The sequence below is a fragment of the Humulus lupulus genome, chromosome 9 (genome assembly GCF_963169125.1).
Source record: "Humulus lupulus chromosome 9, drHumLupu1.1, whole genome shotgun sequence".
Taxonomy (NCBI): Eukaryota; Viridiplantae; Streptophyta; class Magnoliopsida; order Rosales; family Cannabaceae; genus Humulus; species Humulus lupulus.
Window position 1 is genome coordinate 29,801,296 of NC_084801.1, and position 72,089 is coordinate 29,873,384.

At 39.7% G+C, this 72,089-nt stretch overlaps 2 protein-coding genes and 1 pseudogene across 2 annotated transcripts; all 3 read right to left on the reverse strand.

Annotated features, from left to right (window-relative positions):
• Nucleotides 1–8,167: 8,167 nt before the first annotated feature.
• Nucleotides 8,168–13,497, reverse strand: LOC133799567 (actin-related protein 8-like). Its single transcript, XM_062237571.1, has 10 exons — nucleotides 13,316–13,497; nucleotides 11,256–11,382; nucleotides 10,881–10,968; nucleotides 10,514–10,584; nucleotides 10,353–10,420; nucleotides 10,207–10,268; nucleotides 9,948–10,045; nucleotides 9,364–9,445; nucleotides 8,953–9,095; nucleotides 8,168–8,683 (listed from the first exon to the last, which is right to left on the reverse strand). Exons 1-10 carry the CDS (start codon nucleotides 13,495–13,497, stop codon nucleotides 8,531–8,533), a joined length of 1,074 nt encoding a protein of 357 aa, XP_062093555.1. The 3' UTR covers nucleotides 8,168–8,530.
• Nucleotides 13,498–13,604: 107 nt separating this feature from the next.
• Nucleotides 13,605–41,085, reverse strand: LOC133799568 (uncharacterized). The gene is made up of 6 exons (XM_062237572.1): nucleotides 40,845–41,085; nucleotides 40,142–40,504; nucleotides 39,922–40,088; nucleotides 39,364–39,807; nucleotides 38,494–39,265; nucleotides 13,605–14,014 (listed from the first exon to the last, which is right to left on the reverse strand). The coding sequence occupies exons 1-6, from the start codon at nucleotides 41,083–41,085 to the stop codon at nucleotides 13,605–13,607; spliced, it is 2,397 nt and encodes a 798-aa protein (XP_062093556.1).
• Nucleotides 41,086–43,193: 2,108 nt separating this feature from the next.
• LOC133799569 (berberine bridge enzyme-like 8) lies at nucleotides 43,194–55,085 on the reverse strand (annotated as a pseudogene).
• Nucleotides 55,086–72,089: the final 17,004 nt, after the last annotated feature.

The following is a 72,089-nucleotide window of genomic DNA, read 5'->3' on the forward strand; positions in this document are numbered from 1 at the left end:
ATTGCCGCTCTCAATAGATTTATTTCAAAATCAACGGACAAGTGCGTTCCATTTTTTAATCTACTTAGAGGCAACAAGAAATTTGAGTGGATGGAGGAGTGTGAGTAGGCATTTCAAGCATTGAAGATTCACATGGCACAACCACCCATCCTATCAAAGTCGATCGATGAGGAGACTTTGTTTGTCTACTTGGCGATTACAGAGTATGCTTCTTGTGCTATTTTAGTAAGAGAAGAAGAAGGCGTACAAAAAACTATTTATTATGTAAGCAAAAGGCTAATTGGAGCGGAGCAACGATATCCACCAATTGAAAAGTTAGCCTATTGCTTAATTTTGGCCTCAAGGAAGTTGCGACCTTACTTTCAAGCCCACCCGATCACAGTTTTGACCGACCAGCCTCTACGGCAAGTCCTGCAAAAGCCAGAGGCTGCGGGAAGATTGTTGAAATGGGTGGTCGAACTTGGGCAGTTCGATATCTCTTATTTACCACGAGCAGCGATAAAAGGACAAGCCCTAGTTGACTTCATTGCAGAGTTCACTAAGCTTAAAGATAGCGAGCAGACCAAAAAGTCTGATGAGCTTGAATCTCAAAACCAACCTCTCTCATGGAAGTTGTTTACAGATGACTCTTCTAATGAGCATCATGCAGGCACGGGGGTGATCCCGATTACGCCTGAAGGGCTTCGATTTCACTGTGCAATCAAGTTTGGCTTCACTACTTCCAACAACGAGGTTGAGTATGAAGTGTTGCTCGCTGGGTTATGATTATCCAGGGACATGAATATAAAGATAATTGACATCTAAAGTGACTCTCAGCTGGTGGTAAATCAATTCCTGGGAGAGTACCAAGCCCGAGGTTTAAAGATGGTTGCCTACTTAAACCAAAGAAAAGATCTATTAGCACAGTTTGACAGATACACCCTTCAGCAAGTTCCTCGCGACCAAAATTCAAACGCTGATGCTTTGGCCAAGCTCGCAAGTGCAAAAGATGCTGATACTCTGAACATAGTGCCAGTTGAACGACAATATCTGTACCAAGCATCCAAGCAGAGGAGACCACTCTAGTGATCCAAGTGGTGGATACATGGATGGCACCATACGTAGAGTATCTGACGCAAGGCGTGTTACCAACGGACAGAAACAAAGCTAGGACCCTTCAGCAACAGGCTGGTAGGTACATCTTAGTCGATGGAATCTTGTACCAAAGGGGATACTCAATGCCACTCCTCAGATGTGTTTCGAAAGATAAAGCCAAAGAGTTGATGATAGAGGTACACGAAGGCTTTTGCGGGGACCACGCTGGGGGCAAAGTTTGTCGAAAAAGATCCTGAGGCAAGGGTATTTCTGGCCAACAATGAATGAGACCTCGATGGACTTCGTACGAAGGTGTGACAAGTGCCAGAGATTCTAAAAAATCCCACAAGCAACCCCTAATGAACTGAAACAGATGCAAAGTCCATGGCTGTTTGCAGTGTGGGGGATAGACTTAATCAGATCTTTACCCATAGGAAAAGGCGGCGTCAAATATGTTGTGGTTTTCGTCGATTACTTCACCAAATGGGCCGAAGCTGAGCCATTCGCAACCATAACAACCAAGAAGGTGTTGGATTTTTTGGTAAAAAACATCGCTTGTCGCTATGGATTGCCAAGGAAAATTGTCTCAGATAACGACACATAGTTTGATAGTTATTTATTCACGGACTTTTGCGAACGGCATGGGATTATCAAGATCTTTTCTTCAGTCGCTCATCCCCAAGCAAATGGACAAGTCGAAGCAGTCAATAAAACGCAAAAGGATACCCTGAAGAAAAGACTAGAAGAAGCTAAGGGTGCATGGCTAGAGCAATTGCCTGAAGTCCTTTGGTCGTACAGAACTTCCCACCGAATAGCGACAGGCCATACTCCATTCTCTTTGGCTTATGGGTATGAGGCTATGTTGCCTGTTGAGTTAGATCCACCCTCGCATCGCAGGATAATGTACAATCAAGGCTCTAACAGCCAATTATTGATGGAATCCCTGGACTTGATCGATGAGAAACGCAAACAAGCCCAACTCCGAGTAGCTGCGTACCAGCAAAAAGTCGCCCGGTATTCACTACAAGAAAAAACAGTATTCATAACACTTAAAAACTGCTAACCGGGACTATTGATAGCACTTCTGAAAATGCTAACATAGCCCCTGTTATTAAAAGTCCAGTCTTTTCTATAACAGTTTTTGAATGTTATGTTCGGTGTTATCTTAAACTATTCAATAACATTTTTAGGTGCTATAATATTCAAATAATAACATGTAGATAGAGTTTTTGGTTATAAATTTGAAGTTTAATCTTGTACTTTTTTCATAACACTTTTCAACTGTTACATTTGATTATTTTGATAACATTTTTAGTTTGTTATATTATATAAACCATAACGATTTTTTACGCTTATAATATGTTTTTAAATCATAACATATAGTAATAAAATTTTAAATTTTATTTTGATAAGTATACTTATATGGTTTTTTTTTTAATTAAAAGATTTTCATTATTGTATTTTTATAAAAAAAATTCAAAATTAATCATAAAATGTAATTCTCAATAGATTGATAAACCATAAGTATTACATTAAACAATAACTAATTCAAACCATGAATGTGTCTACTTCATGAGATCTTAGTTCTAACTTAAGTTTGAAAGCATAACATAATAAAGTTTTATAATCTTGAAATTTTTTTCTTCAAAAATGAAAAATAGAAACATTACAAGACACACAAAAGTAAACCATGCGTGAAACTTGCTCCATCCTTCAATTCATCATCCTTTGTGCACTTGTCTTTGTTGTGAGTCCATTTGTTTAGCTACAACAAAATTTAAGTAAGTAATGCTTCAACTTAAAGTTATAGTAAACTAAAAGAGTACATAAAAAAAGTTAATTACCTAATTATAACTTTATCAGCTGGCCATGCAATTATACTACCTACAGCATCTTCTATAGTAGACATAATTGTTGAAGGCCTCCACATTAATGCATCATTCTTTCTCACAAGATCTATCCCCACTTTCATAGCACTAGGCCCAAGAGGAACATGGTGAACCTCATCCTTTGGGTCACTTGAGATAAAATAACCTTCTGCAATAATTTCTCCAGATCCAATCCAATCTAATATTTTGCATTTTGAGCCAAATGTGTGGTTCTTGACACTCTAACAATATATCAATATAACAAATTCAGCAGCAGTAAATGATTTTATATTGAATATTATATGTTTTAGATTTTATCATTTTCATATAATTAGTATCATAATTACCTGAGTGGAATGAACATGAGAATTTGATTGAACATTGACATTTGATTGCTCCTCACTCTGAGTAGATGTATTCTATTTACAAGTAAGATAGAAAGACATGAATTCAACATCAAAATTAAAAAAAATACAAAAGTAAAGACTAACCAAAAAATTAAACATGAATCTTAGTTATTATTGCAATTCAGCCACATGAAAATATAGTTTCAGCATCAAAATACTTACTTGATTTTTCATTAAAGAAATAATGAGTTGCTCCATGTGTTGCATTTTGTCTTTCAAATATAGTACCATAAGTGGGCCAGTAAACAATTAAAAATGATAAATAGTGTTATAACATATATCACTTTTTGAATTATATGATTTTTTTTTCTAAGTACAAATAAGTATACAATAGTACAATAACACCTACTTTGTTACTCTGTTTTTAACCTTTAAAACAATTTTTTTTTGTCAACCAATAAATCGTTAAAAAAATTTAGAACGAGTAGAATTTGCCGATTTTGATGCTAATTATTACGAGTCAAATTACACTTATTACTCTTTAGAAATATTTTGTTAAGAAAAGTATTTTATGTGTTTTATGATCAACTATTAAAGCTAATGTGGCAATATAAATAGTGTTGAAAAAAATATAAAACATAGTGAGAAAAAAAATAATGAAATCTTCTACGGAAGAGGTTTTCTCCAAACTCATTTATTTAGTCATTAAAAATTGGGAGGAAAATTAAAAAAAGAAAAACTGACAAATAAAAGTCAAGAAACACTGTGTTTTCCTCTTCTCTTTTCTTCTCTTCTACATCAAAGAGAAGACAGAATTCAGTTTTCACTAGGCCGAGGGATTCATTCGATAGTTGAGGTTGTTTGTGACCAGTTTAGCTTTACTGGGTGTGTTTAAGAGTTTAGAAGAAGTACTCATCTTAGTTCGTTAATTCTGTTACATAATCACTCCATTTTCAACCAAAAAATGCAAATAAATCTTAGAATTTTTAAATTAATTCATTTTTTTTCCAAAAACATCAAACAGTGCATATTACATTTTTTTTTCCTCCAAAAAATGCTTAGAATTTTTAAATTAATTCATTGAATCTTTGAAGCGTTGCATGTATTAGGAAATGTTAGTTCTTATGTTTGAAGCTGTGATGTTGTCACTTGACAAGCCTGAATGTTTACCAGTGACAAATTTTACAATATTCAATTTCTAATATAAATGTATATTATGTTGTATTGTTTCTATTAGGGTTACCACATGCAACCCAACACCTAGACCTGGAGACACATCCCAAGTGTTTTTTTTTTCTTTTGAATAAACCAAGTGTTTTATTGTTAATGTTTCATTTGAAAAATGCATTTGGAAACCAGTTTTAAATTGTGATGACTACTATTGTTGAAGTTACAGACCACCTTAAAGCTATCTCTTTAAAATGACACCTTAAAAAAATAAAGATTTAGGTTATATAGTAGAAGATAAAACTTCGAACTGAGTTATCATATCATATTGGCAGTTTCACTCTAAAATTGGCATCCCCATCAATTATATATCATGCTTAACTGTAAGATTGAAGTGAATAAAAGCACAAATTGTAATATGGTCGAGCCATGAGATGATATGATTAAGTGCTTATGTGCTAATTCTCTTTTTACCTTTTTTTATGGGTTGAATTTTTTGGCGGTTCAATGATCAAAGAATTAATAAAAGTTAAATGTTGTTTTTATATTATGTTGAGTTGGGCTATTTTGTTTTGTTTCGAAGCACCATTTCTTTTCAATGTAGTTAAGTGGCACCACAACCTCAGCCATTCACTTAAGCATGATGTTCTTAGGGATGAAATCGAGAATGTAAATTTTTTCTTGTAATATTTTTTTGTTTGTTTGTTATGATGCTTTTAACATATTTTTCATCAACTACTGAACTATTTTGTTCCTTCACTCATTAAGTTGATCCTCTAATCTTTTATAGGTGTATACAAAAGGGATACTACTGTTTACAGAGGTTTCAAACTCATTAAAGGAAGTTAAATCCCAATTTGAAGGCCTAACTAAAGGGTTCAAATTTATTGAGATGATTTAATATACAAAATATGTGCTCTAACTAATTATATACATGTGTCTTAATATAATTAATTAAAAGTAAATTTAAATTATTTAAAATTAAAAAAAAAACTAAAATTAAACCATAACAATTGCAATAAATTGAAACTGTGTGATGGTTAGTTATAGATATATAGTTAGTGTTGACATGAACTGTGAATATACATTTGTTTTGCATGGATCCACTAGATATTTTGAATCAAATTTTGAGGTTCAAATGCTGTATATTTATTTATTTTTGATTTTGTAGTAATCATAATTTGTATGTACGTATGAATAGCATTCAATCATTGAGAAAGAAGAATCAAAGGGTCAAAAATGGAAAATGATCCAACCAAAATGATTGAAGCTAGACTGTTATCTTATGTTCTTCTGGACCACTTGAAAACATATTATCAAACGAATAGGGTCCACTCTTATGGAATTATCAATCTGTCTGTACTAGACTACATTGGTTTTTTAAAACTATATATAGTTACCATAGCGTTATTAAGTACTGTTATGACTTAAAATAATTAAGTAAAAGGAACATGTTAATTTCTTTAGTTCTTTTCTTTACTTTCCATAAAAAAAATAAAAAGGAACATGTTAACTTCTTTAGTTCTTTTCTTTATTTTCTATGTATGCATTTGTTTTTCATATGCTAGAACTACTTTTTTTGGTATTCTACAAGACTTGCACTTAATATATAAATTTTAAACAGGAAAATATCCAGAGAATTTTCTCATAAATAGTACTTTTGTTAATGGGATGTTACTCTTTCTTTTGTATTTGGTTTCTTATGTATATATTCAAACTAAGAAATTTTATGTACTGGCCTTGCACTAAAAAATGTTTTACATTTTATTACCCAAGTTTTTGAATTGCAAGAAGCTATTTCTATAATTATTCTAATATATTTCCCCACATGGGTTTCGATTCTACTTTCAAATTTCTATGGTTTTCGAAGTTTATTAGATATACATCAAATAACTAACAGAAAATCAGAAAACATTCCAGCCGTATTTATTAACCAACCATCAATCATTATCAATTCAAAATATTCAATCATTCTAAAGTTTATATATTCTCTTTTTCTTTTTTTACCTATTAAAATTCATTCCTTATTGCTCAAATGGTTTTGATTGTTCTAGTGTTGAGATTTTTAATTGTATGTTATAGCAGTTACTTGATTTTCTAGTACCATGATTCTTAGTCCCACTAAAGATTTCTTGGTCTAAATCTATTACTAATTTCTAGTACTTTAGTTTCATTAAGCTTTCAAGAGATTCTAGTGTTGTTTTTAATTTAAAAATTAGATTCTAAAATGGTAGCCACTAACTAATTGGGTTTGGATCAAAGACAAGATTTTAGCTTGGGTTGTGGCAAGTAAATCTAATCTATACATATGGAAATAATGAAAACAATATGACTAAATGAAAAATTTAATCTATACGTATAATGAAAAATCTAATCTATACATATAAAAGCTTACCTAACCATCTATCAATACCAAGTCAAAAAATTCAAACAACACACAATAAGTTTTCTTCCTTATATCACCGCAGCACACAAACAAATTTTCCAGAACCTACTTCTCTAATACACACAAGTTTTCAACCTTCCGTTATCACCGCAGCACACAATTTTAATCTCAGAACCTACTTCTCTATGGATGAATATTTCAGATATTCAAACTCCTCTAACATTTTAAAGATATTAATAATAAGAGTTAAAAGAAAAAATTTCGTACCTCTTGCAAATTACCTTTGCAATGCTCCTTGCCAATTCGATCCCCAACCTAAAGAATATAATCAATACTTAAAAGATTAATACAAAATTAAAATTTGTCAATAGATATTAAACAAGCATGTATGATAAACTAACAAACTAAACAACATGGCAAGCAAGCTCAAACAACCAAAAATAAAAGTTGGAATATGACCAATCAGAATAAGGCTTAACTGTATAGTGGATGGGTTTAAACTTTACAAGAGTGATATTGCATTGAAATATTGGGCTTTCTATTTTTCTTACTGTTTTTAGAATCTGAAGAGATTTTTCTTACTGTTTAAACTGTTCAGTGGATGCTTTCTATACGTGTTTAGTGTAAAGCAGACCCAAAGTTGGGTTCCCCTTAAAAAAAGAAAAAGAAAAAGAAAGACCCAAAGTTGGGTTTAGTCTAGATCAGCATTCCTATAAATTAAGATTAAAGGTACATATTATTTTGTATTAACTTTTCATGACCTTTACCACTTCCTCAGCCTATCAACTCTATTTGGTAAGATTGCTGGTTTTTAGACTTGTCAGTAATAAATTGGAATACTAGATGGAATACACTGTTGCTATAATGGTTTATTCTACATGGTTCCTGAGATCTGAAGCAATCATGATGTTGGGTTTTCTATTTGGTGGAATTAAGTTAAAGAATTTGACTTGAAATTTATGAAATTGTTCAAATGGTTTCATTGTTTGATGGCCTGAAATTAAGGTTCATATTGCACTAGGATACCAACTTGGGAAGACATAAATAGTGTTCATGGGTTACAATGGCCTAACCAGGTTCAAGTAAAGTGTTTTACTGCATGTAAGTTAGCAAGAAACAAAAGGTTGTCGAGAGAAAATTAGTAACTTATAAATTCATCAACTGTACTTCTGGTTTATAAGATAAACATGTGTCAAGTAGACTTCTGTAACTTGTTATATTTTAATTGCCTGGTTATTATTTATGTATACATTTTTTGGCATTATGTGGTCATTAATACATGAGATATACAAATACCACTATCCTTATTCTAGACATAATAGTAACTTACAAAAACTACAATATTATAGAGTTCCAATTCTAGTGAAAAACAAGATTAGCTGTACCAAATTTGCAGAAGAATAATGAAACAACTACCTGATTATATGAATATTATTCATATGTTTTTCACAATTTAAACACTATACTTTCATGAAGTCTCAATTATATTCTCTTAGAAGAACTGTATTCTCGTCACATTTTTAACGCCTAGAATCAAGACATAAAGCATTTCTAGACATCTTTTTCGATGAATTATATGGTAGAAGTTTTAATATCCTTGCAGCACACACACACACTCACATGCATCCACACAGTTGGAACTTTCCTGACAGTGCTCGTGAAGCAATAAATATTATAAGTTCCAGAACTTACACTCCTGCCATTCGTGGCTGGAATAAGATTTCTCCTGTTTGAAACCGCTCTTTTGAAAGAGTGAACTGACCTTCTCCTGCTGCGTCAGATGATGCTCGTGTATCTTTGAGTAGCTCAGCCTCATAATCATAGGCAACATAACAGAGATTCTGTATAGAAATAAGGTCATAAATAGAACTCAGCTTCAGCAAGGTCTCCTTACAAAAATGAGAGAGAAGAGCAGTAGAAAATAAAATTGAAACATTCCACTAAAACACGTGATACTAATGGTATTAGTAGTTTAATGTACCATGAGCAAAATATTTTCTTTGAGGGTGCAAAGCTGATAGTATTAAAACAGAATAACTACAGTCAGGAAAAACGAGGATAAATATTCAACAACAATATTCTGCACTCAAGAAACAAGCAAGACTTGTACCTCTTTCAAAGTGTGAACGGTGTACATTGATTCAAAACTAATATTGTTCTGCTGCATCAACTCCTTAAGAAACCCGGTAAGTTTTAGTGCTCCTAGTCCCACAACCTCCACACCCACTTTGCGCATTACTTTACCATGTAAAACTAGAAGCCGAAAAATAAAAGAAAAGAGTATATTTCAGATCCCCAAACATTGAATGCAACCAAGATATGATATAAAAGAAAGCACTGGAAAATCCATAGAATGAAAATGAAAAAAGAAGAATAAAAGTAGCAAGGCTGCATGGAAAGTTAAAACGGTAACTTATACTGCAGGGCTAATCAGTATATATCATAGGTAAATGAAACCTTGTTGATAGTTTAAGGAAGCATAAAGCATATAAAAGATAAAAGAGAAACTATCACTCCTTACTTGGAACAACTGATGTGACTTGAAACCCAATATTTACAACAATTCCTGAAGTTCTTCTAGCAGCATACAAAGCTAAAGTTGCCTACATTTTCAAAAACAGAAAATGGATAAGATCTTACAAATAAAAAACATCTATCAAAGAATCAATCGAACATTTTAAGCCAAAAGCAAAAGGTCCAAATTACTCATAAACAAGCATAAGTACATAAAACATCTCAGCTTATAGTGTTAATAAGTAAATTTGGTGTTGTCAACCACTCAAGTCACAGAAGCTTGCTTTACAAAAGGAAAATGAAGAATGAAAATTGGATCAAGGCCTCGAAATCTATATCCGGTGGTAAATGTCATGTTTGCATGAAACAAACTAATCTTAATTCTTTACCAAAGAGGGGTAGCTCAAATGATAAGGCATATGGCTTGCTATATCACAAAGTATGAGGTTTAAGTTTCTCTTGGATACCTACATAGCAATTGTTAGCGGAATCCTAGTTTTAAAAAAATAAAAAATTACTCTTATTTCTTTTAGTATTAAATATTTTAGAATATTAAACAGCAGCGGCAAGTTAAGGCTTAGCGAAATTTACCTGATTAATTGCACAAACAGCAGGAACATTCATGTTAAATAGTGTTGTATATATAGCTTCCTTGAGTTGCCGTCTTGATGCTTTTGCAGATTCAGTATCTGCAATAAAAAGACAGAAACCACATCATAAGGACAGAAAGTGTCTCAAACAAGAAAAACACATAATTCTCAAGTGTCTCACTAAGGAATTACACGACCAAACTTCAAAAAAATTGAACTATCTAAATTACAGAAAAGGCAATGAATATATAGAAGCTGGCCATCATAATGCAATATTGGTATAGACACAACCACTGGCTGTGATGGTGCTCTTACCTGCATCCTGTAAAAGACATATCCAATATACATATGTGAGTAAAGAAGCTCATTTCATGAAAGCCAAAGCAAAGAAAAAGAGAGGAGCTACCTGCTATAAATAGTGGAAAAAAACTGTCTAAGTCTGCTATACATTGGAGACTCAATGTTACCAAATTCCTGCATATGAGAAAGTGACAATTGGGATTACACACAGTTGTGGTTAATGAATGAATGAATGATGAAACTTTGAAGCTGTAGTTAAAAGGTGACCAAGAAAGTAGCAGAGCGCATAGATGGAGCAGCATACTTGCTCCAACCGTATTTGCAATAGCCAGAGCCACCTGGTCAAAGGACAGAGAAGAACATAATAATAGAAAACAAGAAATGGGTATTGACTAGTGTTCCTTCCTATATAATAACACTACAAGGAGCATATAGTTATATTTTAATTGCCTGGTTATTATTTATGTATACATTTGTTGGCATTATGTGGTCATTAATATTATTGATTAGTTGTAGATATCAGACTTAAAGGAAACCAAGAACCCGTGCACACGTGCCTTACACTAGAATATCATGTATACATTTATGAGGTGCATGTACCAACACAGATTTAATACATACTTTAAGCATAAACCTTCCCCTGTTTTAGCAAAAGACTGAATTGTTCGATCACATCTTAATATTTGATTAGGATCTGGAAATGAAAAGAGACCAGTTTTCATCTAGACCAAATTTAAAAAGGTCAAACAAGAAAAACCTAATTTAAGAATACCATCATATGATCAGTCATCATATAGCAAAGCAAGTATGACACGCTACTAAATTCCGAGACCACCTGATTCATTTACAAGAGTGCAATTTTATTTTTCCATTCAAGTAAGACTGTATTCTATCATATACAAGATTTACAACACCAAAGAAAAATGTGAACAAAGTAAAAAAAAAAACATAAAAGAAGTTAATTAAGCAAAAGAAACATGAAAACAGTAAAGGTGCCTAATTTGTGTACCTGAGAATGAGTAAAACAGCTGGTGGGTTTGAGGTATTTCTCAGAACAGAAGAGGCTCCTCCATTGATAGAGCAAAGGAGAACTTGGTACAAAGAGAGGGCTGACCTGCAAGAGCAAGCTACGGGACCTGCAAGTTCAAATGACTCGATTTCTACATCTTTTTTATCTCTTGACTTATAATCTTCATAGCTGTTTCTCTTGAACATTGAACATAACAATATCTAAAATTTCATATCAATCTAGTTTCTATCAAAGATGGGTTTTTTATCATATTAATCTACAACATTCAGCCAACAATTTGTATTATCAGGGATGAGAGAAACGAACCTGAGATAGTGGGCGTGAGGCAGAGAACTCGTGAGGTAGAGAAGCTCCACTCTGGAGCGTGACTTCGTGAGGCGGAGAAAGAACTCCACTCTGGAGCGAGTCTTCGTGAGGCAGAGATGAGTTGAGGGCGGAGAGACTTCGTGAGGGCGGTGAGGGCGGAGAGGGCGGAGTGAGTCTTCGTGAGTGAGAGATGGAGGTTGAAAGAAAGGGTAACTTAGAGAAAGGCTGAGAGAAAGGGAATTTGGCAGAAATTCATTTTGGCGCCTGAGTTTAAGTCATATGGCTCCAAAATATGTCTTATTCAGATCCGTGTGTTTTTAATCCCCCACTTAATAATAGCACTTCTAAATATATGCTATTCTTTAATGTAATATATACTAAATATTGTTGTAGTGATTTCAACTCTAAGGTACGTGAAAGAAAGTTCAACGTCGGAGATTTAGTACTTCGAAGAGTTTTCCTAAATGCCCGCGACCAGGCTGCTGGAGTACTCGGACCTAATTGGGAAGGACCATACCAGGTTGAAGAAGTCCTCCATACAAGCACCTACAAACTTGCTCGCTTAAATGGAGATCTCATTCCTCGTTATTGGAATCGAGAACACATGTGCAAGTACTATAAATAAACAATTCTTATTAAAGAGTTGGCTTGTATTAATTTTACTTTTTACAAGTTATGAAAAAGGGTTGGTCATTTTATGTGACTAATTGCTTATAAGTGTAAGATCTTATTGATCACTCATACAGACACGTTTTGTCCATTTATTATGAGAAATATAAGGGACTGTGCGCAGCCAGTCATTCTTGCCAATTATTGTATTTATTACAAGTATTTGCTCATTACATGTGTTGTTTTGCTGTATTATTGTTTTAATTATTTGCTCCGAGCAGTAATGTTCGAACAAGTTTTGGTCAAGGAAAGTGACTAAGGACCTAAAGCTCCTCAATCACTTGGGGGGCATATAAGGCATCTAGTAAGCAAGGCATATTGAAAGGTATGTAAACACATGAGCAAAATAAGTGAAAGCATGCTAGGGTACTTAGAGTATTTTTCAAAATTTTGTATTTTGTTAAATCAAACCAAAGTACTATGCTAAGTTCGGTCATGTGAACAGATGTTATAATAAAAGACAAATATTATAATATCAAAAGGAATCCCTTTACACCGCGAGAGTAACTTCTCGGATGTAATTGTTTGCTAAAAGAAAAAAGTAGCTGCCCGCGCAGCAATAAAAATTATATTGTCTTTACATCATGACCCATAGGTCGTGTATTTAAAAGATAAAAGAATAAAGGGAAAATGACAGACTACAAGGCAGGAGGATCTTGAGGGGTGTTCTGGTCAACGATAGTTGTAGCTTCATTGTCCGCCCCTTCCATGCCAGTGGCCAAAGAGATTTCGGGTGAGGCAGGTATCCTTGCTCTCTCTTCTTTCGCCAGGCGAGCAGCGCAGCGGGCTATCTCAGCATGCCTCATGCGCTCGGGAAGATAGCTGAAGTTGGCCTCCTGGTTGTGTTTCCAGAAGTCATAGAAACACTTAACAGTGGCATTCCTGTACCTCTCCAAATTGTTGGCGTTGGCTTTTTCAAGCTCCTCGATCCGGCCTTCCAGCTTTGTATCTCCTGTCTGTTTGCAATCAGGTCCTCCTTGAGTATTTTAGCCTCGTGGTAGTTGATGCGATTAGACTCCTTGAACTGGTCTCTTTGCTCGATGGCCTTGTCCAGAGAAGTCTACTTCTCCCTTAACTCCTCAGCCAGCTTGTCCTTCTCCTTGAGCAGTGTTGTGTTTGTCTTCTGAGCCACCTCGAGATGTTCAGCATATTTTGCTTTGGCGGCTTTGAGTTCTCCAGCATGCCGTTGCTCGGAAGTCTTGGACTGTTCGGTGATGGCTCCCGAGCAGAGACGAGGGGCAGTCATGGTTAGCATTGCTTGCGATTAGCACGAAAGTTAAATTGACTATAATAAATAAAAGGGTTTAGTCTCCACAGAAAAAGACAACTTACACTTGCGAGCTCGTTTAGAGATCATGTTAAGATCTGGTCGACGTCCATCGTCTCTGTCCCAACCATCGCTTCTCGGCAACGTTCGTGCTTCAAATTTTTTGCCAACTTGTCCTTGGCTGATCTTAGGGCATGGCTCGATATGTCACCCCTTGTGGAAGTAGGGGCTACCAGCTGAGTTTGATCGGCTCGAGCTGGTGGGGAAGGTGTCGATCCCACTGGAGTAGGCGGAGATTGCCGCTCGAGGGGAGAAGGAGTTGGTGTTGCATTTGTTGAAGGTACGTCTGCTGGAGGGTCTGCAGTGCGGGATTTCTTGGCCCAAGGCACTTTACTGCTTTCCCCTTGATGCCGCCTGCTCATTTTCTTCTTGCTCGTAGGAGCTTCAGGAGCCTCGGGAGCACAGTACATGTCAAAAATGTTTTCAGATTCCATGTCTGCAAGAAAGTAAATGTACGAACAATGAGATAGTACAAATGACTGAGTATGTTATGTCAGGGAAAGAAACAAAGAAAATCGTAAGTAAAATACCCTAGCTATTATTACTGGTCGCTACATTATATACTTTACTAGGGTTACACACACTCTCTGGCATGAAGAAGTTTGAATCTAAATTGGGAGCGTACTTAAAATTGCCGTCCCCATCAAACAAGTGACAGGGAATTGGAAAACTATCTAAGAGCGAGAGATCATTACCGTTCTCATCCGAAGATTCATCGAGGGGCTCGAGAGGTTCAGTAGATTTCTTTTTACCCTTTCCCAGTGGGGCAGGGGGAGCAGCCGCTCGCGGGGTGCTGGAGGGTTCCCTGATTGTCACTCCAGTTGTCGTCCTCCTTTGAGGTTGTGACACGTCTGGGTGCTGCTCGGGAATCTCCTTGCCAGTGGCACTTCCTGCTGTTGACTCCCTCACATCCTGGTGAGGGGCAAAAAGCCCGACCAGCCTAAGGTTGGCCTCTGTAACCAAATGCTTGACGCTCTTTTCCACGTCAGTCAAGCTGGCCAAAAGGGCTGATCGGACCTCCTTGTGTGAAGGCCAGGTTGTTCACAACGATGTCAGTAGTCAGAAAGTACTCCAGATGGTACTTCCCCACGTTCGAGATAAAAGTAGTGTCAGTAAGGAAAGTGCGGCCTGTTTCCTAGTGACAGAAGTGGAAAAATCCAGTGTTTTCCTGGTTGGGGTTGGATTTTAGGTCGAACAGGTAGTTGACCTCATGTGGCATGGGGACAGGGCATTTCTTATGGCTATAGAGGATATAGAGTGCAGAAAGCATTCTATATCCGTTGGGGGTTATTTGAAAAGGAGTGACCCCGAAATAATTGGCCACTCCCTGGAAAAAAGGATGAAGAAGCAGGATTGCTCCTGATGTGGTACCTCGACCAGGCGCCTCCAGGCAGATTTGCCTTTGGTCTCTGGTGGGTTGGACTAGGGTCACCACAGGAAGTCCGTATTTTTTAATATAATTGGCAATCATCCTAATCGTTACTCGGCTATGAGGAGCGACGTACTATTCAACATCTGGTTGAATAGCGTGTCAAGGTTGAGCGCGAGTTTGAATGCTGGGGTCAGGGATATTTCTTTCTCGACCACTGGTCGAGGGAGTTTCAGCCTGAGGACCAGGCTGATTCAAAGGGTTGGAAGGTTTCTTTTTCTGGGATTTAGACTTAACACGGCCCATATTTTGGTGCGCGGACGATGAAATGTTTGGGGTAGCTCGAGAAAAAGGAATTTCTAGTATCAACAGCGACGGTTGCTCCTCGTCCTCGAGCAATTGAGCTAGCAAGTCATCATCGATGGGTCTCTCACCTCCCCACGAATCTTGCATGAAAAGTTGCGAACAGAGAAAGGGGGAGATGAGAACGTAAAGCCTAAAAATATGTGTTGAGAGTTAGAATAGCGTTGCTCGCGTATAAAAGTTAAGCTTTTATACACCCAGCAGCATTCTACCAAAAACACTAAGTTTTATACGAGCAGTTTGAGAAACAGATTGAAAAGCGGAAGTAAAAAGTTTTTCAGATAAAACTTTTTCAACTCTGAGAGGGTGGGAAAAACCCAGTTTTTCAACTAGCTTAAAAATCAAATTTTTTCTTCGATTTTACGCCCTAAATCTACGGTCTCGACTATCAAACTGGCTCCTAACCCCTATACAACACTATTTCACTTCCCTATCAAGCATCGATCAACATGTCCATTACCCCAAAACTGTTTCGGTCATGAAAAGTCAAGAACACAAATTTGAATACATAAAGAACAGTTTTGCATGGCATCTCAAATGTCCAAGGGGTTCGTAAAACTTACTTGGATGAAAAAAGGGGTCTGGAACACAAGCTTTGAGCGTCCAAACAGAAGATCCTTAGAACAGTGATGGAAGCTCCTCAAATTCTTTGGGCTCTGAAAGTCGAGGTCCTTAGGAGTTCTTGACAAGAAAATGGCGAGTGAAAAGTAAAAAGTAAAAATATGGATTTGGGGTATTGTATATAGTGACTGCGACTCGATAAAAGAGGTAATCATGAATTACTTTTTCTGAGTATGGGGAAGTGTAATAGCTATCAGACAAATTTTTGGGAAACCAAAAAGGCTTGATTAGACATGATTGATTGCTTTTTCGAGAGGGCATGGGCAGCTCTGACAGGTTTGGTGGAGTAAGCGATGGGTCAGTTTCCTAAGTTTACTTATTATTGGTCGCAATAAATAAACTTGGGGGGCAAATGTTTACCAAAAAAACGGCTGCTAATGACGTGGCAAGGATTTTTCACACGTGGTCTACACGTGGCGGAAGTGCTGCTCGACTATCGACCAGAGGCACATCACTTCGTCAAGGTTAACTATTAGATACGACCAGGATGGTCGTATAATTTGATTTATTTACTTCTAAGATTGTAATCCTATAATAATTGTATTGAATATTTCCTCTTTATTACCTTGATACGCGGTTGTTAAGGAAAGTTAAGGCCCATTGGCCCATGTAACCCTCCTTAAGCCTATAAATATGTATGAAATAGCTCAAGGAAATGACATTTGATCTTTGAATCTTTTTCCTGAGTATTGAGAGAAAAACTATAGTGTGATTATCCATCATTTGATTGTAATTCTCTCAAGGTTTGTGAAACTCAAGAACCCTAGTTTTTTTATCACGGCTTTGAGATTCAATATTAATAATAGCACTAAGTGGGCGTAGGTCATTACCATTCTTTGGGACCGAACCACTATAAATCCTTGATGTTTTCTTCTTTAACATTAGGTTAAACTTTTAATTGTTGTCTTATATTTTGTCGTATATTTGACTCGGTGTCGTTGGCCAAATCGAGGGTCAACATATACAATAGAACTATAATTCATTTTATTATATATATATATATTAAAAAAAAACAGTGAACCCGTTTTTATTAAAATTATAGACAATGTTTACAACTTTAAAACTAAGCAAACGTTCATTGCACGTTGCTTCTAACTAGTATATATAATATACATAAATAAAATAATATCAATATATTGTTAGAAGAATAAAATATTATTAATATATATTGTTTACCGAATGAATAGTGCTACTGTAGCTCACTTTAAAAATTGAGGTAAAATAGCTAATTTGATTGAGCTATTATTTAGGATTATTTTGCTTTTAGCTTAAGTAGATATAAAACATATACTGTGAATGCTATTCTAGAAGTGGTCCTTGAGTAGTGTAATCTTCTATGTCTTTTATACGAAAATTTAAGAATGCAGGAATGTGTTTTGCTTATTATGTAATAATTTTATGCCTTATATCGACCTTTTTATTTATAATTTTGTTATTGTAACTGTTAATTTTAATTCAATCTAATATATATTGTCCATTACATTAATTAATTGTTTTACATGGCATGGCCATAGACGAAATTTGGTAGTATAATTCTTATGGACCACCCACCCATATCAGTTTTGCAACAGTGGTAAAACTGATCAGCCAAGCTTAGTGAAGCTAAAATGAATTTTTCTTGTAAATAGAAATCATTTATAATTGATAAAAATTAAGTTAGATTCTAAAATCACCGTAAACTATTGTTGTTTTCTATTAAAAAAAAAGGAAAATGATAATAGTCGTCATCTTTGTCAATTATAACATTTTTATCACTCAATTTTTGTAATTCAAGTATAATGTGGTATCAATCATAAAACACATATAATTACAAATATATCATTCGTGAGTCAAAATTTCAAAAATATCATTCTAGTAAGAAATGAGCCTACAAACATATTTAATACACTTAAATATACATAAATAGTCATATGATAATATAACTCATATAATTCACATAATCATATATGTGTAATAATCACAAAAATACACATCTAATTAGCAAACTTGGGACATTACATATTCTAGGCTTGTTGTGAAGTATCCCGCACTTTATTTTTGTTTGGACTTGAGAATTTCTATGAATTATGTTATGAAATGTATAAGCGATTATGTTATGAGATAAATGAACTATTATGTTATGAAATGATTGAGCTATTGTGTTATGAGATAAGCTGCTTGAATATGTGCTTGTATGTTGTATGAAAAGCAACAGGTTGTTAGCGTACTGAACATGATACAACAAATGAGTTACTAAGGATATGACATAACTCATAGGGCGAACGCGCCGAGGTTATTCGAGGACCAGATTTCTTATATACCTCATAGAGGAGGTTTTATCGGTTTATGATTTTACTGGTTGCCTCATGATGTGACATGAACAATAAGGGTGTCATGATCATATGATGTATGATTATGCTTATGTTTATGAAGTCTTGTGATTATGATTTATTATGATGTGCCATGAGTTTGTGATATATACATATATTGCTTTGTGTTTATTGTAGAATGTTGTATCTTGTTTGTACTTCCTTATTGGGTTTTAAGCTCACCCTCTTACTTTCTCCCTTTCAGGTAGGCAATAGGGTTTCTTCTTGGCACGCACCGTGATGTGGGGAGTTATGATGTATAGGCATGTATGACGCGTGGTGTCCATGAACGATTAATGATCTATTTGAACACTAAGAAAAAATTTATGAACTTTTATGTTATAGTTTATGTTTTCATTATATCACAATGAGACTTTATATTTTATTTTATTTTATTTCCAAAATTGCATAAAAACAATATATTTTTATTTTAAATTATTGCGCCCAAATTGCATCTTTTGACAAGATCCCACTGAACGTTTTCTCTAAAATGATAATTTCTAATAAATATGAGTTGAGCGACGTTTTTACAAAGTAAATAGTTTAGGGCATTCTTACATCATTTAAAATGTTTTTTGTAGTAGTGTATATATAATCTAAAACTGACTAATCTATATATTAAGATACTTAACTATATATTAAATAATATTCTCTAAAAATGAACTTTTTTTTTATGAAAAAGTAAGCAATTGGAATCTTATCATCAGTGTAGTGTAGGAAACCAAAAAGTTATTTTTCAAAATCCAAAAAAATGAAAAATGTGAGATTTTATGAAGTTTTCCAATTCAGACATATTATTTTTTGAATCCAGTATTTTTTTTTATGATACATTTTTACTATTAAAATGTCTTATTAGAGATATTGATTGATAAGACATTTTTATCAATAAAATATATTAGTTGATTTTTACAATTACTTTATGTTTTATGTATATAATTGAAAAAAATTCATTAATTTATCTCCGCGTTGTACGTCATGCAAAATAATTAGTCCAACGTTTGTCAAAAAATAAAAAATAGTGTAACGTTGTTTTTTCCCCTAAATGTAAATTCGTCCCATGTTAACTTCAAATAACAAATCATCTGAAAAAAAAAACTTTGAATAACAAATCTTAAATTTATAATTTTGGTATATTGTTACATTAAGGTACTGATGTTTACAAAAAACTAATACACACTTCAATAATTGCTAGCCAATTAAACTGTATACAGTAGTGTTTATTAACACTAAACATTATTCATTTCTAAAATCAAAAGAAGTATATATATAGGACAATTTTTTTATAGGGGCTTCACTTTAAGCCCTATCGGTGGGACTCTCAATGTTTCTCGATCCGTGAACAGTTTTCGGCATAATTTTTTTTAATGACCGTGTATATTGTAGCTATTTAGAATATCATGCAAGTTTTCAAAAAATTCCGAATAGTTTACAGTACTGAAAACTAGGTTCAAACATGTTGTTTTCCACGCGCATAAAAGAAATTAGTCACGCGTGCAACAACATGTTAAAACATAGTTTTCGGTATCGTAAATTATTCAGAATTTTCTAAAAATTTACTGGATGCTCTAAATAGCTACAATATACACGGTCGTAAAAAAAAATCGCGCCGAAAACAGTTCACGGGTCGAGAACACTGAGAGCCCTACCAGTAGAGCTTAAAGTGAAGCCCCTATAGGAGAATTCCTCTATATATATAGGGGCTTCACTTTAAGCCCTACCGGTAGGGTTCTCAGTGTTCTCGACCCGTGAATAGGTTTTGGTGCAATTTTTTTTTTATTACCGTGTATATTGTAGCTATTTAGAGCATCCTGCAAATTTTCAGAAAATTCCGAATATTTAGGGGAATTCTCCTATAGGGCTTCACTTTAAGCCCTACCGGTAGGGCTCTCAGTATTTACAACCCGTGAATAGTATTTGGCGCTATTTCTTTTTATGACCGTGTATATTGTAGCTATTTAGAGCATCCTGCAAATTTTCAGAAAATTCCGAATAGTTTACAGTGCCGAAAACTAGGTTCAAACATGTTGTTACACGTGTGACTAATTTTTTTTTATGCGCGTGGAAAACAACATGTTTGAACCTAGTTTTCGGTATTGTAAACTATTCTGAATTTTATGAAAATTTGCAGGATGCTCTAAATAGCTGTAATATACACGGTCATAAAAAAGTCGCACCCAAAACTGTTCACGGGTTGAGAAACACTGAGAGCCCTACCGGTAGGGCTTAAAGTGAAGCCCCTGTAGAAGAATTGTCCTATATATTTATACGGTATATATAGGGGAATTCTCCTATAGGGGCTTCACTTTAAGCCCTACCGGTAGGGCTCTCAGTGTTTACAACCCGTGAACAATTTTTGGCGCGATTTTTTTTATGACCGTGTATATTGTAGCTATTTAGAGCATCTTGCAAATTTTCAGAAAATTTCGAATAGTTTACAGTATCGAAAACTAGGTTCAAACATGTTGTTGCACGCGTGACTAATTTTTTTTTATGCGCGTGGAAAACAACATGTTTGAACCTAGTTTTCGGTACTGTAAACTATTCGAAATTTTCTGAAAATTTGTAGGGTGTTCTAAATAGCTACAATATACACGGTCATAAAAACAAATCGCGTCGAAAAATGTTCACGAGTCGAGAACACTGAGAGCCCTACCGGTAGGGCTTAAAGTGAAGCCCCTATAGGAGGCTCTCAGTGTTCTCCTATAGGGGCTTCACTTTAAGCCCTACCGGTAGGGCTCTCAGTGTTCTCGACCTGTGAACAGTTTTCGGCCCGATTTTTTTTTATGACCGTCTATGTTGTAGCTATTTAGAGCATCCAACAAATTTTTAGAAAATTCTGAATAGTTTACGATACCGAAAACTAGGTTCAAACATGTTGCTGCACGCGTGACGAATTTTTTTTATGCTCGTGGAAAAAAACATGTTTGAACCTAGTTTTCGGTACTGTAAATTATTCGAAATTTTCTGAAAATTTGCAGGATGCTCTAAATAGCTACAATATAAACAGTCATAAAAAGAAGTTGCGCCGAAAAACTGTTCACGGGTTGAGAAACACTGAGAGCCCTACCGGTAAAGCTTAAAGTGAAGCCCTATAGAAGAATTGTCCTATATATATATTGAGAGTTTCTATGATAGTGTCATTATTTATACCTTTATTGGTAGGAGTGTTTCTATTCTCGACATCTAAAAAAATTACAACCTATTTTTTTTATTTGATTGTTTACATGATAGTTATAGCAGACATCCTATAAATTTTTGAAAAATTCTAAATAATTTATGATGACGAAATCAAAATCGAAACAGTCTGTTTTACACATGTATAAAATTTTTTTATAGGAAATGACCCAAAATAAAGGCATCAAGAAGCTAATGTCCTCATTTTTAAAATTGTAGAGAAATAACCATTTTATATTGTTGATTAACTAAATTTTCCTTTTTTATAATTTATTTATTTATTTAGGACTGTATGATTTTAATATAGTAATATATGTATATTAGTTTTGTTTAATTAGTTTTTATTTTAAAGTTATATTGATTTTTTAAGTTTTTTATAAGTTGTTGGTATATTATTTTCCAATTAGTGTATATGTATTTTGTGGTACGGTATATATATATTTTTTGGTGATATTTAGTTTCTATTTTATTATACATAGTGATAGTATATAATTTTGTATCATGGTATATACATTTTACTGGTAGTATATAATTTTGCTAGCATAGTATATACAATTTTAGTAATAATTTTGTAAGTTTTGATGGTATATATTATTTTTCAACGCAGTATATATATTTTGTAGTATGATATATCATTCAACAATCCATAAAAAACGAAAAAAAAATAAAAATAACTTTAAAATAAAAATTAATTAAACAAAACAAATATATATATACCATAATATTAAAATATTTAGAATAAAATAGTAATTTGTTAAATGGCATATTTAGTAATATGTAATATTAAAGAGATGCTTAGGCTATTTTACTATAAAATTAAAAATATGAACTTTTACTTACTTTCACACCCCATTAAGGGTCATTTTGCATCATGCCCCTAAAAAAAATTAGGCACATGTGCAATTCAATATTTGAATCCTAATTTCGGTACTATAAACTATTCCAAATTTATCGAAAACTAGTGGGAATGTAAAATTTGAGTTATAATTTCTTCATGTGTGAAAGCAAAAAACAAAATACCCCAACCGAGGCCTTCTTACTAATTAATATATATATATATTTGGTAAGCAAGCAAAATTCATTAATCATTAACCTCTAATACAACCTACAGTAAGAGCAAAAAAACAAACAAAATCTATACAGTTAGCTCCCCAAATTCTATACAGTTAACTCCCCAAACCAGATTTTATCTGTCTCATAAATTCTATTATGCAAAAAAATATTCCCTCGAGCTTTAATGTCCCTTTTGATATGTCTAACTGTACAATCAACACTCAAAACTTTGTCCTCCCAAAAATCAGCGTTTCGCACTCTCCACAAATAATAGGTAGTTGCAGCTAAACTCGAGGCATAAATCTCTCTCCTGAAACGGGAGAGACCCTTCCCTCTAGCTAGCCATCTCAGAAGGCCTTGAAGATTCTCAGAACTCGAATGCCAACCCAGCCAAAGTTTTACCTCTGTAATACACTTCCTTCTATAACAACAAGAGAAAGATAAATGAAAATTATCTTCCTGAGCATCGTCACAGATAAGACAAGATGATGCACTCGCTATTCCAAAGTGATGTAATCTAGCCCTTGTTTTCAATCTATTCAGATTAGCTAACCAAGTAATAAATGCATGCTTATGCACTACAATAGCATTCCAAATAAATCTGGTCCAAACAAGTTCCCAATCTTGGTCATTCCCATAAATTTCTTGAATGCTATACCGAATAGAGATAAAGGAGTGATAAAAGTAGTAGTTTTTCAGCCTATTCTTTACTGCTACCATTTTCTTCCAATACCAGCTGGAATGAATAGGAGCCTCATACTCCAACCAATTCTCTCCCCTAAGGTACACCGAATGAATCCATTTAATCCACAAGTTCTCCTTATTTGTTGCTATAGCCCAAACATATTTGCCCAAAGCTGCAAGATTCCAATTTTCAATATTTGTAATGCCCAAACCTCCTTTTTTTCTTGCTTTTACACACTTCTTCCCAGGCCACACTTCTCAGACCTCCATAATCAGCCACACCCTTCCATAAAAAGGCTCGATGAACCTCATTAATTCTACTAAAAACTCTCTTTGGAAGAACTGTTAGAAAACTTATACAAGATCTTTATTTATTTTCATGTATATCTAATATTAAATAAATTTATACTAGATAGCCTAAAACATGGTCTAAATTGAATTCAAAGAGAAACAAAGAATAGAATTTTTATACCCAGATTTCGAGCCATGAGTAGTGTGACCTCGAAAGCTGGATGTATAGTGAACGAACTTGTAAAGTCTGGAATATGATTTGAAATATAAACATCGAGCTGGCGAAGCAGAGACGACTTTGAAAATGGTAGCCTCGAAATCCCCATGAGCTCGAAAGGTAGGCCCCGAGGTGCATCTGTTCTCAGAGATGACCTTGGATCATGGGCTCCGAGCCTGACGCGCGTACGATCTCGAAGTCATGTGGCCTCGAGAGATGTTATTAGCTCGAAAGTCGATAAGAGACTTGGGAGAATAGGACCTTGGTGATATAGGATAATGACCTTGGATATCCTAATGAGTCATCTATAAGAGACACGGTCTACATTTATTACTGTAAATCCCCTAAAATCATGGGATATTATTTTATCAGTTATACGCCCCCTGGTCTTCAGGGGACGTTTCCTTTTATATTGAATTATAGGCATTTAAGGGCATTTAATTTATTTGCATAAAAAGAGTAACTACCCAAAATATGTGGGATAGTATTCTGGAATCTTCTCTATAAATAGAGAGGTCATGTACTATTGTAAAGGACTGAATTTTTGTGATCTTGAGAGAAAACTCTGAAGAATTCATCCTTGGAGAATTTTCAGATCATCTTGAGTTTAATAACAAAGACTCGTGGACTAGGCAGATTTAACTGCTGAACCACGTAAAAAATCGTGTTTTGCATTATCGTATTTTCATTGGCCATTACTGTTTATTGTTTACGTGCTCTTCTTTCACTGTTGACGAAAAACGGCGTCAACAGTTTGGTGCTTTCATTGAGAGCCTTAAGCATTCAGTCCCTGAGTAAGTCATGGCCACTAACAATCAGAACGCTCCTGAAGAAAATTACCCAAGAGGTCCTGGGAAACAACCAATGCAAAACCCAGATGTTGAAGAAAGAAGTGGATCTTCCGATTCTCGGGGACCACCTACTCCACCAAGGGATGAGGATATGTATTACAATCCTGAGCGGTATGTTCCCATTGTGGAACTTGAGAACCGGCAATTGAAACAGAAGTTGGCAAAGGCCAACAAACGGAATGAGGAGTTGGCAAGGATAGCCGCAGAGGCGCAGGTGGCTCAGCCCCCGCCTCCGCGTGAAAACCAAGTCCCGCCTCCAAGGGACGTTCACGTTCCTCCCCGTAGGCCCCGTGGGCGCCCACGGAAAGATGTTGCCGCAAGAAGACTGGCTCAACCTCCAGCACCAGCAGAGCCACCCGCTCCCCCTAGGCCCCAGAGAAATACTCGGGCTAGGGCCCCGGTTAATCCACCTGTGGAAGTATCTGCGGGAACTGAGAACAACCGAGCCCCTGCGGAGGCTCAGACTCAAATCCCTGGGAGTGCACCAAATGCGACCAACCCATCTCGGGCAAACTCCGGACCATCTAGGCCGCGAAATGGATGGCAGCCACCGTTACCCATACGGTTCCCTCCATCACCTATAAGATATCCTTCACCCCCCCGCAGGAATGCTCAATCAGTTCGAGATCAGGGAAAAAGGCGTACGGGAGGGAGACAAGGAAACGGGGAAGCTTTCCAGGAGCGGAGAGGAGCCCCATCAGAAAGAAGTCAAACATCTCGGTCTCGCACGGCGGAGACGAGGCAGCATGGAATGAATCCATCTCGAAATAACAATGCGACGAGTTTTACCAGCGACGACTCTGGAGATACCAGGTCGGTCAGCAAGCATGACCGAGGTCGTAAGAATACTGGGAGCCCCAGAAATCGCCCCGACCTGCGAGAACACCTGGATCAAAGTCGGGGTAATGTTAACTCGATAAATCCGTACCTAAGGGATCACTTGAATAGGCGTAGAGATCCCTTGCGGAGGCGCGAGCCTGGAATTATGATCGATGACAACCGATTCCAGACAGTACTCTTGCGGACCCAGTCCAAGAAAGAATCGATCAGCTTGAATAGGCCTTTAGGCTTTTGAAAAAAGAGCAAGAGAATGATCGATATGAAGATTCTGATGAGGAGCTTGAACTGTTTGCTCCCCATATTTCCAACACTCCATTTCCACAAGGGTTTCGGATCCCTCACGTCTCGACGTTTGGGGGAAAGACCGACCCATATAGTCATCTGAGTACGTTCAACACCATAATGAGAGCCAGCAACGTGGGTTACGAGCTCAGATGCATGTTATTTCCAGCATCATTGACAGGACCAGCTAAAAGCTGGTTCAAAAAATATAAGAGACACTCAATAACCTCTTGGGAACAGCTATCTAAAGACTTCAAAAAGCAGTTCAAAGCCATGATGGGGGTTCGACCTGAGGCGTCAACCCTAACTAATGTTCTGCAACAACCAGGCGAAAAATTAAAAAGTTACCTTACAAGGTTTAACTTGGAAGTCTCCCAAGCTCAGAATGTGGATGACAGTGGACACTTAATGGCTGTCCAGGCCGGAGTAATGCCAGGAAGTGCCCTCTGGGATGATATGCAAAGAAAACTGGTGAGGTCCCGAACCGAGTTTAATAGACGAGCGCAGAGGTTTGTCAATGTAGAGGAAGCGAGGTCGACACTTAATGTGACTTCCCAGCCCGAAACTACAACGATAAACATAAACTCTGCCTCAATCTCGGCAGACCCGGTAGCTCCGAAGCCTGCTGTGGAAAACCCTTCCAAGAGAAAAAAGAACGAAGGAAGTAACCCCGAGGCCAAAGGAGGAAAGAAAAAGAAGAGGGAGAGATATTTCTCCGTGTATAGAGTGTACACCGAGCTCAACGAGTCTCGGGAGAACATATACCTGGCTAATGAAAACCAGGTCCCCTTTAGGCGTCCAGACCCAATGAGAAATCAAAAGTCCAAGAGGGATTCAAGCAAATATTGCCGATTTCACAGAGACACCAGGCATACTACCGATGAATGTCGACAGCTGAAAGACGAGATCGAAGGATTGATCTCGAGAGGTTACTTTAGACAATATGTCAAGAACCAGAGTACTAATCAGGCGACTGCGAACCAGAGAGTTGCCGCATCGCAGCCCGTACCAAACAATAATTCTCGAGCTCGGGAAGAAGATAGGCCCCCGCCGATAGATGGAGAGGATGTAATAACCATCTCCGGAGGGCCTCATCCCGCAGGAATGGGCATGAATGCCCAAAAGAGATACGTTAACGAGCTGAAAACTGGGGATGGATCCCCCTACGAACCCGAACCTAGGGCTCCAAAAAGCCAGAGGATTGAAACACAACCAATAACCTTCACTGAGGAAGATGCGTCCCATGTCCAGTTTCCTCACCATGATCCGCTGGTCATCACTCTCTAGCTGGCCAATAAAAGGGTCCACCGAGTTCTCGTAGACAATGGGAGCTCAGTCAACATTCTCTATAAAGCAACCCTCGAGAAGATGGGACTCTCCCTTCGCGACCTGAAAGCGTGTGCAACTACTTTATACGGATTTTCAGGAGAAGGGACCGCCTGCATGGGATCCATCGAGCTCCCCATGACCTTGGGAGACTACCCAGTCTCGGCAACTAAGATAATGGAATTCGTGGTAGTAGACCTGCCATCAGCCTACAATGTGCTGCTCGGGAGACCTGCCCTGGTCGGGCTGGAGGCAGTCTCATCGGTAAGGCATCTGGCCCTTAAGTTCCCAACCCTAGCGGAGTCGGAACATTAAAGGGAGATCAATTAGCAGGGAGAGAATGCTACAGTATTTCCTTGAGAGGAAAGAAACAGACGAATGCACAAACACTCGTCATTATTCAAAATAAAGATGGGACAATCTTAGAAATTGACGAAGAGATCGATCCAAAGATTGAGGAGAAAGTTGACCTCGAACCCTTAGAGGAGCTCAAAGAAATTCAGCTCGAGGAAGCCGATTCCTCGAAAAAGGTGAAGGTTGGAAAACACCACCAAGATGAGACAAAATAGCAATTAATTTGCTTTCTGAAGAAAAACCAAGATGTCTTCGCGTGGTCGCACTCGGACATGGTGGGAATAAGTCCAAATATAGCAAGCCACGCACTGAATATAGACAAAAGCTTCCCTCCGAAGCAACAAAAGCGAAGACAGCTGGACGAGGACAGAAAGAAGGCACTAAAGGAGGAGGTTGACAGGTTAAAGGAAAACCGATTCATTAGGGATGCCTTTTACCCTGACTGGGTAGCCAATCCGGTGTTGGTCCCAAAGCCTAATGGGACGTGGCGAACCTGCATTGACTACTCGGACCTCAACAAAGCTTGCCTGAAGGATTGTTTTCCATTGTACAGACATGGAAAAGCTGGCAATGGAAAGCAATCCCATCCATGTGTTGACTGATCAACCACTTCGACAAGTCTTGTCCAAACCGGAGGCTTCAGGTCGACTTCTTAAATGGGCGGTTGAGCTCGGGCAGTTCGAGATCACCTACCATCCGAGGACGACAATTAGGGCTCAGGCTTTGGCTGACTTCATAGTGGAATGTACTGGCATAGCCGACGACGGGGTGATAACCCCGGCCCACGAGCTGTGGAAACTTTACGTCGACGGCTCATCAAATGAAAATGGAGCGGGGCAGGGGTCATTTTGGTTACCTCCGCAGGGAGCAGATTTCATTCTGCCTTAAGATTTGGCTTCAAAGCGTCGAATAATGAGGCCGAATATGAGGCTTTACTCGCGGGACTTCGTATAGCAAAAGAGCTCAAAGCTAGAGCAATACATTGCTACAGTGACTCCCAGCTCGTGGTTAATCAAATCTTGGGAGAATACCAGGCTCATGGAATGAGGATGGCAGCTTATTTAGAGAAGGCAAAATCCGCATTAGAGTGTTTCGAATTTTATGCGATCGAACAGGTTCCCCGAGAGCGGAACTCAAATGCAGATGCTTTAGCTCGGCTTGCTACCTCCGCTGAGAATGATGAACTAAACGTTGTCCCCATAGAACACCTCTCGACACCTAGCATTAACGAGCCGGAGAAGGAATACGTGTGTATGATCGAAATAGAGCCTACCTGGATGACCCTAATAGTTGAATATCTCGAGAACGGAGTCCTTCCAAGAGATCGGAACCAGGCTCGAAAGTTGATGTATCAACTTCCCCGTTACACCATTTTGGACGGAAAGCTATACAGGAGGGGATATTCCATGCCGTTACTTCGGTGCGTAACCCCACCCGAAGCTAAGAAGATCATTGAAGAAATTCATGAAGGGTTCTGCAGAGATCACACCGGGGGGCATAGCCTGTCCAAGAAAATCATATGCCAAGGGTATTTTTGGCCCACCGTTAAGTCAGATTCTTTCGAATATGTAAAGAAATGCGACAAATGCCAGAGATTCGCCACGATTCCTCGAGCTCTACCATCCGAGCTGACCATGTTGACATCCCCATGGCCATTCGCGGTATGGGGAATCGACCTCATTGGATCTTTTCCAACTGGCAAAGGTGGTGTAAAATATGCTAAAGTCACAGTGGATTACTTCACAAAGTGGACGGAAGCTGAACCATTGGTAACAATAACTTCCAAAAAAGTCCTTGACATCGTGGTAAAGAACATTGTATGTCGATATGGGGTGCCGAGGAAGATTGTGTTCGATAACGGAACCCAGTTCGATAGCGACTTGTTTACCAACTTTTGTGAAAATAATGGAATAATAAAGAGCTTTTCGTCGGTGGCTCATCCTCAGGAAAATGGCCAGGTCGAGGCTATAAACAAAACTCTCAAGAGTTCATTAAAGAAAAATTTGGAGGAAGCGAAGGGACGTTGGCCCGAAGAACTGCCCCAAGTCCTATGGGGTTATAGGACCACTGCTCGAACTTCAACAGGACATACCCCGTTCTCTCTAGCATACGGATGTGAGGCTATGTTGCCTATTGAAGTCGAAATTCCAACAATCCAAACTCAAATTTACAACCAAGACTCAAACCACACTCATCTCAAAGAAACCTTAGACTTGATTGAAGAAAAGAGAAACGAGGCTCAGCTGAGGAACGCTGACTACCAGCAACGAGCTACCGGGTATTTCAACAAGAGGGTTCGAGATCGAAAATTCAGTGTGGGAGATCTGGTGTTAAGACGCGTATTCTTGGCGACACGAGATCCAGCAGCTGGTGTGCTCGGGCCGAATTGGGAAGGACCATACCAGATATAGTCAGTCATCCAGTCCGGTGTGTACAAACTTGCGAGATTGGACGGGAGCCTGGTACCACGAGCATGGAATGGCGAACACCTTAGACCTTACTATCAGTAGTATAAAAAGTGTGTTGCTTGTAACCATGATTTATTATCTGTACTAATTTGTCTATTTTCGAATTCCATTAAATAAGGATCTATTTCGTTCAATATGTTGTCTCTTTTTATTTTTGCAATCTCTCTTAATTTAATAACCTATGGTCACACTCATAGGATATTAAGGGGGCATCATTCGTACATATACCATCAGCTTAAAAAATAAAATAACATACACGAAAAACAAAAAAGTATTTGGATATAACCAGATATGCGAGCTTAGATAGTTTGGACATAACCGAATTATCAAAAACATAAAAGTATTTGGATATAACCAGATAAGCGAGCTTAGATAGTTTGGACATAACCGAACTATCAAAAACATAAAAGTATTTGGATATAACCAGATACGCGAGCTTAGATAGTTTGGACATAACCGAACTATCAAAAACATAAAAGTATTTGGATATAACCAGATACACGAGCTTAGATAGTTTGGATAACCAAATTATCAAAAGATAATAATGTTTGGATTTAACCAGATGTGCAAACTTAATAGGTTTGGAACAAACCAACCAAAACTAATCGACGAGTTGGAATTTAAACCTACTTTGAGATAAGTTGAGATCGAGGCTGGAATATCTTATGGGAAAAAAGTTTCGAACTCATAACTTCGGAGAAATAACCGAGGACGAGGAAAAGTAACTAAGCAAAAGGATATAACTAGACCATTTATATTACACACCATACAAGTACTTTCGAGTTCGTGGTTAAAGTAATATCCGACTTTGACGAATAACGAGATCGGAAGCGGATAATTCGAACAAACTATGCGTGAATGCATCGAGTTTCGAGCCTAAATCCAAATTATGATTGTATGAAGAAATAAACATAAACAACTCATAAATAAAAAATATGCAAAATATTTCGAGCCAGGAAATGTAAAGCATATATAAATTAATATAAAAAGAAATTGTATCAGCCCTACAGGCATAAATTAAAATAGTTACAAACAATAGAGGGACGCAACCCTGAGGTAAGAATCAGGAAGAAGCAGTTCCCTTGGCTTTTCCAGCATCAACGACACTAGACCCCCCAGGACGAATAGCATGAATATCCTTCTGAGCAGCCTCTCGAGCAGCTTCACTAGCCTCAAGACGGGCATTCCACCACTCTACATACTTGGCGTCGAGAGGACCTAGGAAGCTGGTATCGAGGTCGGCATTGTCAGCCCAAATCTTGTACATGGCCTGGTCGACCACCTTCTCCTTCTGCTCTTTGAACTCGTCCAGGAGGCGGGCCTTCTCGCTTTCCATGATGTCGAAAGTAGCAGCTTTCTCCTCCTCGAGCTTTGCATTAGCCTTCTCCAGCTCGGCAAGACGAGTCTTCGCCTGTTCAAGCTCGGCTTTCGTCTTCTCCAGCTCCGCGAGACGGATCTTCACATTCTCGAGTTCGGTCTTCGAGTCCTTGAGTTCATCAGCCATCTTAAGCTGGAGATCCCTCGACTCTTGGGCCAGAGACATACTCGCGTGCACCTCGTTGGTCAGCTTATAATTAAGCTGTGCTGAAACGACGAGGGCCTGAAATACAAAGAATGAATTAGATCACGAGCTGGGACACAAACAATTAAAGGAGAGTCGCGAAGGTTACCGCGGTAGTAAGTTCAATACTCTTATCATAAAGAGTATTGTAGTCTGAGGCCTTGTGCACGAGGTCCCAATGGTCAGCGTCGAAGCCTGAAAAACTCTTACCCACTCGAAAGAGGACGTCCGGGCTAAGTACAGCCCTTTGGGTCCCAGCAGCACCATCAAGCACGAACTCCTCAACATGAGGTCGGGCCGTCGGCAATAGGACCTTGGATACGGAAGGCTTCTTCGGAGGCCGACCGACTGTTATTTGAGTATCGGTTGGAGGAGGCAAGATGGGCGCGGTTGAACCAGATGCATCAACCTGGACAATCTGTTCTTCGGTTGTGCTCGCAGTAGCCTGAGCCGTTGGGGTCTTCTCGGAGCGTTTGGGGACCTTGGATGGTCGGTCGGACCTCCGCGAGGCTCTCGGGCGCTTACTCTTCTGAGCTCCACCTCCCTCATCGCTAAAGAGCACTGCGTCAAGATCGAGATCCATGGCACCTGCACAGTTCCAATCGTGGTTAGACATCATGGTAATAAACTTGAAAAAAAAGAAAAAACCAAGTAAAGAAAGACCTAACTGTAACTCTCCCCCGAACTAGAGCTCGGGGACCACGAAATTCCCCCATCTTCAGAGAAGGCAGGGGGAGTACCTTCCCTATAGGTAGGCGTCAACCTCGAAAGGTCCCTATAATCATTGGTCCCATATTGGACGTCTATCCCGTTCCACACCTCGTTTAGAATGTACATGGTGTCATATTTCCCGAGCCAACTATCAAACCTATGAACTCGGTAGTCTACCCGAGTCCATATGTAGAAGTGGTATCTATCATCCGGGTCTAACACTAACCTATCAGGTTTATGTTTTAATAAGGTGGAGGACCACATTCTTGAGCTAAGGATGACTTTACCTTCTTCATTCGAGTCTGAGCTCGAGGCTTCATCATTAGCCTCATGCCCTGATGGCGGACTTCTTCGGCGAGCTGGAGGTTGAGGCCTCACCTCTCTCCTCGGAGGGGGGATGCCTGTGGGCAAAGGCACCTGCTCCCAATGATCATACTTGTTGTTGGACCAGTCTGAGGTGGACTGGCCATCTCCCAAAAGCCCGCAAGCTCGGAGCTTGCTCTCGTGTAAGAGGTACGAGAGAGACCTCCGGCCGTAAGGGAATTGGAGCAGAGTCTCTCTATGCGCCTTCATGGCGTCGTCTGGTATAGGGCGGAGAAAATTGGTTGGAAAATAAGACACATTGCAACTAAGTACGAACCTACAAATAAGAGCCCGAGCACAGAGATAAAAAGGTTGGAATACTTAGGAATCCGCCTGAATGAGTAGCATCGAGACGGGGACAGGCCATCTGTCCAGAAGAAGGCTTTTTTGAAATCAGGTGGATGATTAGGGAGATCCTCAAACACCTTTCTCTCTTTGGGATAGCTCGAAAGGTAGTAAAAGCCATCTCCTCCCCGAGCTCGGGAGGGATCACTTTTCAGACAGAAGAGATACAAAATCTCTTGCGGCGAGGGTCCTTCCCACTTCAGCTCGTGGTATAGCGACCTCAGGGCACACAGAACCCTGTAAGAATTGGTGTTGAGTTGGAACGGAGCCAACCCAAAAAAATCCGTGAAGTCCTTGAAAAAAGACTTCAAAGGCAATAGCGCTCCTGCCTTCATGTGTTCCTGACTCCATGCCGCGTACCTCAGCCTGTTGTCAGGGTTCCCAGGGGAATAGCAGCTCCGTTCGCTAGCGGTCGGAGCTCGACACCTCAAGGAGCTTGACAAACTGAGGCCATGGAAGGCCAGAATATCAGTTATCTGATTTGTCGAGGTAACCGAGCTCCAGAAGTGCTCAGCCTCGAAGATGTCTCTCCTCGGTTGCGAGGTAGAAGGCTCCCCCATGAGTGAAAATTGGAGCTCTCCCGGGCTATACGCAACGGTCACTGTCAATTTAGGGTCAAGTGGGATCGACCTGGGCCCTGAGTTGGATTCTGGATAAATAGCCTCTCGAAGGATCTTCCTTTTCTTCTCTATGACCTCGTCTATTTGGCGGCGATAATGAGCTCGAATATCCTCCTGCTCGTGCGCGAGGTCGTACTCACGAATTCAACGTTGATTCCAAGCAAACAGCGATTCTGGGCTCGGGGTTTTTGGCGAGTAAGGGATTGCCAACAACGACCCCCACCGTCTTTCTAGATTCTGTGACATCTAGCGAGAAAGAAAAAATGGTGAGGGCCATGCATGCAAGAGTTCAAAGGTTACGAGCTTGACAGGATAAGCTCGGAGCTTAAGAACGAAGCGAGTTCGAAACTAATATTATATTTTAATATAATGTTTTGATTGATTAAATAAGTGTTACAAAAAGTGATTATTTAATCTAAGTGGGGGAATGTTATATTATTTTAAATAATATAATGTTAGATTAAATAATGTGACATAATGTGATTTGTCACACCTTGTAACATATTATTGAGAGTCACAAAATTGGACATATGTATGTGCCCAAATGTGACATATTTTGGAGTTACAAACTTGTAACTCCCAAATATTACCCAATAATGTGTAGATTTGATGTTACACATTTTGATTTGAATTTCTTAAAGCCATATGTGAAATATGGCTGTTAGAGATGTGATTTTAACTCCCATAATCTGTATGGAAGTTACAAAATCAAGTGGGAATGAATTTGGAACGTTTTGGCAAATTTGGAAAATTGGTTGCTGAAAAAACGACTTAGGCCGCTGCCTATGTTTTTGAGGCCGCGACCTAAGAGGCAAAAATAGGCTAAAACACACCGTAGGTCGCGGCTCGTGTTTTTCAGGCTGCGGCCTGAGCGGCTGACAGCATTTTCCAACTTCGGTTTTTATCCAATTTTGAACGCTTCCAACAGCCAAGTAACTCCCAAATCTCTATTTTAATTCCATAAAACATCCAATTAATCATTGGTAACAGCCATGGGGGTTGGTGGAATTTGAAATTCAAAGGGTGTCTCAAAACTCTATAAATAGGAGCCTAATGCTCACTTGTAAGACACACCATTTTTCATCCACAAAGCACTTGGCTGAAAAATACACCTTGAGGCTTGATTATTCCAGAGAGCTATTTCCTAGAGAGATCCCTTAGTGCTTAGAGAATAGGGGAAAATAAGCTTTTGGACAAAGGTCTTGAACCTTGTTCAAGTTGGTGATCCCCACTACTACACTTTGGTTGTGTGAGAGTTTGTTTGTGTTTTCATTCTTTTGTTCTTCTTATTTACTTATATTATTATAGTATTGAGTTTGTAATCTTCTTCTTCTACATCTTTCTAGATACTTGTATTTTTAGCAATTGAGTTGTAATATTTATTAAATCAATTACCTTGTCTATTGTAATTTTTGCATAGAGTTGTATATTGGTTTTTCCACTTTTCCATTGAGCAATTACAAAATATATTCTCTAACAACTAAGACCCTTATTAAAGAGTCAGAACATGTATTCCACGAGAAAAAGGAGGAGAGTGGACAATTTATTTTTTGAAAATCCCGAAAATCAGGGGAAAAAGAGTGGCGGATAACCAGAAAAGGTAATCTTGGCTATCGTGTATTCTTCAAGGCCAAGGTTTTATACCCGACATCTTGGTGTACAAGAAATGTCTTTTAAAATTTTAAAACCCAGAAAAAAATGATCTTGCTCAAACACCAAAACTGGGTATGGAACCAGTGATGTAAACCCAGTATGGAGATTTAAACGTGAAAGCCTATCGGTCAAAAATTCCCTAACGTATCGTACTAAGAAAATAAACTAGTACATTCACAGAAATAACAAGAACGATATGAACAGAAACTGGTATGAAGGAAAATAAAAATTGGACACTTACACAATAATGGCGATTGCAGAGAAATCGTTGACTGAAGGAGAGGCTGCAGATATGAGCTCACGGTCTCGAACAAACTGGAGGTCCTTTGTTTTTTCGGCTGAGAGAACATGCACAAGCAAGAAATTCTCTGGGATGGCCTCTAGTTTCGTCCCTTCTCTTTTGTTTCTGATGCGTATAAAATAAGAGGAAGAAGAAGACCTTGTATATATAGAGGGAGAAAAGTGATAAAAAGGATTAATCTGAGCCATTGGCCAGAATCCTCATAAAATCCAACGGTGAGGGATCGATGACATGATGGCACCGAAAAGGTGGCAGACGAATGATCGTGGGCAGATTTCCAAGGTACTCGAGTACCATGAATGAGCAATATCCAACTGACGCGTGTCCACTCTTAAGTATGTGACGGTACGGTTCCCGAAGAAAGTAGTTCAAAAGTTTCCTTCTCTTAGGATTCGAACAAATAATTTTGAGGGGGTAAGATGTTATACCCAGATTTCGAGCCATGAAAAGTGTGACCTCGAAAGCTGGATGTATAGTGAACGAACTTGTAAAGTCTGGAATATGATTTGAAATATAAACATCGAGCTGGCGAAGCAGAGACGACTTTGAAAATGGTAGCCTCGAAATCCCCATGAGCTCGAAAGGTAGGCCCCGAGGTGCATCTGTTCTCAGAGATGACCTCGGATCATGGGCTCCGAGCCTGACGCGCGTACGATCACGAAGTCATGTGGCCTCGAGAGATGTTGTTAGCTTGAAAGTCGATAAGAGACTTGGGAGAATAGGACCTTGGTGATATAGGATAATGACCTTGGATATCCTAATGAGTCATCTATAAGAGATGCGGTCTACATTTATTACTGTAAATCCCCTAAAATCATGGGATATTATTTTATCAGTTATACGCCCCCTGGTCTTCAGGGGACGTTTCCTTTTATATCGAATTACAGGCATTTAAGGGCATTTAATTTATTTGCATAAAAAGAGTAACTACCCAAAATATGTGGGATAGTATTCTGGAATCTTCTCTATAAATAGAGAGGTCATGTACTATTGTAAAGGACCGAATTTTTGTGATCTTGAGAGAAAACTCTGAAGAATTCATCCTTGGAGAATTTTCAGAGATCATCTTGAGTTTAATAACAAAGACTCGTGGACTAGGCAGATTTAACTGCTGAACCACGTAAAAAATTGTGTTTTGCATTATTGTATTTTCATTGGCCATTACTGTCTATTGTTTACGTGCTCTTCTTTCATTGTTGACGAAAAACGGCGTCAGCAAGAATACTTCCAGTATATGCAGCGGAATGAAAGAGTTCTTCATTCCATTTCTCTAACTCTTGTATCCTCTCTGTCACATAGTGTTATCAAGAAACTGAACCGATCTTATATTTTCTTCACAATCTTCCAATGTATCCTTAGAATCATCTAGACTAGTGTGGGAAATTCTCAACACATGAGATATATATAGAGAGAAGAAGAGAAAATAACAAAGAGGCTTAGAAAATGACTTGTGTTTAGAGAGAATATAAAACTATCAGAAAACCAGTGATTAAACTTATGTTTTGACTTCTCTCTAAGCACTCCTTTTATAGACTCAATTATGCCATTTAATTTAATTAAAAAATCAATAAAATAATAGTCAATTTGAAGCCCTAGGTCGAAATTATCACGGGCTTTAGGCCCGTGAAATTTCCCATTTGATTATAAGCCCATTGGACTTAAAATTAAGGCCTGTATTATTTTCTATTGATTTAATTAATTAAATAATTATTTAAATCCTTTATAAAATTAATTATTTATAATTTGAACATTGATTTAAACTTATTTATTAATTTAGATACCAATTTATCTTAATTAATAAATCTGTCATAATTTCTCTTTTCTTCTCAAAATTACACAACTCTGTGAAACTATCCAAAATTGACCTGGTCAACTTTGATAATTCTAATTGATAATTAAATCAATTAATTGAGACTATCTAGATGATTTTATCCAAGGTACAATGGGAACCATGGGCTTATGAAATAAAGCTCCAATAAGTTATCATAAATCTAACAAATAAATTTACTAACTTATTAATTCCTCGTGATTCCACTATAGACTCGGAATTGCACTATTGAATTCATAGAACTCTCTATAACAAATATAGATACACTATTAATTATCCATTGTTACAACCATAATTGTCACTCAATCCTCTATAGACGCTCTACAATGAGAAAGGACTAAAATACAGTTCTACCCCTCATTGTATTTTATCCTTAAAACACTTAGTTCCTTGTAAATGATATTTCAGTAAACTAATTTAATTACTGAAATGAGATCTCTATCATTTAACATCATTTCACTTCTTCATCAGAAGCTATAGATGTTCATATCTATGATTAACACTCCCACTCAATTATACTACCGAGTTCCCAAGATGTAAGTATGTGCTAGTCCGTAGGGTAAGCTGGTAACGAACAAGTGAAAGAACTCAAATAATACAATCAGTTAGAATACTAACCACTCAGAATTAAGATTGAATTGACCTATGATCAACTATATGATATGACTAGAATAGATAATAACAGTATGTTTACTTATCTTATCAACTGTCAATATCGGTCATGTCTGATGTAACAAATACATCCGATCTTATAACTTTGTTAATGTTCTGGAAAGAACATACCTCTCTAATGTGTAGGTATATCATATCGTAGATTGGCAAGTCAGTGTAAATCCTGTGCACTGACTAATCTTAAGACTAACTTATTTTGAACATATAATCATATTTATATTCCACTGTGATTATGTCACTATAAATAAGATTAGCTATATGCTCGGGATTTAATAGAAGTTTATATTATTTAAATAATCATGAAAATAAAACATGTGAGCAAAGTGATTGACCAAGTCAAAAAATGATTTCTATTCTTTTATTGATAATAAAATGAGATTACAAAGAATTTGTGTATTAATTAGGGCATAAAACCCCAACAAGGCCTACAATTTGAGCCCAATAAGTGTGCAAAGAAACTAACACAGAATTTATGAGGGTAAGCCTCCCAGAAAAAGAGAAAAGTTTCCAGTTCCAACGCCTAATTCTATCCACCATTTTGTCAACTAAACCATGACAATCACAAGATGAAATTCTCTTTGCATTAATAGGAATGCCAAGATACCAAAATGGTAAGTTACCTCTCTTCAACTTGGAAACCAGGAGCATTCTTTGGATCTCCTCTTCTAAAATACCACTGCTAATGAACTTTGATTCACTGTAATAAGCTTGCAAGATGGATGATTGAGAGAATAATTCAAACCCTTGTAATAATTGGTATACTGATTTAAAATCACCATGAGAAAATAATACCACATCATCAGCAAAACACAAGTGAGTGAGTTGAAGGTCCGCGCATCTCTCATGGAACAGAAAGTCTTTGCCCCTCGCAATTTTCTTCAGAATTCTAGACAAATACTCCATATCCAAAACAAACAACAAATGAGACATCAAATCCCCTTGTCTCAGCCCCCGATAAGCATTAAAAAAATCATGCAAGGACCCATTTAGCATGATTGAAAACTTAGGAGTTCTCACACAAACCATGATCAAATGAATAAAGTGATGAGGAAATCGAAAAGCCTCAAGCATTTCTTCAAGGAAATCCCATTCTACAGTATCATAAGCTTTTATAATGTCTATTTTCATAATGCAATTCGGCTTACCTCCTTTCCTCCCATAGTGTCTAATTAAATCTTGACAAATCATCACATTATGCCCAATATATCTGCCTTGAATAAAACCTCCTTGATTGCCCGCAACCAGATCAGGCAAAACTTTTCTCAACCTACTATATATAAGCTTGGCAGCCACTTTATATAACACATTGCAACAAGAAATAGGCCGAAAGTCACTTACACTGTCAGGACAATTAACTTTAGGAATTAGAGTAATTGTGGTGGCATTAATCTCCTTCAAAAAATTACCAGTTGCAAGAAAAGACAAAACTACTTCACTAACCTCCTCACCAATTAAATCCCAATGATGCTAAAAGAAAAAACTACTAAAACCATCCGGGCCTGGAGCTTTGTCTCCAGGGATCTCAAAAATGGCATCCTTAACTTCTTTATTCTCAAAAGGTTGCAAAAGTGTTTGAATATTAGCTGAGGAAAGAACTGTCCCTTCATCCATGACACAACTTTGCACACATCTTCTGCCATGACACTTCCCACCCAATAAATGCTGATAATAATCAAGAAAAGCATTTTCGATTCCCATTGAGTATCATGCCACTGAACTTGCTCATCGTGAATAGCCATTATAGAATTTTTCAACCTTCGTTGCCGAATCCTCCGATGAAAAACTTGAGTATTAGCATCACCAAGCTGGATCCAACTCAACTTCGCCTTTTGACTCAGAAATTCTAGATAAGCATCCCTAAGCTGAGTATGCCCCTGCCTGCAATGCAATTCCTCAGTAATAAGTTGAGTATTTTGAGGGTCATCATGAACATGCTATTGAATTTTTTGCAAAAGTTGTTCAGAATGAGAGTAGGCAGCACCAATATCTGTTACTAAGCAAGTATTCAATAGTTTCAAAGCAGCCTTGACATACTTGAGTTTAGTTACCACTCTGTACATAAGAGTGCCATGGACCAGAATTTGCCAAGCCTCACTAACACATTGTTGGTAACCCGAAAATCTTTGCCACATTTTGAAATAACGAAATGGCTTCTTCCCCAAATCCATATTCTTAATCAAAGAAAGGACAGCCGGCGAGTGATCAAATAAACCTTCTGGAAAAAAGCAAACATCTCCATTAAAAAAAAATCCAGCCAAGTTTGATTACTAAGCACTCTATCCAGTTTTGCAACAATCCGATCAGGTGGAGTCTGCTTATTATTCCATGTGAAGAAATAGCCAGTATACAGAATATCAAGAAGATCACACTCTATCAAGAAATCACTGAATGCTTCAGAATAGAGGGACCTCACCCTTTCTCCAATACGCTCATCTTGATAAATGGTGGCATTAAAATCTCCAAGCAGAACCCACGTCTCCTTAGTCCTCAAATTTCTAATATGCTGCCATAAAACCATCCTACGCTCCTCCTCATTAAAGGCATAAACAAAGGTGCAGAAAAAAGCTCTCAAACCATTCTTGGGCACCACCCAGTAGTGAATGAACTGACTAGAGCAAAAACGAATGTCCACTAAGAAAACGTTAGGATTCCAAGCTATTATTATTCTTCCATTATTATGCCACACACTATTTGAAGTAAAACACCAATCTCAAAACATGTTGAGGAATAAGGCTCCCAGTTTCCTAGCCTTAACCCTAGTCTCTAGGAGTCCAACCAAACTAATTTTCCTAGTCAAAAGGAGATTTTTGACTTCTGGTTGCTTCTGAGTTTGGTTCAATCCCCTCACATTCCACGATAGAACTTTAACCATTCACCGTAGGAGGATCTCCCCCTCCTGTAGTGATATCAATTTCTTAGTCTCCCTTGTTTGTCCCCTTACTTTATTCTTCCAATATTTGAAAGGTATTACTAAGATCTTCAGGGATCCTCTCCTTGTGCCAGTCATTGCTAAATCCTTTACTCCCTTTCCCCTTGACAACACAAAACCCGTCTGCATCTACATTCACCTTCTTATGAGCTGCCTTCCCTTGATCTTTGGGTATCCAAACCTTAGACCCAGATTGTTTCTTGCACAAAGTAGTCTCGTGTCCCAACCCATTGCACTGTAAACATACAATCGGTTTCCATTCATAATGCACCATCACATCCATCTGATTATCCTTCTCATTTATAAAACTTATAATGATAGGAAATAATTGACCAATAGAAACCTCAATCATTATTCTTGCAAAATTAAGTTTCTCCTTTGATTTAGTTACTGGATCTACTTTTAAAGGTTTCCTAATTTGAGATACAATCTTGCACAATGTCTACTCTCCCCAATACTTCAAATCTAGATTTGTTAACTGAATCCAAATGGGAACTCTCTGCATATCCTCCTTTTTAAATTCTTCATGAGCATTCCAAGGCTTCATTCTGAGCGGTTTCTTGTCAAAGAACATAATTCCATTGCTCAAAACAATATCTCTATGTTCAACCGAATTGAACCTCACAATGTAAACACCCTGCCCTAACCCAGCCACCTTATCAACCCCTATATTCCTCCATATGCGTCGACAAAACCCTTCAAGAACAACCAATGGAGGATTAGCCCCTAGTACATAACAAACTAGAGAAGGATACCAATAATTCACCTCCTCTTCAATATCCTCCATATCAATTTTAATAATCTCAGGCAGATGTTTCTCCAAATCATTAATTTCTCCTAGATTATTTGGAAAATTCTGGGAACAACTACCGTAATCACCCGAGCTAGGATTAGAATGAGAGGTAGGGTTAGATGGAACCTTACCACTAAGCTGAGCTTCCCTCTATTCCAACAAATGAGGGAACTGAATCATGATCTGGGACCTTCGTTGCAAATCAGAAGAAGAAATTCCCTCTGTCACCTTCGCAATCGCACTCCCGTCACCAATCTGTACGGGTTCTTCATCATTTGAGAAAGTGACTGGCTCCACTCCAAGTAAATCCACCATCGATTTCACTTTCCGCGGCACCTTTGATGAAGTAGGGCCACGTTTAGGTCTACCTCGCTTCTTCTTGATCTTTGATCCTCCTGCCATTGCATCAGCACTAAGCCGAGAGAGAAACAAACCAGAGAAGAGAGTTTTGAGCTTGAAAATTCAAGAGTACTTATTGTTTCCGGTTATAATAGATATATTTATATCTCTTCTATACAAAATGTGCATAGATAACGTAAATTCTTAGTTTTAAAGGTTTTTTTATTTTTTACCATTAACTTTAACTTAATATTCTATATATAACAGAATATTCTTATATTTAACGGTAGATTGTAAACATGATTTAAATTTAAATAAAATTAAATAAATAATTAAACAAATTAAAATAGGATATTTTTGAGATATTTTACAATCACAATTATTTAAATAATAAAACCATAAGTTTTATAACTTAAATAAAATTCAATTAAACTTAAACTTGACGTATTAGAATAATATCATATTAAACATATAATATAATATAATCTACTATCAACTAGCAACAAACTTCTTCTTAAAAAAAATAAAAACTAGCAACAAAGTTAAATTTAAAATCTATGTATAATATTAATACTATATTAAACATGTAATATATAATCTCTTGATGTCACTGTCAAATTCAAAAACTAGAACAAACATAAACTTATACAAAAATATATAAATAAATAAATTAAAATGAGATATTTTAAAGATATTTTATGATAATTTAAATAATTGAATTATATTTATTTAAAAATAATAAAGTCATGCATATAATTTTTTTATCTTATAAATTTGTGTGGTGGTTTTTTTGTTATGAAATGATTGAAGCTCTTTTTCTTTATTAGAGACTAAAAATAGTTAATGCATGTAATACTACTCTACACTATGACTCTTTATATTGTTATTTTATTCTATTATTAATTAATTTTTAAATATTATTGTAATTTATATATGTGTCATGTAGCCATGTAAATATATATATCTATGTTAATGTTTTGTTTATATGTCATATATGTAGAGAATATTGATATAAATATCTATATATACTATAGAACTATTATTCATTTTATTATATATTTAAAAAAAAGTGAACTAGTTTTTATTAAAATTATAGACAATATTTTTTCTTAATTTCTTTAATACATTTATGTCATGCATTATATTAAACATATTTTATTTATTATTTAAAATTGATATGATAATTAAAAAAATATATATTTACAATTTTAAAATTAAGCACATGCTCGTTATTTCTACCAAGTATATATATATATAAATCATAGATAATATGGAAGAACAGGAATGCTCTCCTCATTCCTAAAGAAATTGTCTGGGTCAACTCTCGTCTTAATCTCGACCAACCTATTAAAATTACATTTGAAATACTTAACCCCATAAGCTTTCCCTTTCCTATAGCTAGCTATCCCTTTCCTATAGCTAGCTTTCCCATTATGGTTGATTCCCAAATCAAGATCCTTATAGTTAAAAAATGCTTCTTTGGGATTCTTAGACACAAAAGGAGTCATGTACTTGTAAAGTTTCTTGGTCGAACCGATGTATTTATTGCCCACGTCAGTCCCAATTTCATTCCATTCGATTGCGTACTGAATCATAGCCAAGTTCCCAGCTCTATGAGGGAATGGACTCATATTCTCGGGAATCTCAGCCATTCTCCCACCGTACGGATTGAAAGTCAACTTGATTGGCCATCGAGCTCCATCATTCTACCCCAAATCCATTCCAAACCCTTCTTCGTAATGGGTTTCTTGATGTAATTTGATTTGCATTTAAAGTACTTCCCCAGTGGGGTTCGAGAGAGCAAAACGTTGTCGTATGAGGTATTGGTCATGTTGCCATACGTGGAGAAGAGTACAGTGGCATTGATCCAACTCGTCTCATTACTGTCTGATTTCTTTAAACTCAATTCATGAAAGCTCTTTCCCAAAATGGAAACAACGCTTTCAGAACCTCCAAGATAAAATCCATAGAAATTAGCTCTACCCGTTCTTTTTCCCGTTTCGGTATCGTTCTTCACGTCCATTACAAGGCTTGTAAAAACGTCATCTTCTAGTTTATCCGCTACTTGTTGCCACTTAGAAGCAATGACTGATGCATTTTGCTCCATAGTTTTTTCGACACTGAAATAGGTGGCTTTTTCTGGCACACGGACGAGTTTAATCTTGTATGCCAAAATGACACCGAAGCTAGCTCCACCACCACCACCACCACCACCACCACCACCACCACCACCACCACCACTTATAGCCCAAAACAGGTCTTCCCCCATAGATTTTCTATCTAGAAGCCGACCATTAACGTCAATCATTAGGGCATCGTCTAAGTTATCAACTGATAGACCAAATTTTCTCATCATATTTCCATAACCACCGCCACTGATATTACCACCAACACCGACTGTGGGGCAAACTCCGGTTGGGTAGCCATGGACTTTGCTTCTTTTTGATATGTTATGGTAAACTTCACGGAGAGTTGCGCCAGTTTGAACCCATATAGTCTCCTTTTCGTTATCGATATTGATTTTTGAGAGGTTAAACATGTCGAGAATGAAGAAGGGGACTCGGGCACGTACGATGTAATCATGGCCACCGCTTCTTATCTTCATTTGCAAGTTAAGATTACAGGCACAAACAATGGCGACTTGGATATGGGACTCATGCAGTGCGGTTATGATGAGAAATGGTTTTCGGGTAGAAGAGGTGTTGAATCGAAGGTCTCAGATGTAGGATTGTAAGACGGACGAGAAGGTAGAGTTTTTTGGGGTGAAGATGGCCGGTGAAATTGGGTGAGAGGGATGTGAGATTTTGAGAAGGCGGGGAACAAAGTCGTGAGGACTAGAAGTAGTACTACTACTTACTGAAGATGCCGGCCATTAAAGCCAAAGTAGAACAAATAATGGTGCAAATTCTTTCAAAAGGTTTGGAGATTTTGCCATTTTTTTTTAATTGGATAATATGGATTGTGTTGTGATCACGTTACGTATTGTTTAGCTATATGTAAGGTGATGAAATTTTGAAAAAAATAATGTACGACTTATTAAAATATTAAATGCAGCTTATAAGTATATGGATGTTAATATTATTTAAATTTAAAATTAATTTAAACCTCATATTAAAATTAAAAATTAGCTTTCCTTAAATAAAAATAATAATAATAATTAGTCTACACACCCTTCTTTGACAACCACCGACGAAACGACTTGGTAGTGATGTGAAATGTAATGTAGAGTCTATCTTCTAAAATACTTCACTAAAACTCTAATTTATCTACTTTGGCACAAAATATATCAATTTCTCAATAATTTTTTTCGAAACATCATTTAAATATTATATTTTTTTAATATATATATATATATATATAATACACATAAACAATAAATAAATAAAATAATATCAATATATTGTTAGAATAATAAAATATTATTAATATATTGTTTACCGAATGAATAGTGCAACTGTAGCTTCCTTTAAAATTTAAGGTAAAATAGCTAATTTGATTGAGCTATTATTTAAGATTATTTTAATTTTAGTTTAAGTAGATATGAAACATCTACTGTGAATGCTATTCTAGAAGTGGTCCTTGAGTAGTGTAATCTTGTATGTCTTTATACGAAAATTTCAGAATGCATGAATGTGTTTTGCTTATTATGCAATAATTTTATGCCTTGTATCGAACTTTTTATTTATCAGTTTGTTATTGTAACTGTTAATTTTAAATCAATCTAATATATATTGTCCATTACTCTAATTAATTGTTTGACATGGCATGGCCATAGATGAAATTTGGTAGTATAATTCTTATGGACCACTCACCCACCCATATCACTTTTACAATAGTGGTGAAACTGATCAGCCAAGCTTAGTGAAGCTAGAATCGTTGAGTGAATTTTTCTTGTAAATATATATCATTTATAATTGATAAAAAAATAAGTTAATTTTTAAAACCACCGTAAAAACTTTTGTTGGTGTTTATTAAAAACGAAAAAGGAAAATGATAATAGTCGTCATCTTTTTCAATTATTACATTTTTATAACTCAATTTTTGTACTTCATGGTGATAATACATTTTCTTGAATTTCGATCGAGTTTGGTTTTTAACATTTGACAACCACACAAGATAACATTTTTACTAAAGATGTATTTATGTTCTTATTTATTTATTATTTTCTATAAAATTTTGTTTGGTGCTATTTGCTCTAGTAAAGATAAATTTCTAGCCCATTAAGTCAATATCTCGTCCCTCTTATTACAAGTGTAAGGGAGAGACATTTTCACTTGAGAGGTTCGTGGGGCATGATGATAGAAAAATATATAGACATCAATTAAAATAAATCAAAACTAACCATTAATTATTTTTATCTTTGAGAAATAGATATTTATTATCAAGCAAAATCAATTGTTATAGATGAACACAATAAATTAGGACAATAATCAGTCCAAATATGTTCACCTAAAAAACTAGTAACAAAAGTAGAAAGTGCATGGGTTACACCATTCATAACACACGAAATTGAGCAACAAGAATGTAGCGTCCCAAAATTTTACTTAGCTAGATAGTAGTAGTAGTAGCAGCAGCTTAGTATTTTACTTTTTCTGGTTATTGGTTCAAGCCGGGATTTAGTTGGAAACTAGTAGAGATAGTTATAAATTTTATAAGTTTAGTCTATAGTTTAGAAATATTAATTTTCAGAGAAGGTGTGATTAATATAGCTGGACCTAGAAATATTATTTATTATAACCTAAGGTTTAGATAGAATAATTAAGAAAGGGACATTTGTCACATGTATGATTATTAAGGATTTAAGCATTTTGGATGAATAAATTAATAAATGATAGATCTAGAAGGTCTAGAACCTTCCCTCATCTGTTAGGATTACGTTTTACTCAGTCAAATTGGTTTAAAAAAATTTCAAGTGTGCTGAAAGTGTTCAAAAACGTGTTTAAAATATCAGTGTATGCCGATATATCGCAGCTATAGGAGCCAATATATCGCCTATGATTGATACATAAAACAAGTCGACTTCGCACGAACGAAACCACGGAAGCTCGGGGCATAGGTAGGGGAAATATATCGCCTATGGTAGGCAATATATCGGCTCTTGGAGCCATTTTTGAATTTTCTTGGAAACCGAACTAGAAACAACCCTCAACAACTTTGACTCGTTCCTGAACGTCTTTGACCGAGTTATGGGCATCTGTTGAACAAATAATTCCAATTTATTCAATTTTTAATCATTTATTTATTCATTTTAAAAGGAATTAGTTTCACTCCTTGAACTCTATAAATAGGACCCTTCACTCATCCATTTTCATCATCTGTCAAGCATAGTTCAGAGCCTCCAAGCTGCTAAGTTTGTTCTAGAGAGAAACACTAGGGTTTTGGGGTTAAAGCTTTCAAATCTAAAGTTTTTATAAACACTTGGGAAGTAAGCTTTTGTGTGATTTCGGTGTTTGAGGTATAGATTGAAGTTCTAAGCTATCTAAGGTACTGTTAATCTTCAGGTTTAGTCCATTTCCATTCGTCTTATTCTTTCCTTTTATTTCAGAACCCAACTTGTTATTATGACTTTTGGTTAGGTGTTTGAGTTTCTTGAAACTTAAGGTCTTCGATAAGTTACTATCTTGGTGGTTTAGATCTTTTATTCATCTTCTTTCTCTAGAGGACTTATGGTTTCTTTATGTTTGGTTTTCGGAGTTTCCAATCCCGCTCTTGTCTCCAATATTCCGGTTTTTGGTAAGGAAAATTAGATAGTTTAGTTTATGATCTAGGCTATGTTTTTGTATGACCTAACATTTCAGGTACAATAAAGGGGTAAGTGTGTTTGGACCTAAGGTGTCCAATGATGTATGACAGACTTATGTCCGATAGGCTCAGTTGCCAAAACTTTATGACAGACCTAAGTTGATATCCGGTGTATGACAGACAATTGTCCGGGGCTTAATTGTCACCCATGTATAAGCACTTATCTTTTTATTATATGTGACTCGTTATTATGACATATAGTTATGATTATGATCTATGACTTATAGTTATGCTTATGACTTATGACCTATGATTTATGACTATGATTATGACTATGATTATGATTTATGATTATGACAGGCTATGATATGACCTATGGTTTTGTGATGTGATATGAATAGTATAAATAAGTTTTTGTTATGACTCTTGTGTAATTTAGGATATGTTGATTAAATTATTATATGACTAACTCCTGTTTGTATTTTCCTTACTCGGCTTAGAAGCTCACCCTTTATGATGTTGTTGTGCAGAAAATTGATGATAGAAAGGCTGGTGGCGAGTGGGATCTAAGAGCTTCGTGATGTACTCGTGGCGACCATATAGTCGAGGAAGATCAAGCGGGCCTATTTATTTATTTTTATTAAAGAATATTTTCTTTTAAAGTTTTATTTAAATGTTGCTCATTTTAAAGATAGATATTTTATTTTTGTAAAACCATAGATCCATATATTTTATTTTTAAGTTTTATTCAATAAAAGAGCAATGTTTATGATTATGATTCAACGATGTGTTCTCGATAATTTATGAGGAATTATGGCGTTACAAAGAACCACCACCTACAACATTCAACAAGGAAAAAATATCAGACACAACAAGAGTAAAAAATTGATTAGTACCTACAGTTACTAGAAAAATATATTACATGTTTATTTTAATTTTTTATGGCTCCACTATACTTTTATATGTTTTTTAAAATTTTCTATAATTTAAATTATTTCCCCCTTAATGACCTCTTCATTATTATTAATTAGGCACCATTATTTACAAGAATTACATTTATGATGATTCTTTTTATATCATAACGCCAATTCTACTTCAAGACTTCTAAGGATTAAGCCTAGCTATTTTTCAAAATTTAGAAAAAATATATCAAAATTCAAAAGTCTCTAATTATTATTTGTTTAGTAAGTGTATAATTGACTTCTAAGTCATCTATAGGCTTGACTTTTAAGTCTTAAAAAGAAAAGGAAACTTTTGCATAGTCTTATTATTGTATGTTATTTGTGGAAATAAAATAAAGAATATAAGGCAAAGTTGACCCTACATGAAAAAACACTACTATAATTTCGACGCCAGCCATCAATTATGAGAGGTTAGTTTCACTCAAGCTTGCTTAACACATATTCATAGGTCGCTATACATAGAACCGATCTATCAATGTATGTCAATGGTAAGCATGGGAGGTCGATTGCGCGGGAACCGACTTGCCATGTATGTCAAAGAAAAGAATGGGAGGTCGATAGCATGGGAACCAACCTACCGTCTAGCCATGGATGGTCGGTTCTGTGTGAACCGACCTACCGTCTGACCATGGTTGGTCAATTCTATGTGAATAGACCTCCCATACTTATAGAAGAGAAAGTAGGTCGGTTCTGTATGGATCGACCTACCACGTCCTACTGTAACCCCCCCAACTTCCCTAATATGGCTTAGTGTCTTGATTAGGCAGCTGTGAGGAAATAATTAAGTTAATTATGTTCTTATGTGTTATAAGCATATTATTATCTGAATTATGTGAATTATAATATGATATGATTATGATTGCATGTTTAAGTGTATTAAACATGCATGTGAGCCCGTTTCTTATTATAATGACATTTTCATATTTTTGACCTACTGAGGGTATAATTGTAAATATGTGTGACTTATAATTGTGAACACATTATTATGTGGATATATTTGAGTTACCAAGCATGATGCGATCCTAGGCAGAAAGTTAGTGGAAAATTCACAACGGGGTACAATACCTGGCTCAGGGTGAGCTCAGGGGTATTTTGGTAATTTGATAAGTTACCAAAAATTATTGAGTAGCGTGAATTAATTGATGAATATTTGGTTAGATATACTTATTTGGGATTAGTGGGAATTATGCCAAATGACAATTTTTCCATTAGGGGTAACCTTTAAGGTTAAATGAGGTAAGGGGCATTATGGTCATTTGACCACATGGGATAGCATTAGGTGAGCAACTGGGCACTTTGGCTCACACACTTTCAAGACACTTACTACTGAGTTTTTGAAGAATTTTGGAAGAAGCACTCAATGAGACTCTACGACTAGACCAAGTTGAGATTTTTGAGGAGATTGAAGGGGAGTTATGCTTGTTGAAGGGACTTGAGGCTGGTAGGAGTATTTGCACTTCAGGAGTTCAGATTTTCTTGGGGAATTCAGAGGTAAGACCCCTTGTTTTTGCATTCTAATGGTGTTCTTAAGTTCTTTTGATTTTGATTCTTGGTTTGAGATTCTATGGGTGTTTTGGGGTGAGATGAGAGTTGGGTTTTGTTGCTTAAGCTTTGGGATATGTTTTTGTGAATGGAATCCTGTTAGAAACATCTGGTTGGGTCAAAAATGGGGCCTAATTTGCTGGAAATCACAGGTTTAGAAATTTGGGGAAGAACACTTGTGTTCTCAGCTCGATTTTATTATCTGCTTTGCTTGCTGACATGTGAAACACCTGACAACAAACTCAGCAACATCTTTCTTCATTCCAGGCCAACAATACAACACTTTCAGGTCTTGGTACATCCTTGTCGATCATAGATGTAAGGAATAGTGCGATGTATGTGCCTCTTTCAAAATACTTTTCTTAATCTCGTCATTGTTAGGAACACAATGTTATTCTTATATTGTAGCAACCCACCATTGGACACCGTGAAGTCGCCGCTACCATTTTCCTGTACCTAAGCCTCTTGCTTCATTAGGGCTTCATCCACCTTCTTCCCTTCTCTAATCTGTTCCAAAAGGGAGGAGTATAGAGTGAGATTTGCCAGGCCTCCTGTTACTAACTTAATATACGCATTTATAATCTCTTTCCGCAGAGGTGTCACTATTGTGCTCAGAGTTGAGCCACTCCCATGTCCTCACCTACTCAATGCAGCAGCCACCGTGTTGGCTTTGACTGGGTATTATAGAATCTCACAATCGTAGTCTTTCACTAACTCCAACCACTGCTATTGTCTCCTATTTATCTCTTTCTGAGTGAAGAAGTACTTCAAACTTTTGTAATCAGTGTAAATTTCACTCTTATCCGCATAAAGGTTGATGGGCCAAAATGAGAACACCTACGACAACTGCTTGATGAGTGTAGGAGAAAAGGAATTCTAAGGGATTGGGGTGTCCTCAATACCAAATAATTGGTGCTGGAAAACACCATCGAAGTTCATGAACCTAGCCGGAATCTAGGAAATTTCTCGATTCTGGTCAAAAGTCTAGAAGTACGAAAAAGTGCAAGAAGGCCTAAAGTAGTCCATTTTGACTGTTTCTAACGTCAAAATGGACCCAAAAAGACTAAAAAGAGGTCAAAATGACCTCTAAATGTCAGAAATCACCAGCGCATAAACATGCAACTATTTTCAACCCAAAAACTAAAAACGAAAAAGAAGCTAGCACATTTACTAGAGATGTAGCGCCTGTAAGTGTTGTCCCCCATGCGAACACGGAAGTACTTCGTCTCGTTAACCCATAAGTATGAAGATTATCTCCAGATGTGCAGGTCACCAGAGTGCAAGAATTGGTGAAGATTGGGGTTTGGGAGTAATTGAAGGGTTTTGAGACAGTTTTGAAAGCTCAAGTATTTTTGAAAATTTCAAAGGATAAAAGTGAACAAGAGAGAGGAAATTCTCACGATTTATACTTGAAGGACTTGGGGAGGAAGCAACTCCACCTGAAATTTGATCACCTGCAGGGTAATTACTTGAGCATGATCCAACGGTCACGATTATCAAGGATGGATCACGTTCATTAGCATGGGAAAGGATGCCTCGGGTACAGAGCGAATGGATACTTAGGGTACAGATTTGACGTCTCGGGCGTGGAACAGACTCCTCACTAATTGGACCGATTGATGGACCCAGCGATGGGGAGTCAACATGTGGTGTTACCTTTTTGGAGTGTGACATCAGGTAGAGCCAAAGCATCCCCCCCCCCCCCAAAAAAAAAGACCTTTGAAATTACTCATCTTAGAGTAAGTCTCAACTGTTCGAGGACAAGTGAAGACTTGGGAGGAAAATTTTGTCCATTATTTTATCATTGGATACGTGTCATTCATTAAATTATAGTTAGGCTCCTTCAGAGCTAATGATGTCTTGTGAAGCTCGCCTAGAGCTCTTAGGAGCGTAAACTCCTTTGAGAGTGTTATGATTCATTTCCAGGCGTGGATGTATTCATGTTAGGCCACGTCTCGAGAACCTCCATTGTGGTCCTCCCATCTTCTTGGTTAGTTAGTCTTCTAGGTCTAGGAGTTTGTCCTCGGGACCTGGAGGGAATGCCAGGTGTGAATAACAACGACTTTGGACAACAAGCGGCCGTCTGACATCTTTCGGTGCCTCGATTATTGGTGTCGAAAGCGTTCATTGGACAATTTTCATGTCCAAATGAACTGCCTGACATGGAAAAATGTGCAGCTGCGTCATGACATTGTCAAGGGCATGTCTCCCGTAAAGTTTTGGGGGTATACCTACAAATTGGGCCCTGTGCGATACGCCTAAGCCCACAACAATAATTAGTACACCCAAAGGTGTTAATTAACATTAAACTCCCAAATGATTGGGAGTGTTTGTAATAAATCCCCATAAAAGAAATTAATTGTCCTCGACTACTATAAATAGGGCTAGGGCTTCCATTGTAAAGGGATTTGACTTTTTTATCCCACTCTTTGTACTCAAAGCAATATATACACTGTCTGAGAAACCTCCATTGGAGCTTGACATCTCAAGCTTCAAGAACACTAATACTAAATCCTCGTGGACTAAGGTTTTTTTTTATAACCTAAACCATGTAAAACCCGTGTATCTTTCATACATTTCTTAAGTTCTTATTTAATTAGTTGATGGCCAAAAAGTCAGTCAACACTTTTGTTTACTGAGTTTTTCAGAAACTAGAATTATGAAAGATTAGAGAGTGTAAAAGAAAGGATTTAATAAAAGTAAACAAGGTTTTTATGTGGTTGGAGCGTTAATGAGCCTTAGTCCACGAGTCTGTTGTATTAGAGCTTTGAGAACTTTTGGCAATGGATTTTTCTACAAGTTTGAGCAGAGTAACTGCTTACAATCAAAATCTCGGATCCCCTCCTCTGTGCACCACTATTCGTAATTATAGGCACATGAGTGCACTGGGCTTGGGCCAAGCTAGTCCAGGCCTAACAATGGTGTACATACCATTGGCTTCTCTGATGGGAGCCCAATAAAAAGGATTGAAATAAAAAACATCATTAAACAAAGCCCATTAGGACAGCCCAAATAATATCTTATTCTAAGACATGCGACATACTGGTGTTTCAGTCTGGGTGTTATGGGCTACGAGGAAGATTTGGGGGACAAGATCGGTCAGAGTAGTGGTGGCGCAGTTCTGAACCAACGACGTACAATCTCGAAGTAGTCTCTTCTGTAGGTGAAGCGTGGGGACAACCCCCCACGCTTCATGGGACGATGTCATTATCTCGGACACTTTATCTTGCCAAACTCAGACGACCCATCCTTGTCCATTTACCAAGGTCCCCCTCCATTTACCAGGGTCCCACTTCATTTACTAGGACCCAGGTTCACCGAAGGAGATCTCGGCCCAATCTTGGATTTGGTAGCCGCGACCTCCTTTACCGTACCTCGGGGAACATCTCAGTACACAGTCCTAAGTTTATACAACCTGCCTTGACAATAGTCCTGGCTTACCCTCCCGGTAGCCCTTTGGGCCTTGACGAGACTTGGGTCGCCAATACCCATTTTACCTTCGCCTAATGGGCCCGGTTTGGGCCTTAATCCCCAGCAAAGCGGCCCATGGACTTTTAGAGTGGATCTGTACGAGAAGGAAGAAACGGGCATAACAATTACCCCCCAAGCCTTCATCTGGGCTTGCGCGGTGGAGGCTTGTCTCCCTCTTGGGCCATCTCGGCACTTCCGGCTCTTTTCCAAGGCGACGAGTCCACGGATGGGTGACACCGCTGGCTGATCGATCACGAAATGTTAACCCGCTTCGATGTCCGGGACAGAATCCGAAAAGCCCGGACCATTTACTAGGATCCGGGTTCGTTTACCAGAGCCCGGGTTCATTTACTTCAGGGATGTCTGGAGACCTTCCCATTTGCCCTGCTCCATCATGAAGGGTGCACGTGTCCCATTGTGACTGGCGCATTGATGGCACTAGGTCTTGAAAGGTCAGCAAACATCCTATTGGTTACTATGCTGGGGCTAGTATGTCAGCTCGGGTTACGAAGTGCCCCATCCGTACAAATGTTCCCATTATTATCTCTGCGACAAAGAGGATCGTTGGATGGGATGACCTTTGAGGTGCTCTTTTTCTGGGCCGTTAGATCGGGGCGGCGTGGATCACCGCTCGGGGGTACCGCGATCCAGTATTCAAGTAAATCCATTTATGTCCCTGCGCGATCCAGGACGATCCGATGGGTGGTGATTGCGCTGAACCGTTAGAGCGAAATAGCCCTCTGGTTCTTATAAATAACCCCAAATTTTCATTTGATATCTTTATATTCTCAGAAAAGAAAAACACTCAAAAGACCTTTTATGTCCAAGCTTGCCGACGACATTTTCCATTGTCTACTTCGTCTTCACCGTCATTTGTTTCCAACGCACCCGATATCCGCCCCTTCGCCTGAGCAGACGACATCGGTCTGTCCCATAGACGAGCTTTTGAGCTGCCTTCACCTGTTCAAAACTGCGATTTTACCGTCACTGTCGCCGGAAACCCACCATTCTTCATGACCAACCTTTTACAGTAAGTTTTCCTGACTTTCACTTTTGTGTTTCTTGCATTTTCCATACCTTCCTATTTATCTATGTAGGCTATTAAATCTTGCCTGTGTTTAGATTGGCTATGGGTGTATTAGAATAGGTTAGGAAAAGAAAACTAGTCCGGACCGTCCCGGATCTCCTCGGGTATGGGTGGTTCCTGGACAAGTGGCAATAGGCCGGCTTAGGAGAACAGCTAAATCCTCCTTTTTTTTTTTTTGTTCCCGATCAAGGTTTCGTGGCTTCTTAGTGATCCCGGACCTGATCCAGAGGGGACTCCTCCAAGCAGTTCGTAGGAGAGCCCTCGTACCTTAAAAAACCTTCTTGGGTTTTGGTGCTGACTGCTTGGTTATTTGTTTTGTTCTGTTTCGCTCCCAGATCATCAGCCATGACCTCAGGCGTTGCCCTTCATGCGAAAGAATGAGTTAATGCGGCCCCTATCACTCTACCAGGATCCAAGACCCCTAGTGGCAACAGATGGGAGATGGACGGGGTGCAGAACCTGTTCAGAAATTATCGGATGTTGTACGCCCTGGGGAAGCACTTAGGCATGGAGTCTACTCCCGCCACTATTCTATAACCATCTGTCCAGGAAAGAGGAGAAAGCTCACACTGGGGTGGGCGAGTTCGGGGCCTGGATTGTGGGCCACATCAGTGCGGAAGCCACTCTCCCACTTCATGACTACTTCGTGAAATTCCTCAAGTTTGTGGGGATTGCGCCTTTCCAGCTCCTGCCTCAAGCGTACCGACGGCTTGCGGGATGGCGCATCTTTTGCATATCGAAGCAAATCCCGGATCCAACACCGGCAGAGGTGTTGTTTTTCTATAAGTTGGAGTCGCAGGTCAACGTCAAGGACAAGACCCTGGACGGCTTCCACAGGCTGAAACTGCGTGGCAACTATGTTGCTCCTACCAGCACATGGAAGTACCCCCCGGACGTCAAACATTATTGGTTCATGACGTCCGGGTTCCTTTTAGAAAAGTACCCCACGCTAATGCTGGACTTTAAGCGAGTGGGTAAGTGGCTTCCCGTTCCCTAGTTTCTTTATTGTTTTTGTTTTTGCTTTTTATTCCTCATTCTCAACATATTGCCTTGGATGGTAGGACCCTATGCCCAGAATCCTCTCACCCAGTTCATCCTGGACTAGAAGAAATTCTACTCTGAGCTAAACGCAGAAGATTTGGACGTAGGGGGCTACATCAACACTAAGAACCTCCAGGTGGTCGGGATGTTGGCGGCCAATCAAACGATCAAGGCCCCCAGTCTCCGGGGGATACAATGCGAGAAAGACCTGACATTGAGGGAGGAGCTGGCCCTTGAGCCCATCAGGGCCGTAGAGGCCGCAGCCCTGACAGACGCAGCCAAGAGGAAGCGGGACCAGGCCCAGAAGAAGGAAAGGGCCACCTCCGAGGAGCTGGAAGCCCTCTTTGACAAGGCCAATCCGAACACAGGGACCCCCGGTGCTAGTGTATCAGGGCGAGGTAACTTACCTTTGCTTTTGACTTATGCTCCCCGAGTTGGGGACTTAGTTAGCGATAGACTAGTTTATCGAGGCCCCCTATTCAGGGCTGGTGGAGAGATGAGACCTTCATCTCCAGTCACTACAGATCAGGAAACTCTCATGTATTCGTCTGGGTTCCTTCAGTATGGGAAATTCTTATGCCCGGGTGATATGGAAGATCGAATCCGTTCCTTCACCTTACGAGAATTGAGTCGAGTCCGAGGTCTAGACAAGGGTTCGTCCCGGATTACTTTTAGTCTTGTGATTACTCATTCGCTGTGACAGGTTTATTTTGCTAATTCCTTTTTTGTTTGTTCATTTCAGAAGACCCCGACATGTATGATCTCATGGAGAAGATGAAGCAGGCCCTTGAGGTCCAGGTTGCCAAGGCTAGAGCTTCGGCAAAGAAGACCGCCAAAGGCGCGCCCAAGTCGAAAGCTCCAGACGCGATCTATGGGAGCTCGGTGCCGGAGCCTAACTAAGTCAGGGAGGCCTCAGCCGTGGTCCCAATCACAAAAATTAATCCTAAAACTATCTTAGCCTCTGTTCATCCCTTGGTAATCAACCTGGAGTGGGACCTGCTGGTGAGTCAGAGTTTCAGGAAGAGAACCGCGAACTCAAGCGCGGGTGAGGCCGTGAAGGGGACAAAGAGGGCCAAGACCAAAGGCGCTGGCTCAGCTGTGGAATCCTCCGGGGAGAGTCACCTTGCCACAAAGGACCTTCCGGGAGCGCTTGTGCTCCTCGTCCATCCGGCTCTGCCCGAAGAGGGAGAGGCGGTTCTGCGGGACGAACAATCCAAACTGGTATCCCGGACGTGGGAGAGTGGCTGGGAGAAGAGGGAAGAGGTTTACCAGGCCCTGATGATTTGTCGTCAGGCCGAGTTCTCGGAGCGTCCGACAGCCTTTAGTGCTTTCTAGTCGATCGTAGATTGGCTTGCCGCTGAGACGGGGTTCCGTTCTAAACAGGGGCAAGACATGGCTCCGTTTGTTGTGGACTTGCTGGATCAAGTGGGGGTTACTAAGTCCAACCCCCAGTTGAAGCGGTACGACACCATAGCCAACCAGGACATGCTATTCATATCCCAGGCTCTCCGCCACCAAGCCACTACTGTACGTTATCTGTTCACACCTCTTGTTCTTCTTGCATTTTTAGTTCTTCATATTTTTCTAACTTCTCTTCATTCCAGGACTCTCTACTGGCTCATCGGAATGCCGACTTGGCGGCCGAGATTACCATGAAAATGGAGACGAGCCAGCTAGAGTTGGAGGTGGCCGTGAACCAGCGAGAAGCCGCTAAGGAAGCCCTGGCCAAGGAGGTGGCTCAGGCCAAAGCGGACCGGGAAGAGGCTGCCCGGACTAAGTTCTAACACGAAGAGACTATGTCTCGGCGAGAGGCCAAGAATAGCAAGTTGGTGGTCGGGTTAGAGGCGGAGCTTCTCCGAGTGAAGGCCCTGCAGAAGGCGGCCGAAGCCCAGTCTACCCAGGACTGGGAGAGGGTCACCAGACTCGAGCCTCGGGTCTGTGAATTGGACGACCTATTTCGGCTGCAAGTGACAGCGCACGATGAGACTCGCCGCGAGAGAGAAAAGGCGGACACCATGCTGAGGGTCACCTTTGACGAGGCCAACATGACCTGGCTCCAGGACAAGAACATGAACCTCCTGCTTTACCCCGACCCCACCGCGAAAAGAGCCGAATTTGAGGCCAAGGAGAAAGAAGACTCGGAACCCTTGGACGAGGAAGAGGCAGACAGAGCTAAGCTGGAGGCATCGGGGCACGACGAAGCCTAGGTCGGGTCTTCTATTTGTTTTCTTATTTACCGGAACGACAAACACTTTCCCGGACGTGGATGCGTCTAAGACAATTTTTTTTATTATTTACTTTATTTCTTGCATAATGCTTTCCCGTTTCCATTCGTTAAACTTTTACTAATTGTTTTCACCACCTTGTGTAAACGAGTCGAATGTTCGGTCCCGGTTCCAACGACCAAGACTGTTGACGGCCTGGACTAGATTGTTCCAGTTTTACAATATGGGCTCCAATAGCCCGAACCACCAAGACCTTTCTAGATTTTAACTTATCAACTCACTTTATTCCTGTTGCTCAGGTTCCAATGCCCTGGGCCATTAGGGATATGATAATTATCACTAAATCTATTCATCCCGATTCTAGTGTTCAGGTTCTGACGGTCGGAACCATCAGGGATTAGCTGACTAGCTTATTATAAAACCTAAGTTAGGTTCTTACGGTCTGGGCCGTTTTTAAGACTACTTTTAGAGAACTTGTATCTGGGACCCGTGCTCCAATAGTTCTGTGCTATTGCAAGGATGACGCGGACGGGTATTTGGTTGTTTGGGACCACGCTCGGTCTACCAATTTTTTAGGTATTTTATATCCCCGGGACACACATGTCAGGGTGAGGACCCGGGCTAGCCCGTTTGTCCTACTGGATATTTCACCTCCCGGACTACGTATGTCCGGGCTGGGACGAAGCCTGAGCCTTAAGTCCTATAGTTTGTACCCCCGGACCGCGTATGTCTGGGTCGGGACTAGGCCTGAGCCTTGTGTCCTTTTCATTAGCGTCCTATTTTGCTTTTGTTCTCGGACTTGCTCGTGTTTGGATACACCCCCCAAGTGAGCCAAGACTTGTCTTGGGTCGCTTGATTATGGAGATGGGCGAAAACTTTCATTGTTTCACAATATTTCTTTATGACGTTTTGTACCCGTCATTTTTATTATTCAAGAAATTTCCCTAGGGCTTACATTGTTTACAAAGAAAATATAAAGCAGAAACATGCTCTCCTTTCTACTGATAGTACTTACGGAGATGTTCTGCGTTCCAGGCCCTTGGGACTTCAGTGCCATCAAGTCGCTTTAAGAACTACGTTCCCAGACATAATTCATGTTGAATTTTGTACGGCCCTTCCTAGTTCGGCCCTAGAACCCCCATTCCCAGATCTTGGGTTGTAGGGAAGACTCTCCTCAGGTCTAGGTCGCCGGTTCCGAACCTTCGGCTTTTTACTTTCGAGTTAAAATGTCGAGCAACCTTGCCCTGGTACATCTTCAACTGAACTTGCGATTCTTCCCAGATCTCTTAGATGAGATCCAAGGATTCCTGGAGTAAGGCGTGGTTCTGGGCGGGATCATATGTGTCCCTCCTATGGGATGGGCCGACCATTTCTACCAGGATGACGACTTCACACCCGTACACCATGGAGTATGGAGTATGTCCGGTGGACGTTTGTTCGGTGGTCCAATATGCCCATAGTACGCGGGGCAACTCTTCTGGCCATTTTCTCTTCCAGGATTAAAGCTTTTTCTTTAATGTCCCCTTCAAGATTTTGTTGACGGCCTCTGTTTACCTGTTCGCTTGAGGTCTGGCGACTGCGGAGAAGCTTTTGATGATACCATGCCGTTCACCGAAGTCTATGAAGTGAATGTTGTCAAACTGCTTCCCGTTGTTGGACACAATCTTGTAGGGGAGCCCGTACCGACACACGATGTTGTTGATGACGAAGTCCAAGGCCTTCTTTGAGGTGATGGTGTTCATAGGCTCTGCTTCGACCCACTTGGTACAGTAGTCGACGGCCACGATGGCTTACTTCACACCTCCCTTCCCAGTCGAGAGCGATCCTACAAGGTTGATCCCCCATACAGCGAAGGGCCAAGGACTGGTCATTAAGGTTATTTTCGTTGGAGGGGTTCGCGGGATCTTTGCGTACCTTTGGTACTGCTCGCATTTGCAGACGTAATCGACACAATCTTTCTTCATGGTTGGCCAGAAATATCCTTGGCGCAGGATTTTCTTGGACAAGCTGAGTCCGGCTGTATGATCTCTGCAGAAGCCTTCATGCACCTCGTGCGTGATTGCGCTCATTTCTGTCCGGGACACGCATCAGAGGCACGACATGGATAATCCTCTACGATAGAGCTTTCCCTCCATCATGACGTATCTATGGACTTGGTACTGATGTTTCCTAGCTGCTGCCCTATCTGTGGGCAACCCCCCGGTTGTCAGGTATTGGATGATGGGTCCCATCCAGGACGTGGAGTAGTCTATAGTGTTGATTGTGGGGGCTTGAATACTTAGTACGAGGAGATGGTTGATCAGGACTAGCCCAAAAATCTCTGCCTCAGCATCCGTAGCCAGCTTTGCCAACGTGTCCACTAACACGTTTTGATCCATGGGGATCTGGCGGATGGAGTGCTTCTTGAAATTTTGGAGCATCTCTTGCATCTGAGTCACGTAAGCTGCCGTCTTTTCCCCTTTAGTTTGGTATTCTCCTGAGATCTTCCTGACAACCAACTGGGAATCGCTATAGATCACCAGCTTTGCAGCTCCTACTTCCCGAGCCAGGCGCAAACTAGCCAACATGGTCTCGTGCTTGGTTTCATTGTTCGAAGCCTTGAACTGGAAACGCAGGGCATTTTGTAACTGGTGCCCCTGCGGCGACACTAGGATGATTTCAGACCCTGCTCCATTTTCATTTGAGGCTCTGTCTATGAACACCGTCCATACGGGCGCCGCGGGATCGTCCTCTTCGGTGATCCCGGAGCATTCCACGATGAAGTCGGCTAGGGCCTGTCCCTTGATTGAGATCCTAGGGATGTATGCAATGTCGAACTGACTCAGTTCCATGGCCCACTTCAAGAGTCTTCCTAATGACTCAGTCTTTTGCAACACTTGCCGCAAAGGATGGTTGGTCAGAACTCTTATGGCATGAGCCTGGAAATAAGGCCTGAGCTTCCGGGACGCGATTAGTAGACAAAACATTAACTTTTCCATTAGCGGATATAATGATTCCGCGCCCAATAATCTTTTGCTTACGTAATAGACCAGGAGCTGGGCCTTCCCGTCTTCCCGTACTAGCGCGGCGCTGATGGCGTGTTCAGTCACGGCCAAATAGAGGAATAACGGTTCTCCCTCCACCGGTTTCGCCAATGTTGGTGCTCGGGCCAGATGTTCTTTCAGTCTTTGGAAAGCCTCTTCGCACTCAACTGACCATTCGAACCTTTGGCTTCCCCGAAGGACGTTGAAGAACGGGATGCACTTGTCCGTGGCATTCGAGACAAAACAGCTTAGAGCGACTCTCCTCCCAGTCAGGCTCTGAACATCTTTGTGCTTCTGGGGAGAGGACATGTATACTAATGCCTTGATTTTTTCTGGAGTGGCTTCTATTCCTCGGTAGCTCACTATGAATCCCAGGAACTTCCCCGGACGCTACGCCGAAGGTGCATTTTTTGGGATTCAGCTTCATCCCAAATCTTCGAAGGATCACAAATGATTCGGCGAGATCGTTAGAATGTTCGTGGGAGGTCTTGGACTTGACCAACATGTTGTCGATGTATACCTCCATGTTCTGTCCCAGCTGGGCCCAGAACATCCTGTTGACTAGTCGCTGATAGGTGGCTCTGGCGCTTTTGAGTCTGAAGGGCATGACAATGTAGTAGTACACCCCCTTGTAGGTTTGGAAACTGGTATGTTCCTGGTCCGACACATGCATAGAGATTTGATTGTAGCCTGAGTAGGCATCCATGAAACTCAAGATCTCATACCCGGATGTTGCGTCCACCATCTGATCGATCCGAGGGAGCGGGAAACAATCTTTGGGGCAAGCTTGGTTGAGGTCCATGAAGTCGATGCACGTCCTCCAAGTCTCGTTTGGCTTCGACACCAGCACCGGGTTGGCTAGCCACATGGAATATAAAGCTTTTCTGATGAAGTTGATCGAGTATAACTTTTCAACTTCCAGCTTAAGGGCTTCCGCCCTTTCTGCCCCTAAGAGCCTTCGGTTTTGCCGGACCGGGGTCGCATCCTTGTCGATATTCAAGGCATGGCTGATGATATTGTGGTCGATCCAGGTCATATCCGAATGAGACCAGGCTAGGACATCTCGGTTCTCCTTCACCTGGGCGATGATGGCGGCCCGGACCTCTGCTTTCTGGTTCTTCCTGACTTGGATTACCATGGTTGGGTCAGTGTCACTTATGCACACCTCTTCAATCTCCTCCATGGTTTCTAGTACGCGGTCCTCCCCAATTTGCGGGTTGAGCTCGTCCTCTTCCCGGAAAATCCGTCTTGCCGGGAGAGGGGGCGGGACTAGATCGATGATTTCCTCAAGGGGCTCTTCACGGACCATAAAAATGGGTCGGGCAGATACGTGGTAAAATTTATGTGCGCTCTTCTGATCTCCCCAGAATGTTCCCACTCCTCCGTTATCGCAGGGGAATTTTAAGCATAGGTGGCAGATGGAGGTGATTGCCCCAAATTCGACCAATGCGGGCCTACCGAAAATGATGTTGCAAGCAGTGGGGCAGTCCACCACCACAAACGTAAAAAATTTGAACGAGCTTTGCATCTCGTTACCCAGTGTTACGGGCACCTGGATCTTTCCCATCGGGTGCATTGAGTCCCCATTAAAGCCGTAGATCTAGGTTGGGCACGAGGCTAGATCCACCTCAGTAAAGCCAATTGCGATGAAGGCAGGCTTGAAAAAAATGTTGACGGAGCTTCCGTCATCCACCAGCACTCTAGATACCATCTTGTTGGCGATTTGGGCATCAATGACTAGAGGGTCATGATGTGGGAAATGGACGTTGCGGGCCTCATCTTCCGTGAAGGTGATGGGGAGGTTCATCTACTTTAGGCGTTGAGCCGGGGCTTGGACCAGGGCGCATACCTCTTGGTCGTGGTCAAGCTCGCTGAGGTAATACTTTTGATCATTTCAGGATAGTCCTCCCAGATGGGGCCCGCCCGAGATGGTGGCTACGTGACCATCCACTCGAGGGGGCGCGGTCCCGGCTGTGTAAGGCATTCCAGGTCTAGGTACCTACACTGTGGGGGCCCCCGGAGGGGCTTGCGATCCCTGGCCCTTTGCATATCCTCCCTGGGAGGTGGGTACGCTCCAGGTGCACCCGGGATCGTGGACTATCTGGGGACTACTGACAGTCCCAGAACTCCCACGGGCATCCTAATCCACTAGTGGATATGTCCCAGCTTGATCAAATTTTTGATCTCGTCCTTTACCTGCCGACATTCTTCAGTTGTGTGGCCCGCCTCCTTATGGTATGCGCACCTCTTGTTGGAATCCCTTGGATTTTTCCCCCTTTGAACATGGGGCCTGGCCTCCGGTAATGAACCATCGTCTCTGTGGCCAGGTAGATGTTTTCTCTAGTATCCACTAGGTTGGTGTACTCCAAATACTGGGGCTCGTAACCCCTCTTGCCCTTCTTAGATGGTTCGGACTGACTTGGTCCCTTCCTGGGTCTCTTTCCTCAGGGGGAATTACACTTGCTTCAGTCCCTCCCATCTGGGACGGTTGGGCCCTAACAGGAGCAGCACTGTACGCGACTAGCGCAATTCCGTATCTAGGCAAAGGGGTAGTCTGGGCTGAAGCATATCCTGAATACGCGGGGCCATAGACCATAGGAGCGGCAAATGTTATCCCAGGCACGGCTGCCGATCCCGGCGCTATTGGGGGAGTCATGTATTGCTTTGTCGGATGTTGTGCCTTGCAGGGATACTGTGCCCTGTATCCTGGAAAGGTTTGGACATTTGGCTGGGGTGTCGGATGCCATCCAAATGCCTTGATTTGGGCCTCCTCCCAGTTGATAAAGCCTTGTGCCCTCCTTATGAATTCCTCGAGGGTGCCCGCCTCGCTGCGCTGCATGTCATCCCACAGGGGAGACCCGGCCCGGATTCCAGATTGGAGAGCCACCAGGCGCTGCCCATCGTCAACCCTAATTTTGGAGGCTTCCTCTATGAAACGCTGGATGTAGGCCCTCAACGTCTCCGTGGGGAGCTGCTTGATGTTGGCAAGGGCATTGATCTGCATGTCCATCCTCATGGCGGCCACGAACTCTTTACAAACAGTCGATTGCAGTCCAGACCAGGATTGGATAGATCCCAGATTGAGCCTCTTCCACCATTCTTCTGAAGGTCTGCCTAAAGTAATCAAGAAACAAAGGCACTTGTCGTTGTCCCCAAAGGATTCAAAATGCCAAGTATGCGCTCCTCGGGCTGGCTCTGAGGAAGAGGTTGGCTAGACAGTGGCTCTCTGTTGCCTTATTCTTGGTTAGTAGGGTCGAAAGTTGTGTGTCTCATGTTCACCATTGATGTAGACGTTCAAGATCGACTCAAGCTTCCTCAGTACTCTCAATGAAAGCACCAAAATGTTTACCAATTTTTTCAGAAACTAGAATTATGAAATATTAGAGAGTGTAAAAGAAAGGATTTAATAAAAGTAAACAAGGTTTATACGTGGTTGGGGCGTTAATGAGCCTTAGTCCACGAGTCAGTTGTATTAGAGGTTTGAGAACTTTTGGCAATGGAGTTTTCTACAAGTTTGAGCAAAGTAACTGCTTACAATCAAAATCTCGGATCCCCTCCTCAGTGCACCATTATTCGTATTTATAGGCACATGAGTGCACTGGACATGGGCCGGGCTAGTCCGGGACCAACAAGGGTGTACATACCATTGGCTTTTCTGATGGGAGCCCAATAAAAAGGATTGAAATAAAAAACATCATTAAACAAAGCCCATTAGGCCAGCCCAAATAATATCTTATTCTAAGACATGCAACAGACTGGTGTTTCAGTCTGAGTGTTATGGGCTATGAGGAAGATTTGGGGGACAAGATCGGTCAGAGTAGTGGTGGCGCAGTTCTGAACCAACGGCGTACAATCCCGAGGTAGTCTCTTCTGCAGGTGAATTGTGGGGACAACCCCCCACGCTTCATGGGACGATGTCAGTATCTCGGGCACTTTATCTTGCCAAACTCAGACGACCCATCCCGGTTTGTTTACCAAGGTCCCCCTCCCTTTACCAGGGTCCCGCTTCATTTACTAGGACCCGGGTTCACCCAAGGAGATCCCGGCCCAATCTTGGATTTGGTTGCCGCGACCTCCTTTACCGTACCTCGGGGAACATCTCGGTACCCAATCCCGGGTTTATACAACCTGCCCTGACAATAGCCCCGGCTTACCCTCCCGGTAGCCCTTTGGGCCTTGCCGAGACTTGGGCCGCCCGTTTTCCCTTCACCTAATGGGCCCGGTCTGGGCCTTAACTCCCAGCAATACGACCCATGGACTTTCTGAGTGGATCTGTACGAGTGGGAAGAAACGGGGATAACAACTTTCTATTGTTGTTGTTCTTTTTTTGTTCCTCTATTTCTATTGCTTGTACTTCTTGCTTCTTCAAATATTTATTTGTATTCTTATGCTTATAGTTGTATTTTGTATTTACTTCTTTATTTCTACATCTCTCTTGTTTATTTGTATCTTTTGAAAATAGAGTTGTCTATCTTTCTAGTAACCATCATCTTTCTCTATTTATTTGTATTTTTGCAATAGAGTTGTAACACTTATTTTTCTATCACCTTGTTTATTGTAACTTTTGCATATAGTTGTATTTCTGTTTTACCATTTCCATTGAAGCAATATTATTTTCTCTAACATTAATTAATTTATTATATATAATTTTTTTGTACATATTTTAAATATTACATGTATGAAAATTAAATATTGTGATTTTACTAATAAAGGTGATTCTAATAAGAAAAATTTTCAAACAAAATTAAATTATTTATATTTACATAAATTGTGATAATTTTTTTATTTTTCAAAAAAATAATATTTTTAATTGAGAGTGCTAAAATATGTAATTTTATTTGAATAATAATTTATAAAGGTAAAAAATTTGAAAAATACAATTATTTCGTTATGAGTAGTTTTGTATTAAAAAATATTTAAGAGGTGTATGAAAAGATATTTCAAGAACTTATTATGAGTTACAATGTGAGGGAAAATGCCACTTAGGAATAGAATTTGGGTTTCATCTTCAAAAGCAGTATCAAGTGGAGGGATTCTTTCCTTTATAAGGGTATTCTATTTCCTATGTCTTATTAATGTAATACTTTTTATTTTTAATAATACTCAAGAATCATTTACAAAATCTCACATATAACATAACTTAAAAAAATAGGTGATTAATCAATTTTATTTATTATATGTCACTCCTGCGAATAATATACTTTTTAGTTAAATAATCAAATCTCAATATATCTATTCAGTTATCCCCAAAAAAGCTAAGAAAAATTAAACATATTTTTTAATTGAAAATATAATTATTAATTTTTTGTAAAAAAATATCATTATTAATTTCTTGTTACAACTTTGTATTCGATAAAGTTGTGTATTGTTATACCCAAATTTCGAGCATGAGAATTATGATCTCGAAATCTAGGCTCGTTAGGTATAAGCTCGAAATTAACTCGGCCAATTACTTGATCTACTATTCAGAGATGTTTTCGCTATGAATGACGAACTTATGAGCTCGAGAAGTATGTTGCCTCAAAAGTGGTCTGGGTTTATAAGTTGGACTCACAATTCACGATCGCAGGGGTTCAACACTTTTATAAGTTTCCTAATGCATCTCTTATCCTCAGACAAGATGGTTCAAGCTCGAGAAGTGTAAGCTCGAAGGTGATGGCTTCGTCAATGGTTACTTGTTGGGTGTATAGGCGAAACAAGATGGCAAGCTCGTGATAGCCAAATAGTCTCAAAGGCGTAATGAACCTAGAATCTAAGCTAGGCGGTTGCGTGTGAACGTGTTTATTGTTGTAAAATCCCTATGTTTAAGGGATATGATGTAATTTGTTATATAATCCCACATTCTATAAGATATTATCTTACACGTAGCAAATAATGCATTAATTGGCATTATAGCATTTGATTCTCAAAATATCTTCCCAAAATATGTGGGAACGAATTCTAAAATTTTCTCTATAAATAGAGAAGGAAACTCCATTTGTAAGGGAACGAAATATTAAGATTTGGAGAGAAAACTCTGGACAACTATTCTCTAAAAGTTTCTAGAAAACTCCAAAGAACTAATAATATAGACTCGTGGTCTAGGAAGATTTTTAAACTGCTGAACCACGTAAAAACATCTTGTTTTCGTCATTTTATATCACTTCCCCTAGTATAGTCTTGTTTAATTGCTCTCCTTTTTAAGTTGACGAAAAACGGCATCAACATTTTGGTGCTTTCATTGAGAGCCATTAAACAGTGCATGAGTCTGTTTAGTCAGAACGCCTCACGGATTAGCAATGGCTGCGAACGATCCCAATATACCTGAGGAGGAAATTCTAGATGAAGATGAATACACACGACGGCCAGAAAATCAACCTATGGTGAATTCTAATCTCGATGAGAGGAGTCACTCGTCTAACTCCTGGGGACCACCTACCCCCAGGGCCGACGAGGATATGTACTACAATCCCGAGATATATGTTCTTATCATGGAACTCGAGAATCACCAACTGCGTAAACAGTTGGCAGAAGCTACAAAACGCAATGAAGAGTTAGCCAGACTAGCTGTTGAAGCACAGGCGGCTCAGGTCCCTCCTCCGCAAGATACCCAGGTTCTGCCTCTGCGGGACGCTCAGGTCCCACCTCGTAGGCCTAGGGGGCGACCTCATAAGAATGCGGCCGCCCGGAGAGCGGAACAAGCACCGCCACCAACATCCCATCATGTTCAGCCAAGACCCCGGAGGGGGAGTCAGGCTGAGGCCACTGCCAACCCAACTGCAGTAGCCACGAGAATGGGGAATAACCGAGCCCCCTCGGTGGCTCGGACCCCAAATCCTGGTGCCGCGCAGAATGTCCCGGAATCTAACCGGAAAAATTTAAGACCTTCCAGGCCCAACAATGGGAGACACCCACTGTCTCCCATAAGGCACCCACCATCACCAATAAGGCATCCCTCACCAATTCAAGAGGCTCTGCGACTTGCCCCTCAAAATAGGGATCGACAAGCTGGACGGGGACAAAGAAATGGAAAGGCTGCCTGAGATCGCAGGGCTCCTCAACCTACTAGAAGCCAAATGTCGCGGTCACAAGCTGCTGGGACAAGGAGACTAGTAGGGGATCCACCTCATAATCACCGAGCGACAAGCTATGTAAGTGAAAGCTCGGATTACACTAGGTCCGTGAGCATTTATGACACAGAGCCAAGGAATGTCAGGAATCGAGGAGATCACCCTGACATACGGGAACATTTAAACCATAATCTGGGGCATGATAATCCCCCGAACCTAGATCTACGAGATCAATTAAATAGTCTCAAATAGCCAAATTACAAACCTACACTGAGGCAAGGAGTTGGAGTTGTTATCAACGATAACCAGCCCCCTCAGGTCCCAATTAGGCATCCCATAGATCCTGTCCAAGAAAGGATTGAGCAGTTGGAGAGAGCATTCAGGCTTTTATAGAACAAACGTCGACAGGAACAGGATGAAGAGTTTGATGAGGAACTCGAGCCCTTTTCCCCACACATCTCTAACACCCCGTTTCCTCAAGGATTTAGAAATCCTCATGTCTCGCCATTCGATGGAAATTTGGATCCATACAACAACTTGAGCACATTCAACACAATTATGCGAGCTAGCAATGTGTTCTACGAGCTCAGGTGTATGCTGTTCCCAGCCTCTCTCACCGGACCACCTAAAAAGTGGTTTGAAAAGTTCAAAAGACATTCGATAGCACCCTGGGATCAACTGTCGAGATATTTCATGAAATAATTCAAAGCCATTGTTGGCATTAGGCCCGAGGCTTCGGCGTTAACCAATGTCCGACGGCAATCGAACGAATCACTGAAAGGTTACCTCACAAGGTTTAACCTAGAGGTAACCCAAGCTCGATATGTCGACGATAGCAGTCATCTAATGGCAGTTTGAGTTGGAGTAATGCCTGGAAGTCCTCTCTGGTTAGACTTGCAAAGGAAGCCTGTCAGGTCCTTAACCCAGTTTAATCGAAGAGCTCAGAGGTTCGTTAATATAGAGGAGGCGAGGTTAACATTAAATATGACCTCCTAGCCCATAACTACAACAACAAACACAAACTCTTCCTCAACCTCGGCAGACCCTACAACTTCAAAACCCCCTGGGGACAACCCTCCTAAGAGAAAGAAAAATGAAGGGAGTAACCCCGAGGCAGATGGGGGAAAGAAGAAGAAAGGGGAAATGTACTTCTTCGTATACAAAGTTTATACCGAGCTCAATGAGTTTCAGGAGAATATCTACCTAGCTAATGAAAACCAGGTCCCTTTCAGACGACTTAATCCCATGAGGAATGAAAAGGAGAAAAGAGATTCTAGCAAATACTGTAGATTCTACAGAGACATCGGACATAAAACTGATGAGTGTAGAGAATTAATGGATGAGATCAACGGATTGATCTCGAGTGGATATTTTGGTCAATATGTAAGAAACCGAAACCCCAATCAGGCTTCAACCAGCCAAAGGGCAATGTAACTGCACAACCTACCCAGAACAATAAATCCCGAACTCGGGAAGATGAACGACCTCCTCTGAATGATGGAGAAGATGTTATAACCATCTCGGGGGGACCCCATATCGCAGGATGGGGCAGGAATGCCCAAAAAAGATATGTGAATGAGTTAAAAACTGGTGACGATTCTCCCTATGAACCTGAGCCTAGAGCTCCGAAACTACAAAGAGTTGAAACTCAACTCATAACCTTCACTGAAGAAGACGTTTCTCATGTCCAGTTTCCCCGTAATGATCCCATGGTCAGTACCCTTCAGCTCACGAATAAGAGGGTGCACCGAGTCCTAATTGATAACGGGAGCTCGATGAATATCCTCTATAAAGCCACTTTAGAAAATACGGGACTCACGCTTCGCGACCTAAAAGCCTGTGCAACCACATTGTATGGCTTTTTAGGAAAATGGATTGCTTGAATGGGATCCATCGAACTTCCTGTGACCTTGGGAGACTACCAAATTTCTGTAACCAATATGATGGAGTTCGTCGTAGTGGATCTTCCATCTTCCTACAATGTATTCTCGGGAGACCAGCCCTAGTGGGGCTGGGGGAAGTTTCCTCTGTTAGGCATTTGGCCATCAAGTTCTCGACCTCTAGTGGCATCGGGACTTTGAAAGGGGACCAGCTGACCAGAAGGGAATGCAACAACATTTCTGTTTGGGGGAAGAAATAAACAAGTGCACAGGCACTTATCATAATTCAGAACGAGGACAAGACGGTCTTCGAAATAGATGAAGAAATCGACCCCAGAATAGAGGAAAGTGCTGACCTCGAGCCGCTAGAAGAGCTAAAGCTCGAAGAATTCGATCCCCCAAAGACTGTGAAGGTGGGGGAAAACCTTTATAAAAATGCGAAATATCAATTAATTTGCTTCTTAAGGAAGAATTAGGATGTTTTCACATGGTCACATTCGAACATGGTAGGGATAAGTCCAAATGTGATAAGCCATGCGCTAAATATTAACAAGAGCTTCCCCCCAAAGCAGCAAAAACGAAGACTCTTGGATGATGATAGGAAGAAAGCCCTAAAGGAAGAGGTCGACAGGTGAAAGGCAAATCGGTTCATATGGGATGCCTTCTATCCTGATTGGATCGCCAACCCAGTATTGGTTCCAAAGCCGAACGGGACATGGCAAACCTGTATCGATTACTCCGACCTGAACTAGGCATGTCCTAAGCATTGTTTTCCTCTACCTCGAATCGATCAGCTCGTAGATGCCACAGCTGGGCATGGTCTTATGTCATTCATGGATGCTTATTCTGGATATAAACAGATGGCCATGCACGCACCGAACCATGAGCATACAAGTTTGTAACTGATAAAGGGTTGTACTGTTAAACCGTCATGCCCTTCGGGCTTAAGAATGCTGGAGCTACGTACCAAAGACTTGTGAACCAAATGTTCTCTGAGAAGATAGGTAATAACATGGAAGTTTATGTTGATGATATGTTAGTCAAATCGAAACATAACGATAACCATGTGGACGACCTCGAAGAATGCTTTGCCGTCTAACATAAATACAACATGAAACTCAACCCCCAAAAATGCTCTTTTGTAGTATCGTCGGGGAGGTTCTTGGGATTCATAGTAAATGCGCGAGGAACAGAGGTTAATCCTGACAAGATCTAGGCGTTAATTGATATGCCTTCACCTCTAAAGTATAAAAATGTCCATTGTTTAAATGGACGGATGGTGGCATTAAGTAGGTTTGTTTCTAAATCTATAGACCGTTGTCTTCCATTCTTCAACCTTTTGAGAGGAGGCAAAAAATTCAAACGAATAGAGGAATGCGAGCTTGCATTCCAAGACCTGAAGAAACACCTCGCAGAACCACTGATCTTGTCTAAACCTATCACAAGAGAAGTTGTATATTTGTATCTCGCTACAACCGAGCACGCCATCAATGTTGTGCTCGTCCGAGAAGACAAGAAGGCACAAAAACCAGTGTACCATGTCAACAAGAGGTTACTGGGGGCAGAATTGAGATACCCTTTAATGGAAAAATAGGATCCCAGCCTAATCCACTCATCTTGAAAGCTCCAACCTTACATCCAAGCGCACCCCATCCATGTGTTGACTGATCAACCACTGCGACAAGTCTTATCCAAACCAGAGGCCTCGGGCAGATTGTTAAAATGGGGTTTTGAACCCGGACAATTCGAGATCACTTATCATCCCAGAAGGACCATAAAGGGGCAGGCCCTGGCAGACTTCATCGTGGAATGTACGAGAGTATTTGATGACGAAGTTATAACCCCAGCCCACGAGCTGTGGAAACTTTATGTTGATGGATCTTCTAACAAAAATGGATCGGGGGCAGGAATTATATTAATCACTGCAGTAGGAAAATGATTTCACTCCGCCATGAGGTTCAACTTCGAAGCATCTAATAACGAGGCTGAGTACGAAGCTTTATTGGCAGGACTCCGCATAGCCAAGGAACTCAAGGCCAAAGCAATACACTGCTACAGTGACTCGTAATTTGTGGTTAAGAAAATTCTAGGGGAATATCAAGCTCGTGGCATAAGGATGGCTACTTATTTAAA

Coding starts and splice junctions, on each gene's coding strand:
- LOC133799567 (XM_062237571.1), bottom strand. CDS start 13,497: ATGACTGCCCCTCGTCTCTGCTCGGGAGCCATCACCGAACAGTCCAAG. Junction 10,421..10,513: donor TGCGCTCTGCTACTTTCTTG/GTCACCTTTTAA, acceptor TCTCATATGCAG/GAATTTGGTAACATTGAGTC. Junction 10,269..10,352: donor TTTTCCACTATTTATAGCAG/GTAGCTCCTCTC, acceptor TGTCTTTTACAG/GATGCAGGTAAGAGCACCAT.
- LOC133799568 (XM_062237572.1), bottom strand. CDS start 41,085: ATGGATGTGATGGTGCATTATGAATGGAAACCGATTGTATGTTTACAG. Junction 40,505..40,844: donor GAGGATCCCTGAAGATCTTA/GTAATACCTTTC, acceptor ACGTTTTCTTAG/TGGACATTCGTTTTTGCTCT. Junction 39,808..39,921: donor GCACTCTTATGTACAGAGTG/GTAACTAAACTC, acceptor AAAATTCAATAG/CATGTTCATGATGACCCTCA.